Source organism: Coregonus lavaretus, assembly GCF_964263955.1.
Source record: "Coregonus lavaretus genome assembly, contig: HAP1_SCAFFOLD_340, whole genome shotgun sequence".
Classification (NCBI taxonomy): Eukaryota; Metazoa; Chordata; class Actinopteri; order Salmoniformes; family Salmonidae; genus Coregonus; species Coregonus lavaretus.
In genome coordinates, this window is record NW_028166140.1 from 225055 (window position 1) to 295000 (window position 69946).

Here is a 69946-nt window from a genome sequence, read left to right on the forward strand (position 1 = left end):
GTGTTAGCTAGTTACTGGCTAGCTAGGTCTTCATCTGTCTGGTGTTAGCTAGTTACTGGCTAGCTAGGTCTTCAGCCAGCATGGAACAAAAGGGGCGGAAGGGTCGTTGTCATGTCAACACATCTATCAGTGCTGCTGTAAATTGCATCACAGGAGACATGCCAAACAGGATATGTGTGTGTGTGTATATATTTATATACACATACATATACACACACACACAGTGAGGGGAAAAAAGTATTTGATCCCCTGCTGATTTTGTACGTTTGCCCACTGACAAAGAAATGATCAGTCTATAATTTCAATGGTAGGTTTATTTGAACAGTGAGAGACAGAATAACAACAAAGAAATCCAGAAAAACGCATGTCAAAAATGTTATCAATTGATTTGCATTTTAATGAGGGAAATAAGTATTTGACCCCTCTACAAAACATGACTTAGTATTTGGTGGCAAAACCCTTGTTGGCAATCACAGAGGTCAGATGTTTCTTGTAGTTGGCCACCAGGTTTGCACACATCTCAGGAGGGATTTTGTCCCACTCCTCTTTGCAGATCTTCTCCAAGTCCTTAAGGTTGAGGCTGACGTTTGGCAACTCGAACCTTCAGCTCCCTCCACAGATGTTCTATGGGATTAAGGTCTGGAGACTGGCTAGGCCACTCCAGGACCTTAATGTGCTTCTTCTTGAGCCACTCCTTTGTTGCCTTGGCCGTGTGTTTTGGGTCATTGTCATGCTGGAATACCCATCCACGACCAATTTTCAATGCTCTGGCTGAGGGAAGGAGGTTCTCACCCAAGATTTGACGGTACATGGCCCCGTCCATCGTCCCTTTGACGCGGTGAAGTTGTCTTGTCCCTTTAGCAGAAAACCACCCCCAAAGCATAATGTTTCCACCTCCATGTTTGACGGTGGGGATGGTGTTCTTGGGGTCATAGGCAGCATTCCTCCTCCTCCAAACACAGCGAGTTGAGTTAATGCCAAAGAGCTCCATTTTGGTCTCGTCTGACCACAACACACTCACCCAGTTCTCCTCTGAATCATTCAGATGTTTATTGGCAAACTTCAGCCGAGCATGTATATGTGCTTTCTTGAGCAGGGGGACCTTGCAGGCGCTGCAGGATTTCAGTCCTTCACGCGTAGTGTGTTACCAATTGTTTTCTTGCTGACTATGGTCCCAGCTGCCTTGAGATCATTGACAAGATCCTCCCGTGTAGTTCTGGGCTGATTCCTCACCGTTTTCATGATCATTGCAACTTCACGAGGTGAGATCTTGCATGGAGCCCCAGGCCGAGGGAGATTGACAGTACTTTTGTGTTTCTTCCATTTGCGAATAATCGCACCTGTTGTCACCTTCTCACCAAGCTGCTTGGCGATGGTCTTGTAGCCCATTCCAGCCTTGTGTAGGTCTACAATCTTGTCCCTGACATCCTTGGAGAGCTCTTTGGTCTTGGCCATGGTGGAGAGTTTGGAATCTGATTGATTGCTTCTGTGGACAGGTGTATTTTATACAGGTAACAAACTGAGATTAGGAGCACTCCCTTTAAGAGTGTGCTCCTAATCTCAGCTCGTTACCTGTATAAAAGACACCCGGGAGCCAGAAATCTTTCTGATTGAGGGGGTCAAATACTTATTTCCCTCATTAAAATGTAAATCAATTTATAACATTTTTGACATGCGTTTTTCTGGATTTATTTGTTGTTATTCTGTCTCTCATTGTTCAAATAAACCTACCATTAAAATTATAGACTGATCATTTCTTTGTCAGTGGGCAAACGTACAAAATCAGCAGGGGATCAAATACTTTTTTCCCTCACTGTGTGTGTGTGTGTGTGTATATATATAATATTTTTTTTATTATTATATATATTTTTTAAACAGCATTAGCTAGTTTTCCATACAATTTGCGACAGATGTTCATGGTTGATATTCTAAAATCTGCATAAAATAATATGCGCATTTTCCCACCAGAGATGTGTTTCCATCAAACTGACTTACTGCAGATAAAAGTCGATGCGTGATGACGTAGGGAACATAAAAAATAACGTTCGCGGTTAAATTCAAATGTACCAAATAAAAAATACAAAGTTAAATGGGTTTCCACCATATTTTCAACTCTACTGATTGTTTTGTCACCAAGACTTTTGCGTTTTATATAGCAAACGTGCCCACTATGGTCTTGACACTCTATCCAACTGCTCAACAGCGTCTACCTACATAACGAAATCATGGATAAGAGCGATCTTTTTTTTTATTCGTCGGACAGCAGCCACATCGATTATCACGTCACCAGAATAAGACCCTCAATATTTCTTTATGCACTTTCACCACCCTGTAAAGTTCATAACCTATAGTCAACAATACAGTCGTAGTGGGAGGACCACACAACACGTCACTGGACTCCAAGTTTACTTCCATATCACGGGTATTATAATCAGTGCTTCTCCTACTGATGGGGTTTAATTCCCTATTAAATAGCCAGCATCAGCTGCGCAGAAGTGAGTAGTGATGGGTGGTGCTACACCAGACCCCGTCGCCAGACCCCAAGTCATTATTGGGTGGTGCTACACCAGACCCCGTCGCCAGACCCCAAGTCATTATTGGGTGGTGCTACACCAGACCCCGTCGCCAGACCCCAAGTCATTATTGGGTGGTGCTACACCAGACCCCGTCGCCAGACCCCAAGTCATTATTGGGTGGTGCTACACCAGACCCCGTCGCCAGACCCCAAGTCATTATGGGGTGGTGCTACACCAGACCCCGTCGCCAGACCCCAAGTCATTATTGGGTGGTGCTACACCAGACCCCGTCGCCAGACCCCAAGTCATTATGGGGTGGTGCTACACCAGACCCCGTCGCCAGACCTCAAGTCATTATTGGGTGGTGCTACACCAGACCCCGTCGCCAGACCTCAAGTCATTATTGGGTGGTGCTACACCAGACCCCGTCGCCAGACCTCAAGTCATTATGGGGGGGCGGGCCCGGCCCCCTATGGCCCGCCCATAGCGACGGGCGTGTGCTACACTACTGTTCCATTACACACTACTGATTTGAACTGCTCCACTAAGCCACTATCCATATTATATTTAAACAGTCATACTTGACATAACATTAATAATTTCTACTGTATTTCCTATTTTGTAATTTTAAAAAAATTGTATTCATTTAGCAGACGCGCTTATCCAGTGACACACACACACACACACGAGTGTCCAAGAATTGACTGAACAATGTGTCCATGACTACGAACAGAACATAAGTACAATTAGAGCAACTGGTTTATTAGAAACCGCATGTTAGAAAAGGAGGTGGACAGTTCATTCTTTATTACACCCATTTAGAGGAAGAAAACTGCACATTCATTAGACATTCTGGGTATGTCCCAATGGCACACTATTCCCTCTATAGTGCACTATTTTAGACAACTCGGAACTTGGACATCTACAATGTCCGAATTCAGTGCGTTCAAGACAACTGGGAACTCTGGAAAAAACCCCAGCTCAGACTGGGAAAAGAATCTTTCGATCATCCAACTTTGGGCATCATCCCAGAGCTCCGAATTCTCTGACCTGAAGATCTCACCATCAGGATTTTAAACAGTCTGATATGATTTTTGTTGAGTTCCCAGTTGTCTTGAAGGCACCAAATAAGTGAATAGGGTGCCCTTTCAGACACAGCCATTCTCACAGTTATAATTTAGAGTTTAGACTTCTTCATCATGGACATCATCTTCTCCATCTTGATAGCCAGGGTCATGTCTCCTTTAATCCTCAGCTTCCCTGACATGAAGGCCATGGTGGGCTTTAGTTTGCCTGGAGGGAGAGCACCACAACATGTTACTAATATGAGAGAGCACCACAACATGTTACTAATGAGAGAGCACCACAACATGTTACTAATATGAGAGAGCACCACAACATGTTACTAATGAGAGAGAGCACCACAACATGTTCCTAATGAGAGCACCACATGTTACTAATGAGAGCACCACATGTTACTAATGAGAGCACCACATGTTACTAATGAGAGAGCGCCACAACATGCTACTAATGAGAGAGAGCACCACAACATGTTACTAATGAGAGAGAGCACCACAACATGTTACTAATGAGAGAGAGCACCACAACATGTTACTAATGAGAGAGAGCACCACAACATGTTACTAATGAGAGAGAGCACCACAACATGTTACTAATGAGAGAGAACACCACAACATGTTACTAATGAGAGAGAGCACCACAACATGTTACTAATGAGAGCACCACATGTTACTAATGAGAGCACCACATGTTACTAATGAGAGAGAGCACCACAACATGTTACTAATGAGAGAGAGCACCACAACATGTTACTAATGAGAGAGCGCCACAACATGTTACTAATGAGAGAGAGCACCACAACATGTTACTAATGAGAGAGCGCCACAACATGTTACTAATGAGAGAGAGCACCACAACATGTTACTAATGAGAGAGCGCCACAACATGTTACTAATGAGAGAGCACCACAACATGTTACTAATGAGAGAGCACCACAACATGTTACTAATGAGAGAGAGCACCACAACATGTTACTAATGAGAGAGCGCCACAACATGTTACTAATGAGAGAGAGCACCACAACATGTTACTAATGAGAGAGCGCCACAACATGTTACTAATGAGAGAGCACCACAACATGTTACTAATGAGAGAGCGCCACAACATGCTACTAATGAGAGAGAGCACCACAACATGTTACTAATGAGAGAGAGCACCACAACATGTTACTAATGAGAGAGAGCACCACAACATGTTACTAATGAGAGAGAGCACCACAACATGTTACTAATGAGAGAGAGCACCACAACATGTTACTAATGAGAGAGAACACCACAACATGTTACTAATGAGAGAGAGCACCACAACATGTTACTAATGAGAGCACCACATGTTACTAATGAGAGCACCACATGTTACTAATGAGAGAGAGCACCACAACATGTTACTAATGAGAGAGAGCACCACAACATGTTACTAATGAGAGAGCGCCACAACATGTTACTAATGAGAGAGAGCACCACAACATGTTACTAATGAGAGAGCGCCACAACATGTTACTAATGAGAGAGAGCACCACAACATGTTACTAATGAGAGAGCGCCACAACATGTTACTAATGAGAGAGCACCACAACATGTTACTAATGAGAGAGCACCACAACATGTTACTAATGAGAGAGAGCACCACAACATGTTACTAATGAGAGAGCGCCACAACATGTTACTAATGAGAGAGCACCACAACATGTTACTAATGAGAGAGAGCACCACAACATGTTACTAATGAGAGAGCGCCACAACATGTTACTAATGAGAGAGAGCACCACAACATGTTACTAATGAGAGAGCGCCACAACATGTTACTAATGAGAGAGAGCACCACAACATGTTACTAATGAGAGAGCACCACAACATGTTACTAATGAGAGAGCGCCACAACATGTTACTAATGAGAGAGAGCACCACAACATGTTACTAATGAGAGAGCACCACAACATGTTACTAATGAGAGAGAGCACCACAACATGTTACTAATGAGAGAGCACCACAACATGAAGAAAGCAGCACAATGTGTATCACTACTGAGAGAACTATAGTGGCAAAGAAATAATTAATGAGAAAAGCAAACAGGGTCGTGTTCATCAGGCCAACAGAAAACAGAAGAGTCATATACACTAGGAACCAAATGTTGCAAAATGGTTTGCTATGGTGAATACGATCCAGGTACTGGCAGGTATTCCCTCCCCGTTTCAGTTCTGTTTTCATCCGTTTCGTGCCTAATGAACGCGACCCAGCTATCCAGTCAGTCACTAACCTGCAAACATCTTGGTGAAGTCAGCACTGTCCATGGTCATGACCACGTCAGCTTTGACAGGGGGCTCTCCGCTACCTGCACTGCCCCCTCCGTTCTTCATGTCAATGAACCACACTCCTGCATTCTCACCTGGAACACACAGACACACACTACTATAGACTCCCCAACACACCAACAAAATGGAGCCTACTGACAGTCCATCAACACAAAACATTAATGACTTTCAGAGTAGCCTGCATTCTCTCCCAAGTGTAATGAAACAAGGGAGTAGAGTAAGTACCCATTACGCCCACGTTCCCATTACGGCCACGTTCCCATTACGGCCACGTACCCATTACGGCCACGTACCCATTACGGCCACGTTCCCATTACGCCCACGTTCCCATTACGGCCACGTTCCCATTACGGCCACGTTCCCATTACGGCCACGTTCCCATTACGGCCACGTTCCCATTACGCCCGCGTAGCTACCCATTAAGCCCACTTCCATCTTTGAATTCAAACAAGTAAAAAAATCAACATTTTCTGCTGTTTGAATGTTTCAACCAGTTCATGTGGTTATTATATCCATAACAGTTTTTATTCTAAGCCAATCAGATGTTTTATTATTACGTTATTGACAGTTCTGTGTAAGTTCCCACTACTGGCCCATTTCAAAGCTTGTGTGGAGGCGACTATCAGAGAAAAACATGTAATATTTTGAGTACATGCTCAGATAAGTGATCATAAAATTAAGAGATGCATGTGCTGATATGCACCAAATACTAATTAATGCCCATGAAATATGCAATTTCTTGCCAATTGAAAATGTGGGTTTTTCATGCTAGCAGTTGTGCCTGCATGTGACAGTCCCACGGTAGCAACACCTGGTGATCTTACATTTTAAAATGCATTTTGTCTTATTTTATACTGTGAATTGATTTGATTAAAATCCCCATTAGCAACAGATGTGTGCATCTATCAGTTACAGATATATTTCAGTACATACACGCAACAAGTAGGTCACATGGGGGAGACGCGTTGTGCCGTGAGGTGTTGCTTTATTTGTTTTTTGAAACCAGGTTTGCTGTTCACTTGCGCTATATAAGACGGAAGGGAGTTCTTTGCACTCATGGGTCTGTATAATACTGTACGTTTCCTTGAATTTGTTCTGGACCTGGGGACTGTGAAAATATCCCTGGTGGCATGTCTGGTGGGGTAAACGTGTGAGTCAGTGCTGTGTGTAAGTTGACTATGCAAACAATTTTTAATTTTCAACACAATGTTTCTTATAAAAACAATAAGTGATGCAGTCAATCTCTCCTCAACTCTTAGCCAAGAGAGACTGGCATGCATAGTATTAATATCAGCCCTCTGATTACAATGAAGAGCAAGACGTGCCGCTCTGTTCTGGGCCAGCTGCAGCTTAACTAGGTCCTGCTCTGTTCTGGGCCAGCTGCAGCTTAACTAGGTCCTGCTCTGTTCTGGACCAGCTGCAGCTTAACTAGGTCCTGTTCTGTTCTGGGCCAGCTGCAGCTTAACTAGGTCCTGCTCTGTTCTGGACCAGCTGCAGCTTAACTAGGTCCTGCTCTGTTCTGGGCCAGCTGCAGCTTAACTAGGTCCTGCTCTGTTCTGGACCAGCTGCATCTTAACTAGGTCTTTCCTTGCAGCACTGGATCACACGACTGGAGAATAATCAAGATCAGACTAAACTAGAGTCTGCAGGACTTGCTTTGTGGAGTGTGGTGTCAAAAAAGGAGAGCATCTCTTTATTATGGACAGACCTCTCCCCATCTTTACAACCATTTAATCTATATGTTTTGACCATGATGGTGTTACCTTAGATTGTAAACTAAGTAATTTAGTCTCCTCAACTTGTTCAACAGCCACACCATTCATTACCAGATTCAGCTGAGGTCTAGAAATTCCAGAATGATTTGTACCAAATACAATGCTCTTAGTTTTAGAGATGTTCAGGACCAGTTTATTACTGGCCACCTATTCCAAACAGACTATAACTCTGTTAAGTGACTTAATTAGCTGTGGTTGCTGATACGTATATGGTTGAATCATCAGCATACATGGACACACATGCATTGTTTAATGCCAGTGGCAGGTCATTGGTAAAAATAGAAAAGTAGAGGGCCTAGAGAGCTGCCCTGCGGTACACCACACTGTACGTTTGACATTAGAGAAGCTTCCATTAAAGAAAACCCTTTGAGTTCTATTAGATAGAATAGCTCTGAATCCACGATATGGCAGAGGTTGAAAAGCCATAACATACGTTTTCTCAACAACAGGTTATGGTCAATAATATCAAAGGCTGCACTGAAATCTAACAGTACAGCTCCCACAATCTTCTTACTATCAATTTCTTTCAACCAATCATCAGTCATTTGTGTCAGTGCAGTACATGTTGAATGCCCTTCTCTATAAGCATGCTGAAAGTCTGTTGTTAATTTGTTTACAGAGAAATAGCATTGTATTTCGTCAAACACAAAAATGAACCATGTATTGTTATACATAGGTGCCATTTCTGTATATTTTACATTTATCTCAGGTGGGCTTAAAGGGTACAGTAGCATAAATAACACGATAAATCAATATTGTTCAATATGATCAATACTAACCTTACATAATATTGTAGTCCATTGTGTATACAGTGGGGAGAACAAGTATTTGATACACTGACGATTTTGCATGTTTTCCTACTTACAACGCATGTAGAGGTCTGTAATTTTTATCATAGGTACACTTCAACTGTGAGAGACGGAATCTAAAACAAAAATCTAGAAAATCACATTGTATGATTTTTAAGTAAATAATTTGCATTTTATTGCATGACATAAGTATTTGATACATCAGAAAAGCAGAACTTAATATTTGGTACAGAAAGCTTTGTTTGCAATTACAGAGATCATACGTTTCCTGTAGGTCTTGACCAGGTTTGCACACACTGCAGCAGGGATTTTGGCCCACTCCTCCATACAGACCTTCTCCAGATCCTTCAGGTTTCGGGGCTGTCGCTGGGCAATACGGACTTTCAGCTCCCTCCAAAGATTTTCTATTGGGTTCAGGTCTGGAGACTGGCTAGGCCACTCCAGGACATTGAGATGCTTCTTACGGAGCCACTCCTTAGTTGCCCTGGCTGTGTGTTTCGGGTCGTTGTCATACTGGAAGACCCAGCCACGACCCATCTTCAATGCTCTTACTGAGGGCCCCATCCATCCTCCCCTCAATATGGTGCAGTCGTCCTGTCCCCTTTGCAGAAAAGCATCCCCAAAGAATGATGTTTCCACCTCCATGCTTCATGGTTGGGATGGTGTTCTTGGGGTTGTACTCGTCCTTCTTCTTCCTCCAAACACGGCGAGTGGAGTATAAGGTGGGCTTATTTGGAACACCCATGGGTTTAAAGGGTATTTTAGTCTTATTAAGAACAGTTGTAAGTAAAGTCATTTTCATGTTCTCTCTACTTTTCTTTAAAAAACATTGGAAATGTTTAAAAGTAGATTTTGGTTAATAGGTAAACTTACCCTAACACCTAGTTGCCAGTCCTAGGGTCGGAAAGTACTCATACCCCTTCCCTTTTTCTACATTTTGTTACATTACAGCCTTATTCTAAAATGGATTAAATAAATAAAAAATCCTCATCAATCTACACACAATACCCCATAATGACAAAGCGAAAACAGGTTTAGACATTTCTGAAAATGAATTCAACATTTAAAAAAAGAAATACCTTATTTACATAAGTATTTAGACCCTCTGCAATGAGACTCGAAATTGAGCTCAGGTGCATCCTATTTCCATTGATCATCCTTGAGATGTTTGTACAACTTGATTTGAGTCCACCTCTGGTAAAGTCAATTGATTGGACATGATTTGGAAAGGCACACACCTGTCTATAAGGTCCCACAGTTGACAGTGCATGTCAGAGCAAAACCCAAGCCATGAGGTCGAAGGAATTGTCCGTAGAGCTCGGAGACAGGATTGTGTTGAAGCACAGATCTGGGGAAGGGTACCAGAAAATGTCTGCAGCATTGAAGGTCCCCAAGAACAGTGGCCTCCATCATTCTTTAAATGGAAGAAGTTTGCAACCACCAAGACTCTTCCTAGAGCTGGCCGCCCGGCCAAACTGAGCAATCGGGGGAGAAGGGCCTTGGTCAGGGAGGTGACCAAGAACCCGATGGTCATTCCGACAGAGCTCTACAGTTCCTCTGTGGAGATGGGAGAACCTTCCAGAATGACAACCATCTCTGCAGCACTTCACCAATCAGGCCTTTATGGTAGAGTAGCCAGACGGAAGCCACTCCTCAGTAAAAGGTACATGACAGCCCGCTTGGAGTTTGCCAAAAGGCCCCTAAAGGACTCAGACCATGAGAAACAAGATTCTCTAGTCTGAATGGTGCCGGAGGAGATGGCTGCCGTTTTACAGCCCTCTAACCAATTGTGCTAATATGTGTTTTTTCACGTTATTTGTAATTTATTTTGTACATAATGTTTCTGCCACCGTCTCGTCTGGATATCAGGACAGCGATTACTCACCTCGTATTGGACGAAGATTTCTTTCTTCAACGAGTCGGATGCGAAGTATATTCTACAGACACCCGACAAGGCCCAAATCCCCGTCATTCGCAGGAGATAGAGATATCGTGGACGTAGGTCGTGGTGCCTTGTAAGGATCCGACGGCGAGCGAGCAAGCTGCCTCTTCCATCAATCCTATTAGCCAACGTTCAATCATTTGAAAACAAATTGGACGACTTAAGATTACGGATATCCTACCAACGGGACATTAAAAACTGTAATATTTTATGTTTCACCGAGTCGTGGCTGAACGACGACATGGATAACATACAGCTAGCGGGCTATACGCTACATCGGCAGGATAGAACGGCTGACTCCGGTAAGACAAGGGGTGGCGGTCTGTGTGTATTTGTAAACAACAGCTGGTGCATAACATTTTTCATAGCTGTCTATTTACCACCACTAAGATTGCTTATGGCCTTATACAGCTCATTGAGTGCAAACAGGAAAACGCTGATGTCGTCCCCACAGTGACCGTACGTACATACCCCAACCAGAAGCCATGGATTACAGGCAACATCCGCACTGAGCTAAAGGGTAGAGCTGCCGCTTTCAAGGAGCGGGACTCTAACCCGGACGCTTATAAGAAATCCCGCTATGCCCTCCGACGAACCATCAAACAGGCAAAGAGTCAATACAGGACTAAGATTGAATCATACTACACCGGCTTCGACGCTCGTTGGATGTGGCAGGGCTTGCAAACTATTACAGACTACAAAAGGGAAGCACAGACGCGAGCTGCCCAGTGACACGAGCCTACCAGATGAGCTAAACCACTTCTATGCTCACTTCGAGGCAAGCAACACTGAAGCATGCATGAGAGCACCAGCTGTTCCGGATGACTATGTGATCAAGCTCTCCGTAGCCGATGTGAGTAAGACTTTTAAGCAGGTCAACATTCACAAGGCCGCAGGGCCAGACGGATTACCAGGACGTGTACTCCGAGCATGCGCTGACCAATTGGTGTCTTCACTGACATTTTCAACATGTCCCTGACTATGTCTGTAATACCAACATGTTTCAAGCAGACCACAATAGTCCCTGTGCCCAAGGACACATAGATAACCTGCCTAAATGACTACAGAGGGTAGTGCGTACGGCCCAGTACATCACTGGGGCCAAGCTTCCTGCCATCCAAGACCTCTATACCAGGCGGTGTCAGAGGAAGGCCCTAAAAATTGTAAAAGACTCCAGTCACCCTAGTCATAGACTGCTCTCTCTGCTACCGCACGGCAAGCGGTACCGGAGCGCCAAGTCTAGGTCCAAAAGGCTTCTTAACAGCTTCTACCCCCAAGCCATAAGACTCCTGAACAGCTAATCATGGCTACCCGGACTATTTGCATTGTCCCCCCCACCCCACCCCACCCCCTCTTTTACGCTGCTGCTACTCTGTTTATTATCTATGAATAGTCACTTTAACTCTACCCACATGTACATATTACCTCGACTAACCGGTGCCCCCGAACATTGACTCTGTACCGGTACCCCCCTGTATATAGCCTCCCTACTTTTATTTTATTTTACTGCTGCTCTTTAATTATTTATATTTTTTACTTAACACTTTTTTTCTTAAAACTGCATTGTTGGTTTAGGGCTTGTAAATAAGCATTTCACTGTAAGGTGCATGTGGCAAAATATAATTTGATTTTATTAAACCACGATTGAACTCTTTGGCCTGAATGCCAAGCGTTAGGTCTGGAGAAAACCAGGCACCGCTTATCACCTGGCCAATACCATCCCTACGGTGAAGCATGGTGGTGGCAGCATCATGCTGTGGGGATGTTTTTCAGTGGCAGGGACATGGAGACTAGTCAGGATCGAGAGAAAGATGAACAGAGCAAAGTACAGAGAGATCCTTGATGAAAACCTGCTCCAGAGCGTTCAGGACCTCAGACTGGGGCGAAGGTTCACCTTCCAACAGGACAACAACCCTAAGCACACAGCCAAGACAATGCAAGAGTGGCTTCGGGACAAGTCTCTGAATGTCCTTGAGTGGCCCAGCCAGAGCCGACTTGAAACCGATCGAACATCTCTGGAGAGACCTAAAAATAGCTGTGCAGCGACGCTCCCCATCCAACCTGACATAGCTTGAGACGATCTGCAGAGAAGAATGGGAGAAACTCCCCGAATACAGGTGTGCCAAGCTTGTAGCGTCATACCCAAGAAGACTTGAGGCTGTAATCGCTGCCAAAGGTGCTTCAACAAAGTACTGAGTAAAGGGTCTGAATACTTATGTTAATGTGATATTTCAGTTTTTTATATTTAATAAATTAGCAAAAACTTTGCTTTGTCATTATGGGGTATTGTGTGTAGACTGATGAGGGGAAAAAACAATTTAATCCATTTTAGAATAAGGCTGTAACGTAACAAAATGTGGAAAAAGTCAAGGGGTCTGAATACTTTCCGAATACACTATAAGTTACTTTGAGCTTGGTATGATCTGTGCCAGGTGCTGAATCCAGTATCTCAGAAACTGCCGCCCTCCTGGGCTTTTCACGCACGACAGTTTCTAGGGTTTACCGAGAATGGTGCGAAAACAAAAAACACCCAGACAGCGCCAGTCCTGTGGGCGAAAACAGCTGGTTTATTAGAGAGGTCGAAGGAGAATGACAAGAATCATGTAAGCTAACAGGCGGGCCACAAACAGGCAAATAACGGCACAGTACAACAGTGGTGTACAGAACGGCATCTCAGAACGCACAACTCGTAGATCCTTGTCACGGACGGGCTATTGCAGCAGACGACCACACCGGGTTCCACTCCTATCATTACCTGGAACATGACAGCGAGTTCAGTTTACTCGAGTGGCCTGCACAGTCCCCAGACCTCAACCCAATCGAGTATCTTTGGGATGACATGGAACGGGCTGTTCGCAGCATGAATGTACCGCCGTCCAATCTGCAGCAACTGCCTGATGCCATCGTGTCAGCATGGACCAACATCCCTGTGGAACGTTTCCGACATCTTGTAGAATCCATTCCCCGAAGAATTCAGGCTGTTCTGGAGACAAAGAGGGGTCTGACCCGGTACTGGATGTGTGTACCTAATAAACTGTCCGGTGAGTATATTCACCATTATATTCACTATATGTTCACCATTACAAACAACATTCATACAACGCTGAAAATAAGTTTCTTACCAGACAGGTCGAACTTGTAGACTCCTCCAGTGGATTTCACAATGTCAGGGTTGAGGACTCCCTTGATGATATTGAATGTTTCCGCTATGGGCCCACTGGTGGCCCACGCAGCGCTGGGTTTGTCACCCTTTACCACTGGGATGACAACCTGATCCCCCATGTTCTGCACCAGAGCCTCAGCCTCATCCAGGAAGAAGTCCGGGAGCAGTGCATTACCTGTGGTCACACAGAGACACACCATTACCATAACCACCCGGTACAGCCAGAAGAAGACTGGCCACCCCTCGGAGCCTGGTTGCTCTTTAGGTTTCATCCTAAGTTCCTGCCTTCCAAGCAAGTTTTTCCACTCTGCAGACCAGGCAATTACATTGATAGAAGATACAATATATCTGCAATATTAAGCTGATCCATTCCCCCCAAAAAAGAGAAAAAAAAAATAAAATAAAAAAAATAACGCAAACAGTAAAAAGATAAAAATATCAAAGAAAAAAAAAAAAAAAAAAAAAAAGTTTTTCCACTCTGCTTCTGCATCATTGCTTGGATGGGTATCTGTAAAGCACTTTGTGACAACTGCTGATGTGAAAATGGCTTTATAAAATAAATGTGCTTGATTGATTGATTACCACATCTATGCTCTGTGGACACCATAACCACACCATCTTTAAAATGATCGAGAGTCTAAGATGTTGGGGTGGAGTGGAGGGGAGGGGAGCTGACATATGGAATTGTTTTAAGATGGTCATATCATGGATCATTTAGATATTTGATTTTGAACTTTAGGACCCCTTTATGTATCAAAAGAATATATATATAAAAAATATTTGATAATATTGAATTTGGCCTTAAGTACCAAATCCCAAATGTTTTGGGTAGGCACAAAACGACCTCCATACTTTCAATCATTTTAAAAACCGGTCCTGGTTACCGTCAGACGAGTCCCGTGACACCTGTTGGGGGTCGTAGAACAAGATGGAGACCACCATCGTGTTCGTGAGAGTCGGATCTTTCCATAGAGTGGTCATACTAGTTTATAGGCCAAACTGATTTTCGGGACATCTCATGGTCTGACAAACACCTCTGTAGCTCGCAACGTGGTACCTTCAGGCGTTTGGAAATTGCTCCCAAGGATGAAACAGACTTGTGGAGGTCTACAATTTTTTTCTGAGGTCTTGTCTGATTTATTTTGATTTTTCCCATGATGTCAAGCAAAGAGGCACTGAGTTTAAAGGTAGGCCTTGAAATACATCCACAGGCACACCTCCAATTGACTCAAATGATGTCAATTAGCCTATCAGAAGCTTCTAAAGCCATGGCATCATTTTCTGGAATTTCCAAGCTGTTTAAAAGACACAGTCAACTTAGTGTATGTAAACTTCTGACCCACTGGAATTGTGATACAGTGAATTATAAGTGAAATAATCTGTCTGTAAACAATTGTTGGAAAAATTACTTGTGTCATGCACAAAGCCGACTTGCCAAAACTATAGTTTGTTAACAAGAAATGTGTGGAGTGGTTGAAAAAACGGGTTTTAATGACTCCGACCTAAGTCTATGTGAACTTCCGACTTTAACTGTACGTCTCCACTAGGTCTACTGTACCTGGTGCGACGGCGTATATGTCGAAGTCTTTAATGCCCTCGGTCTTCAGAATTTCCTCGTCGATGACAAAGTTCCCGGTGTAGCTGGGAGGCTTACTGAAGATGGCGTAGGCTGCGTCTGACATGATGTCAACTTTACGACACTGCTTTCCCACGTCCGCGCCCCCCAGCATGTCCATAGCAGCAGTCTGGATGGCTGGAGGAGAGGGCGCAACATTCAGGGAAGAAATAACGTTTTATAATGAGTTTTATTCGATTACTTCAAAATACATACGTATCGCACATAGGAAGTTATTTAGAAAGCACTGATAGGATTCCAGATGACAAAGTGACATTTAACTGACAAACTAGTCTGCTCATGTCTACTCTGGGTCGTTAAAACTGGTTATACGGTGGAATGGCATCGTTCAACACGTACCCGTCTTGGGCCATAAGGCATTGACAGCGATGGACCCTCTGAACTCCTCAGCCATGCCCAGAACACACATGGACATGCCATACTTGGCCATTGTGTATGCTAAAGGGAACCATCAAAAAAAAAGAAGAACAGGTTAAAACACAAGTCGGTGATTTTGAAAACAAGATCTTTCTCGGTGCATAGAAAACATAGAGGGTGAGTCCCAACAATCTCTCCTTTCTCCTGAAGTGTACACTTGTTCACTACATCCCACAAATCTAAAAGCATTGGATTGGTGGAGGCAGGGGCTAGAGGGAGTTCCCACCATTTTTCTTATACCCGCCATTTTCCTTTTAAAATCAGTGAAGGGAAGTGCACACTTTGGGAAGAAGGCCTCAGCCAGACAGCGGATGAAGCCTTCCTTACCTGAGTGGTTTTTGAACCAGATGGGGTTGAGGTTCAGCGGTGGGCTGAGGTTGAGGATGTGAGGGTTTTTACTCTTCAACAGATGTGGGATGCACAGTTTAGACCTGGGAAAACAATTCAGAAATACATTATTCAGAAAGGCTTCTTCAGGAGGGTTCAACCAATATACAGGTAAAAAATATTAAAAGCATGCTCACGTCAATCTAAAGTCAGAATAAAAAAATAAAATAAAAAAAGCACAAATACATTGAGACAAAATTAACTTGGAAAAAGACAGAAGTGTTTATTAGTCAAGTTGACAAAAAAAGTTTCTTGCAAAGACATTTTCAACCATTAGGTCTTCATCAGGTTGAAACATTGTCGTCGGATGGAGTTCTGCCTCTGTAACCTGTCGTAACCTGGGAATTGATTTCATGTACTTCAGTGGTGTCCAGATTGACATGGCACACAATTGCTACTGGTTTCCACACAAAGCAAGAAGCATGTCTTCCAAGCAGAAACTACGAAGTTACATGATTGGGGTCCAAGTGCGGCGGTCTTCTCTGCCGTTGCTCCGGTACAGCTAGCCCCTGGTAATCCTCCGGTACAGCTAGCCCTTGGTAATCCTCCGGTACAGCTAGCCCCTGGTCATCCTCCGGTACAGCTAGCCCCTGGTAATCCTCCGGTACAGCTAGCCCTTGGTAATCCTCCGGTACAGCTAGCCCCTGGTAATCCTCCGGTACAGCTAGCCCCTGGTAATCCTCCGGTACAGCTAGCCCCTGGTAATCCTCCGGTACAGCTAGCCCCTGGTAATCCTCCGGTACAGCTAGCCCCTGGTAATCCTCCGGTACAGCTAGCCCCTGGTAATCCTCCGGTACAGCTAGCCCCTGGTAATCCTGCTGATGATCTCCTTTTACAGGCAATAAGAAGAGCTCAGCTGGAACAGCCAGAGGAGTTAAGGCTGTTGGAATAACTCAGATGTGGTGGACCGAAAAAAAGGAACAATCAAATAACGAAAAATAAAATAAAAAGTAACAAAATAAAATAACAATAACGAGGGTATATACAGGAAGTACCAGGTAATAACGAGGCTATATATGGGAAGTACCAGGTAATAACGAGGCTATATACAGGAAGTACCAGGTAATAACGAGGCTATATACAGGAAGTACCAGGTAATAACGAGGCTATATACAGGAAGTACCAGGTAATAACGAGGCTATATACAGGAAGTACCAGGTAATAACGAGGCTATATACAGGAAGTACCAGGTAATAACGAGGCTATATACAGGTACCCAGACAATGTGTGAGGGTCCAGGTTAGTCCAGGTAATACGTCCACGTGGGTAGGGGTAAAGAGACTATGGATAATAATAAACAGAGAGTCGCAGTAACGTAGGGGGGGGGGGGGGGGGGTCAATGCAAATAGTCTGGGTAGCCATTTGATTAACTGTTTAGGAGTATTATGGCTTCGGGGTAGAAGCTGTTAAGGAGCCTTTTGGACCTAGATTTGGCGCTCCGGTACCGCTTGCCGTGCAACAGCAGAGAGAATAGTCTATGACTAGGGTGGCTGGAATGTGTGACAATTTTTAGGACCTTCCTCTGACAGGAAGCTCGGGCCCCAGTGATGTACTGGGCCGTACCCACTACCCTCTGTAGCGCCTTGAGGTCGGATGCCGAGCAGTTGCCAGTGATGCAACCAGTCAGGATGCTCTCTATGGTGCAGCTGTCAAACTTTTTGAGGATCTGAGGACCCATGCCAAATATTTTCTGTCTCCTGAGGGGGAATAGGCGTTGTCGTGCCCTCTTCACGACTGTCTTGGTGTGTTCAGACCATGATAGTTTGTTAGTGATGTGGACGCCAAGGAACTAGAAGCTCTCAACCTGTTCCACTACAGCCCCGTCGATGAGAATGGGGGCGCGCTCGGCCCCCCTTTTCCTGTAGTCCACGATCAGCTCCTTTGTCTTGCTCACATTGAGGGAGAGGTTGTTGTCCTGGCACCACACGGCCAGGTCTCTGACCTCCTCCCTATAGGCTGTCTCATCGTTGTCAATGATCAGGCCTACCACCGTCGTGTCGTCTGCAAACTTAATGATGGTGTTGGAGTCATGCGTGGCCAAGCAGTCGTGGGTGAACAGGGAGTACAGGAGGGGACTAAGCACGCACCCCTGAGAGGCCCCTGTGTTGAGGATCAGTGTGGCAGATGTTGTTTCTTACCCATACCACCTGGGGGCATCCCATCAGGAAGTCCAGGATCCAGTTGCAGAGGGAGGTGTTTAGTCCCAGGGTCCTTAGCTGTGATGAGCTTTGAGGGCACTATGGTGTTGAACGCTGTAATCAAAGAATAGCATTCTCACGTAGGTGTTCCTTTGGTCCAGGTGGGAAAGGTTAATGTGGAGTGCAAAGGAGATTGCGTAATCTGTGGATCTGTTGGGGCAGTATGCGAATTGGAGTGGGTCTAGGGTTTCTGGGATGATGGTGTTGATGTGAGCCATGTCCAGCCTTTCAAAGCACTTCATGGCAACAGACGTGAGTGCCACATGGCGGTAGTCATTTAGGCAGGTTACCTTGGCCTTCTTGGGCACAGAGACTATGGTGGTCTGCTTAAAACATGTAGGTATTACAGACTCGGTCAGGGAGAGGTTGAAATTGTTAGTGAAGACACTTTCCAGTTGGTCAGCGCATGCTCCGAGTACGCATCCTGGCAATCCGTCTGGCCTTGCAGCCTTGTGAATGTTAACCTGTTTAAAGGTCTTATTCACATTGGCTACGGTGAGCGTGATCACACAGTCATCCGGAACAGCTGGTGCTCTCATGCATGGTTCAGTGTTGCTTGCCTCGAAGTGAGCATTGAAGGCATTTAGTTTGTCTGGTAGGCTCGCGTAACTGGGCAGCTCGCGGCAGGGTTTCCGATTGTAATCTTTAATAGTTTGCAAGCCCTGCCACATCCGACAAGCGTCAGAGCCGGTGTAATACGATTCGATCTTTGTCCTGTATTGATGCTTTGCCTGTTTGATGGTTCGTCAGAGGGCATAGCGGGATTTCTTATAAGCATCCGGATTAGTGTCCCGCTCCTTGAAAGCGGCAGCTCTAGCCTTTAGCTCAGTGCGGATGTTGCCTGTAATCCATGGCTTCTGGTTGGGATATGTATGTACGGTCACTGTGGGGACGACGTCATCGATCCTCTTATTGATGAAGCTGGTGACTGATGTGGTGTAGTCATCAATGCCATCGGATGAATCCCGGAACATATTCCAGTCTGTGCTAGAGAAACAGTCCTGTAGCAAAGCATCCGCGTCATCGGACCACTTCCGTATCGAGCGAGTCACTGGTACTTTCCTTCTTGAGTTTGTGCTTGTAAGCAGGAATCAGGAGGATAGAATTATGGTCACATTTGCCAAATGGAGGGCGAGCTTTGTACACGTCTCTGTGTGTGGAGTAAAGATGGTCTAGAGTATTTTTGTTGTTGTTCTGGTTGCACGTGACATGCTGGTAGAAATGAGCTAAAATGTATTGACGTTTTTTAAAGTAAAACGGGTTTAAGTTTCCCTGCATTAAAGTACTAGGAGCGCCGCTTCTGTGCTCATTCATTCAACATTCTCGTTTGCTTATGGCCTTAAAGCTCGTTGAGTGCGGTCTTAGTGCCTGCATCAGTTTGTGGTGGTAAATAGACAGCTACGAAAAAATTGATGAACTGTTGGTAAATAGTGTGGTCTACAGCTTATCATGAGGTATTCTACCTCAGGTGAGAAAAAACCTTGAGACTTCCTTAATATTAGAGATCACGCACCAGCTGTTGTTGACAAAGAGACACAAACCACCACCCCTCGTCTCACCGGAGGTTGCGGTTCTGTCTTGCTGATGCACGGAAAACCCAGCAAACTGTATATTATCCATGTCCTTGTTCAGCCAAAACATAAAATATTACAGTTTAAAATGTCCCATTGATAGGATATTCTGGAACGGAGCTCATCCAGTTTATTCTCCAGTGATTGCAGGTTCGCCAGTAGGACGGATGGTAAAAGGAGGATTATCCACTCGCCGACTAATTCTCACCAAGCACCCGGATCTGCACCCCTGTATCAGTTTCTCCTCTTCATGCGAATGACGGGATTTGGGCCTGGTCCGGGAGGAGCCGTATATATTTTGCCTTCTGATTCGTTAAAATAAAAAATATTCGTCCAGTCCAGGGTGAGTAATCGCTGTTCTGATGTTCAGAAGCTATTTTTCAGTCATAGGAGACGGTGGCAGAAACAAAGTAGCAAACGCCGCGAAAAAACACAGAAAGAGGCACAATTGGAGCCCATAAAACGGCTTCCATCACCTCCGGCTCCATTGCTACTTCCAGGTCAGTGATCGGGTGTTGCTACGCTCCCATCCGTACTTAAAAGCTGAAAGATTATTCTCGGCCAAGCTTGCTCCTAAATGGCAACGACCAGATGGTCCCTCTGAACTACTGAGCGGTGAAGGAGGACACAGGTGAAGATACAGTTGAAGTCAGACGTTTACATACACCTTAACCAAATATATTTAAAGAGAATGATTTATTTCCGCTTTTATTTCTTTCATCACTTATTTCTTTCATCACATTCCCAGTGGGTCAGAAGTTTACATACACTCAATTAGTATTTGGTAGCATTGCTTTTAAATTGTTTAACTTGGGTCAAATGTTCCGGGTAGCCTTCCACAAGCTTCCCACAATAAGTTGGGTGAATTTTGGCCCATTCCTCCTGACAGAGCTGGTGTAACTGAGTCAGGTTTGTAGGCCTCCTTGCTCGCACACACTTTTTCAGTTCTGCCCACAAATGTTCTATAAGATTTTGGCTGATTTCTTTTGATTTTCCCATGATGTCAAGCAAAGAGGCACTGAGTTTGAAGGTAGGCCTTGAAATATATCCACAGGTACACCTCCAATTGACTATCAGAAGCTTCTAACGCCATGACATCATTTTCTGGAATTTTCCAAGCTGTTTAAAGGCACAGTCAATTTAGTGTATGTAATCTTCTGACCCACTGGAATTGTGATACAGTGAATTATAAGTGAAATAATCTGTCTGTAAACAATTGTTGGAAAAATTACTTGTGTCATGCACAAAGTAGTTTGTTAACAAGAAATGTGTGGAGTGGTTGAAAAACTAGTTTTAATGACTCCAACCTAAGTCTATGTGAACTTCCGACTTCAACTGTATGTGCGTTGTCCATGTCTCACGCCTTAAGGCTCATTACCCCTTGGCTGAGGAATTGGAGGAGATTGAGCAGCGTAAGGTCCTGAATATCTTCGAAGAGGAAAGTGATGGAGACTTTTCTCGTATTCCCAGACCCAGAAGTCTCACACTTGAAGGCCCGTTACCCCTCAGCTGAGGAGAGTGAACACCGCAAAGTCATGAATATCTTCGAGGAGGAAAGTGAGGAAACTTTTCTCGGTTTCCCAGACCAATATGTGCCTTCCATGGCATTGGTCGGTTTTTCCAGGGGGTGTGTGATGGGCCCCAAATTTGTCTGAACTGTCTGTGCTTCTCCTCCCAATGGGGCGCGTCCCCTTTAATTCCCTATTAAATAGCCAGCATCAGCTGCGCAAACGTTGGGGTGCAAAAGAGGAAGTGGTGCAAATGAGGAAGTTTCAACCCTCAGTTCCGAAGCTCCTTTACTCCGTTTGTTTCGTTACATTTAAAAAGTGGGCTTTATAGCCGCGTCGCGAGAGGATCGGATCTACTCATTTATATTGTTGGACTACTTACCGCCGTGGCCTTTCTCCGCTGGAGATCTGTTTTGGCGGATTGGATTGACTGACTGTCCCACTGACTACAACCGGTATTTCATTTGTTTTAACGTGATTTACACCGTGTTGGTTTATGTGTTGTAGGTGAAGATTACTGAGATTTCTGATAACCTTTATTGTGTGTGGAACAGGAGTTTATTGCAATCTGATTGTATGAATGAGACCGGTGTTATGCATTACTTTATGAATGGACAATTGCGTGACTGAGGTCAGTTGGGTTCACTCAACCATTTACCGGTACGGGACATTTACCGGTACGGGACATTTACCGGTACGGGACATTTACAAGGTGAACCTAAGATATTATTTTGAGATTATTGTGATGTTATTGTGTATGATCATTTATTTTGGTAATACAACCAATGCAAAAACAGTTGTTTTTAAGTTATTTCTAATGTTTTGAAGGGTTTATGGAAAGTTTATTTTCCTTGGTGTAGACATCACAGACATATGTGACCAACTCACAAAATAAAAGGAGAAATCAAACTTTTCTCTGGTAGGCATGACCTACCTGGCACCCCTACTAACCTCAAGTCACAGTTAAAAGCTGATATCCCTGTATTACAAAGGTAGTCAGCTGATATCCCTGTATTAAATATATTGAGGGAAAAAAGTATTTGATCCCCTGCTGATTTTGTAAATTTGCCCACTGACAAAGAAATGATCAGTCTATAATTTTAATGGTAGGTTTATTTGAACAGTGAGAGACAGAATAACAACAAAAAAATCCAGAAAAACGCATGTCAAAAATGTTATAAATTGATTTGCATTTTAATGAGGGAAATAAGTATTTGACCCCCTCTCAATCAGAAAGATTTCTGGCTCCCGGGTGTCTTTTATACAGGTAACGAGCTGAGATTAGGAGCACACTCTTAAAGGGAGTGCTCCTAATCTCAGCTTGTTACCTGTATAAAAGACACCTGTCCACAGAAGCAATCAATCAATCAGATTCCAAAATCTCCACCATGGCCAAGACCAAAGAGCTCTCCAAGGATGTCAGGGACAAGATTGTTGACCTACACAAGGCTGGAATGGGCTACAAGACCATCGCCAAGCAGCTTGGTGAGAAGGTGACAACAGTTGGTGCGATTATTTGCAAATGGAAAAAACACAAAAGAACTGTCAATCTCCCTCGGCCTGGGGCTCCATGCAAGATCTCACCTCGTGGAGTTGCAATGATCATGAGAACGGTGAGGAATCAGCCCAGAACTACACGGGAGGATCTTGTCAATGATCTCAAGGCAGCTGGGACCATAGTCACCAAGAAAACAATTGGTAACACACTATGCGTGAAGGACTGAAATCCTGCAGCGCCCGCAAGGTCCCCCTGCTCAAGAAAGCACATATACATGCCCGTCTGAAGTTTGCCAACATCGGAATGAGTCAGAGGAGAACTGGGTGAAAGTGTTGTGGTCAGATGAGACCAAAATGGAGCTCTTTGGCATCAACTCAACTCGCCGTGTTTGGAGGAGGAGGAATGCTGCCTATGACCCCAAGAACACCATCCCCACCGTCAAACATGGAGGTGGAAACATTATGCGTTGGGGGTGTTTTTCTGCTAAGGGGACAGGACAACTTCACCACATCAAAGGGACGATGGACGGGGCCATGTACCGTCAAATCTTGGGTGAGAACCTCCTTCCCTCAGCCAGGGCATTGAAAATGGGTCGTGGATGGGTATTCCAGCATGGCAATGACCCAAAACACCCGGCCAAGGCAACAAAGAAGTGGCTCAAGAAGAAGCACATTAAGGTCCTGGAGTGGCCTAGCCAGTCTCCAGACCTTAATCCCATAGAAAATCTGTGGAGGGAGCTGAAGGTTCGAGTTGCCAAACGCCAGCCTCGAAACCTTAATGACTTGGAGAAGATCTGCAAAGAGGAGTGGAACAAAATCCCTCCTGAGATGTGTGCAAACCTGGTGGCCAACTACAAGAAACGTCTGACCTCTGTGATTGCCAACAAGGGTTTTGCCACCAAGTACTAAGTCATGTTTTGCAGAGGGGTCAAATACTTATTTCCCTCATTAAAATGCAAATCAATTCATAACATTTTTGACATACGTTTTCCTGGATTTTTTTGTTGCTATTCTGTCTCTCACTGTTCAAATAAACCTAACATTAAAATTACAGACTGATCATTTCTTTGTCAGTGGGCAAACGTACAAAATCAGCAGGGGATCAAATACTGTTTTTCCCTCACTGTAGGTAGTCAACTGATATTCCTGTATTACAAAGGTACTAAGATGATATCCACCAGACCCGGTATTCAAACTGGCAACCCCTCCGGTTGCTGGCTCTCTTCTAACCGCTAGGCTACCAATACCAATACTTAAAGAGTTTTCTAGAAGAAATCAAGACTGCAAATAGCACACAATCAAAAGGTTACATAGATGTAGGCCTAGTTGACCCGGCCATCCTGTTTAGTATGTTTTGGCCAATGAACTCACGTCAGATAGGTTCCTCTGAGGTTGACCCCCAGCATAAGGTCCACTTTCTTCATGGGCGTCTCCAGGGTTCCCGTCAGGTTAATGGCACTGGCATTGTTCACCAGGATATCAATACCTGGACACAGACGTATCATGTTAAAGGGACATTTTATTCATAAATGAAAGTCTGTCAGATGTTTTTCAGACCTCCAAAAGTAGACTAATTTCAAGGTCGAGATCACGTCCCACGACATATAGATCCAGCTATACACCTAAACCACAATAAATATAAAATAAAATATAAGTACAGTTTAATCTCATGGACAGATCTACGTAAACATAACTGGTACAGTAGAATTGGTCAGGAAAGAACAGAACGCGTTGGCTAGCGAGCAGCTGTAGTTCCGATGTTCCGAGTTTTTCGTCACTTATTTAAATTTGGACAAATCACGATTTCGCAGGTATTAGCATATTTTGAATTTGGGAAGGGGATCATTCGGCCAGTAACTTGCAGAGAGGGTGGAGCTCCTGGTTCTAGCATCTCTTAATCCCTTCTAAAAACGTATGGACCCAGAACTTAATGGAGCAGACAACCAATTACGCAATACTTTAGTTCTGTGTTAACCGATATTAAACACCGTCTAATTGACTGATTATCTTGGTTATTCTGTGCTTATCGTTTCCATTCATTTGGGGCTTGTTGTTGTTGTTGTTGTTGTTGCTCACCTCCAAACATCTGCACGGCCTGTTCCACTGCATCTCCAATCTGCTTCTCATCTCTGACGTCTACGATACAAGGCAACGCTTTGCCTCCCAATGCCTCGACTAGCAACACACACAGGAATAAGCAACACATACCAATGTACTTATTATCACATACTTTAGCAGTCGTGAAGCTCAAGAATGTAAACTGGGATGGGCTAAAGGATGAGAAACAGAACGTTGCGTGTCAAAGGACGGTCAAAACTGTGAACATTTCGTGTTTTACATTTACATTTTAAGTCATTTAGCAGACGCTCTTATCCAGAGCGACTTACAGTTAGTGAGTGCATACATTTTTCATACTGGCCCCTCCCGTGGGAATCGAACCCGCAACCCTGGCGTTGCAAGCGCCACGCTCTACCAACTGAGCTACAGGAGGCCTTTCAAGCTTAAAGCCATAATAAACAAAACAAAAAGCTAAAGTCAAGCTGTACTCACTTTCTTCTGCAGCTGTGTAGATGGTTCCAGGTAGTTTGGGGTGGGCCTGTGCGGTTTTAGCGGCTATGACGACATTGGCACCGTCCCTGGCAGCTTTAAGTGCGATGGCTTTCCCAATCCCACGACTTGCCCCTGTAATGAACAGGGTTTGTCCCGCTAGCTTTCTGTAATTCACACACAGCAAAGGAATAGGTTGTTCTGCAGGCTAGGAGGCTAGGCTAGGCTAGGTTCAGGACTGTTGGTTCTGCAGGCTAGGAGGCTAGGTTCAGGACTGTCGCTGCCACTAGTTGTTCTGCAGGCTAGGAGGCTAGGAGGCTAGGTTCAGGACTGTTGGTTCTGCAGGCTAGGAGGCTAGGTTCAGGACTGTTGGTTCTGCAGGCTAGGAGGCTAGGTTCAGGACTGTCGCTGCCACTAGTTGTTCTGCAGGCTAGGAGGCTAGGTTCAGGACTGTTGCTGCTTCTGCAGGCTAGGAGGCTAGGTTCAGGACTGTTGGTTCTGCAGGCTAGGAGGCTAGGTTCAGGACTGTCACTGCCACTAGATTAGGTTGTTCTGCAGGCTAGGAGGCTAGGTTCAGGACTGTTGCTGCCACTAGTTGTTCTGCAGGCTAGGAGGCTAGGTTCAGGACTGTTGCTGCCACTAGTTGTTCTGCAGGCTAGGAGGCTAGGTTCAGGACTGTCGCTGCCACTAGTTGTTCTGCAGGCTAGGAGGCTAGGTTCAGGACTGTTGCTGCCACTAGTTGTTCTGCAGGCTAGGAGGCTAGGTTCAGGACTGTCGCTGCCACTAGATTAGGTTGTTCTGCAGGCTAGGAGGCTAGGTTCAGGACTGTTGCTGCTTCTGCAGGCTAGGAGGCTAGGTTCAGGACTGTCGCTGCTTCTGCAGGCTAGGAGGCTAGGTTCAGGACTGTCGCTGCCACTAGTTGTTCTGCAGGCTAGGAGGCTAGGTTCAGGACTGTTGCTGCCACTAGATTAGGTTGTTCTGCAGGCTAGGAGGCTAGGTTCAGGACTGTTGCTGCCACTAGATTAGGTTGTTCTGCAGGCTAGGAGGCTAGGTTCAGGACTGTCGCTGCCACTAGTTGTTCTGCAGGCTAGGAGGCTAGGTTCAGGACTGTCGCTGCCACTAGTTGTTCTGCAGGCTAGGAGGCTAGGTTCAGGACTGTTGCTGCCACTAGTTGTTCTGCAGGCTAGGAGGCTAGGTTCAGGACTGTCGCTGCCACTAGATTGTACTACATAGGTCAGGATGTAGGAAATGAGAAGATCAAGCATAAATCCACACGGAACACCTTCCGGGAGGTAATTCCATCCTTGTCTCCTCAATTAGTGAAAGCAACATGTGGAATTCTACCAAGAGTCTACCTGGGTTGGGTTGGGTTCCATATAACTGATTTTAACACAATTCATTCATTCATTCAATTCAAGTTGCCTGCGTGCCAGTCTGTCAGACAGCAAAGGAGCTGGCATGATAGCACAAAGAGATGGTCACTCTGGCTAGAACTCAAGGACCAGGAACAATTTAGCAGAATACGACGAGGTCATTCATTCAACGACGAGGAGGTGTTATCAAAGACAGTACAGTATGAAGATGTGCCAAAACTGCTTCTTCAATACAAATCCCCGATCACACTTGTAGGCGATGTCATGGGCGACTTTGGCTACCACTGCTCATGCGCAGAAACACGGTTAAGGTCGTCTCTCGCCGAAGTGCGCATGTGCAGGCCCGTCAAATCAAAGACGATATAAAAGTTGTTTTTTGACTAAAATTAAAACGTGTCAGTTTGTCACTTTCACCAGGTTGGAGTAATAACATGTTCAACTGCTTAAGACATTGGGTCGAATCTAGGTTGTGCCTTTAGATTTCGAGAAAATGTACTACTAAGGAATATATATTTTTTAATTCTCTCATTGACTTCTCAAACCCCAAACCCCGGCCTGGTCTGTTTCACTCCAGTGACCTTTACCCTGAATCTCACTCCCTCCCCATCAGATCTTTGTGTGACATGATACAATACCTGCTAAGTTTACAACCAGTCAAATCAATCTCAGTCTAGCTGTTTGAAATACATAGCTAACGTTACATAACTAGTAGGTACACATTGTAACGGTGATATGTACAGGATAAGATCATGCGTGTGAAAGACAAACAGAAAAGTTCACTGTCTGGCTGGTTGGACTGCGTAGCCAGCTGACCTGCTTATAAGCTAACCCTGGTTAACCACATTTCAACACAGCTTGTGCAAAGTTCTGGACAAAAGTATTTCGTAATGCTCGTCATATGTTTTGCTCACAGCTTAGCTAATTAGTTACATGCAAAGTAATCAGCCACCGACTTCATCTACGAAAAGCTTGAAGGAGAAAACTAGACAACTATGTTATGTAGCCAAGAGGCTAACGTTAGCGGGCTAGCTAGCTGACGTTACTTACCCTGTGTTTTGCAACATTCTGAATCGTCAGATTTCTCTGCAGATGTGTTTTTAATGCAGAGTATGTGAACGGACTATTCAATTCAGTTCAGTTCAGGAGCAAGACCGGTTCCAACTTTGCTAAAACTAGCCGGAAACAATGTGTCAAACAGCTGCTGGCCACGGCATGAAAGAGGCAAAGTGGCCTTTACCCCAGTTAGAGATGTTTTCTTCTTCTGCTTCTTCTGCTTCTTCTTCTTCTTGGGTATCATGGAGTTCGCACATGTTTGTTTGTGCATGCCGCCACCTACTGTGCGATAGTGTATGTTCAATCACGGTACATTTGTGATAGAAAAATAAAAAGGAAGGGGAAAATAAATACTTTCCTATCCCTCTGTGCTGACACAAATCTACAACTCACTGGGATCCTCTCAGGATCCCTCACCCTTGACCCATCCTCCTCTACTCTCTTCACTGCCTCAGCATACGACACCTTCTGCACTACTCTGACTCTGGCCACCTCAACCTGCCTCTCTCTCACTGGCCACCTCAACCTGCCTCTCTCTCACTGGCCACCTCAACCTGCCTCTCTCTCACTGGCCACCTCAACCTGCCTCTCTCGCACCGGACACTTCCAATCCCCAGCAACATGGGCACCCCTACAGTTGACACACACACAACTTTATCCACCAAAAGTACACAATCCTACAAAATCCTACAAAATACAAAACATACGTTTTTTTTTTTAACTCCCACTTCTTTAGTCACAGTTCAAATCTCATCCCTACACAGGCTCAGGTGCCTGTGAGAACGAAGCATTTATCGACAGGATTCCTTGTAATTCCTCTGCTGTAAAATCCCTGACTCCCAAAAAACACTCCTTCCTATCTTCTCAGATTTCCTGTCTGTTTGCGCTGCGCAGTTCGATAACCAATGCAATAAACGCTACAAAGTCCACCTTCTTAACAGGCAACATGTCAGGATCCCTCCGTTGACAAGGAACATCATCTGGTGCCTCTACTCCTGCTACCATTGGTTCTTCAACTGCACTCCTTTCTTCCACTCTTCTCACCGCCTCCGGATAGGAGACATTCTGGACACCGCCTCCGTCTCCGTCACCCTAACAGGACACTTCAGAAAAATCGGGTGCATGTTCACCACCACAATTGCAGCATTTAGGCTCAGCGGGCATACGATACTCCTCCCGTCTACATACACTTGACACATGACCAAATTATCTGCATTTATCACACTGCATGGGTTTGGGCACGGAGGCTCTCACAGGGAATCTCATAAAACCCAAATACACGTGAGAAGGGAGAGACTCTTTATCACAAAACATTAGAATGGATGGAGAGGGCTTCCTCACTCCATCCACCATGCGGATCAGTCGCTGTGCACCAACCACTTGATCCAATTCTTCACGTATATCCTTTTCATTTACTTCTAGCGCCACCCAAGAGATAACACCCTTGATAGGCGCCCTGCTTCAAAGATCCACACACGACACATTCCAATCTGATATCTTCTTGAGGCGCAGAGCACGCTCCTTCTGTTCCATAGATACACAAAAAAATGTTAAATAAGCCCACTTTATCTAACGCATCCACAATTTTCATCAAGACTTCAAACGGTTCTCACAAGTAACAACATCGATCCAAAACCTCTGACCAAATAAGAATCAGAACTAGGTTTGGATTTACTAGATTCCACTTCTACTTTACTTCTCATTTTCCTTTTGTATTCTCCTCTCCTCTCCTCTCCTCTCCTCTCCTCTCCTCTCCTCTCCTCTCCTCTCCTCTCCTCTCCTCTCCTCTCCTCTCCTCTCCTCTCCTCTCCTCTCCTCTCCTCTCCTCTCCTCTCCTCTCCTCTCCTCTCCTCTCCTCTCCTCTCCTCCTCCCCTCTCCTCTCCTCTCCTCTCCTCTCCTCTCCTCTCCTCTCCTCTCCTCTCCTCTCACTCTCACTCTCACTCTCCTCTCTAAAAAAGTAAGTAAGAATTTCAGAATTAATAAAACAGACGAAAATCCAGTGTTTCTATGTCAAACAGTTTTGTTATATTTCAGTCTTCTGTGATGTACATAAAGTGTAATATTGGGATGCAAAGTCAAAATGTAATACATTTCAACTCAATATTGACATGGTACAGGTGTCTTATTTCTTTAAGTCCATAACCATGTGTGTGAGGTGTATACTTTCAAAGTAGATTTGTTTGAGACAACCAAGAATCACTCTGTGTGACCCTGATTTAGCCAACTGCAGTAAAAGGTTTTAAGGAGCCTTTTGGTCCCAGGTTTTAAGGAGCCTTTTGGTCCCAGGTTTTAAGGAGCCTTTTGGTCCCAGGTTTTAAGGAGCCTTTTGGTCCCAGGTTTTAAGGAGCCTTTTGGTCCCAGGTTTTAAGGAGCCTTTTGGTCTCAGGTTTTAAGGAGCCTTTTGGTCCCAGGTTTTAAGGAGCCTTTTGGTCGCTCCGGGCCTTCCTCTGACACTGCCTGGTATAGAGTTCCTGGATGAAGCTCTCGACCGTCTCCACTACAGCCCCGTCGATGTGGCTGGGGGCGCGCTCTGCCTTCCTTTTCCTGTAGTCCACGATCAGCTCCTTTGTCTTGATCACGTTGAGGGAGAGGTTGTTGTCCTGGCACCACACGGCCAGGTCTCTGACCTCCCTATAGGCTGTCTCGTTGTTGTCGGTGATCGGGCCTACCACTGTTGTGTCGTCGGCAAACTTAATGATGGTGTTGGAGTCGTGCCTGGCCATGCAGTCATGAGTGAACAGGGAGTACAGGAGGGGACTGAGCACGCACCCCTGAGGGGCCCCTGTGTTGAGGATCAGCGTGGCAGATGTGTTGTTACCTACCCTTACCACCTGGGGGCGGCCCGTCAGGAAGTCCAGGATCCAGTTGCAGAGGGAGGTGTTTAGTCCCAGGGTCCTTAGCTTAGTGATGAGCTTCGAGGGCACTATGGTGTTGAACGCTGAGCTGTAGTCAATGAATAGCATTCTCACATAGGTGTTCCTTTTGTCCAGGTGTGAAAGGGCAGTGTGGAGTGCGATAGAGATTGCGTTATCTTTGGATCTGTTGGGGTGATATGCAAATTGGAGTGGGTCTAGGGTTTCTGGGATAATGGTGTTGATGTGAGCCATGACCAGCCTTTCAAAGCACTTCATGGCTACAGACGTCAGTGCTACGGGTCGGTAGTCATTTAGGCAGGCTACCTTAGTGTTCTTGGGCACAGAGACTATGGTGGTCTGCTTGAAACATGTTGGTATTACAGACTCAGACAGGGACATGTTGAAAATGTCAGTGAAGACACTTGCCAGTTGGTCAGCGCATGCTCGGAGTACACGTCCTGGTAATCCGTCTGGCCCTGCGGCCTTGTGAATGTTGACCTGTTTAAAGGTCTTACTCACATCGGCTACGGAGAGCGTGATCACACAGTCATCCGGAACAGCTGGTGCTCTCGTGCATGTTTCAGTGTTACTTGCCTCGAAGTGAGCAGAGAAGTAATTTAGCTCGTCTGGTAGGCTCGTGTCACTGGGCAGCTTGCGGCTGTGCTTCCCTTTGTAGTCTGTAATAGTTTGCAAGCCCTGCCACATCCGACGAGCGTCAGAGCCGGTGTAGTACGATTCAATCTTAGTCCTGTATTGACTCTTTGCCTGTTTGATGGTTCGTCGGAGGGCATAGCGGGATTTCTTATAAGCGTCCGGGTTAGAGTCCAGGGAAGATAAGACAATTGAGTTCAACTAGCTAGCTATTTGCCTGCTTTAGGTAGGTAGCTAGCTAACGTTAGCTACCTACCTGTAGATGTTAACTATACTGAACAAAAATATAAACGCAACATGCAACAATTTCAAAGATTTTGCTGAGATACAGATCATATAAGGAAATCAGTCAATTGAAATAAATAAATTAGGCCCTAATCTATGGATTTCACATGACTGGGCAGAGGCGCCCCACTGGGGAGCCAGGCCCAGCCAATCAGAATGAGTTTTGTTTTGTTTTATTTTGAATTGAGAAGCGATGAGAGAAAACAATTGAATTAACGTTTGTGTTTTGTGTCGTTTGTTCTGATGTTTTATTACCATGACTACAAGTATCACTGAAATAATGCTCCCGTAACAGTGCATTTGGAAAGTATTCAGACCCCTTCCCTTTTTCCATATTTTGTTACGTTATAGCCTTATTCTAAAATTGATTAAATAAACAATTTTCAGCATCAATCTAAACACAATACCCCATAATGACAAAGCAAAAACAGGTTTGTAGAAATGTTTGCAAATGTATTACAAATAAAAAAACTGAAATAAAACTGTATTTTTAGAAAGGTTTGAAATTTAAAATAAAAAACAGAAATACCTTATTTACATAAATATTCAGACCCTTTGCTATGAGACTCTAAATTGAGCTCAGGTGCATCCTGTTTCCATTGATCATCCTTGAGATGTTTCTACAACTTGATTGGAGCCCACCTGTGGTAAATTCAATTGATTGGACAGGATTTGGAACGGCACACACCTGTCTATATAAGGTCCCACAGTTGACAGGGCATGTCAGAGCAAAAACCAAGCCATGAGGTTGAAGGAATTGTCCGTAGAGCTCCGAGACAGGATTGTGTCGAAGCACAGATCTGGGGAAGGGTACCAAAAGATGTCTGCAGCATTGAAGGTCCCCAAGAACACATTGGCCTCCATCATTCTTAAATGGAATAAGGTTGGAGCCACCAAGACACTTCCTAGAGCTGGCCGCCCGGCCAAACTGAGCAATCGGGGGAGAAGGGCCTTGGTCAGGGAGGTGACCAAGAACCCGATGGTCACTCTGGCAGAGCTCTCCTGAGTCTCCTGAGTGGGGCAGTGGTCTAAGGCACTGCATCGCAGTGCTAACTGTGCCACTAGAGATCCTGGTTCGAATCCAGGCTCTGTCGCAGCCGACCGGGAGACTCATGGGCGGCGCACAATTGGCCCAGCGTCGTCCAGGGTAGGGGAGGGAATGGCCGGCAGGGATGTAGCTCAGTTGATAGAGCATGGCGTTTGCAACGCCAGGGTTGTGGTTTCGATTCCCACGGGGGGCCAGTATAATTTTTTTTTAAATATATGTATTCACTAACTGTAAGTCGCTCTGGATAAGAGCGTCTGCTAAATGACGTAAATGTAAATGTAAATGTCTCTAGAGTTCCTCTGTGGAGATGGGAGAACCTTCCAGAAGTACAACCATCTCTGCAGCACTCCACCAATCAGGCCTTTATGTTAGAGTGGCCAGACGGAAGCCACTCCTCAGTAAAAGGCACATGACAGCCCGCTTGGAGTTTGCCAAAAGTCACCTAAAGACTCTCAGACCATGAGAAACAAGTTCTCTGTTCTGATGAAACCAAGATTGAACTATTTGGCCTGAATGCCAAGCGTCACGTCTGCAGGAAACCTGGCACCATCCCTACGGTGAAGCACGGTGGTGGCAGCATCATGCTGTGGGGATGTTTTTCAGCGGCAGGGACTGGGAGACTAGTCAGGACCGAGGCAAAGATGAACGGAGAGATCCTTGACGAAAACCTGCTCCAGAGCGCTCACGACCTCAGACTAGGGCGAAGGTTTGTGAGAGAAAAATTACGTATTTACCTGATTTGTTTGATATTAATACTATAAATAAATAAATAAAAAATAAATACATTTCTTTTCTACTAATGCTGTGTTTTTATGGTCTCCACTCTAACTCCCTGCAGCTAATCTGGACGTATGGTCACTAGAGGTAGCTTGCGCTGACAATTGATCTACAGCATTCCATAGACAAGATGTGGTGGGTGTAACCGAGATAAAGATAGTATCTGTTCATCCTTGTATTTGGGAAACTAAGGTTAGGGGTTAAAACAACACCAGTTGCAGATAGCCACACGATAAACCCAAAGTTGCTTATGATGCCCCCGATCTGCATGGGAGGGGTGGAACCAATCATGACTAAAGCATTTTTAGTGTCAGCTATATAAGAACCAGCATTTTCTGTAAAGGTTAAACTCTCGGCAACACACACTTCGGAGTGGTTGAGGTCGACCAGCTTCATTATTGCAATAATTAAATTGATATTGAATAAAGATGATTGTTTGAAGAAATGACAAAGTCTCTCTCACTTGATTAGAATATTCCACGACAGGTTCACCTTCCAACAGGACAACGACCCTAAGCACACAGCCAAGACAACGCAGGAGTGGCATCGGGAGAAGTCTCTGAATGTCCTTGAGTGGCCCAGCCAGAGCCCGGACTTGAACCCGATCGAACATCTCTAAAGAGACCTGAAAATAGCTGTGCAGCAACACTCCTCATCCAATCTGACAGAGCTTGAAATGATCTGCAGAGAGGAATGGGAGAAACTCCCCAAATACAGGTGTGCCAAGCTTGTAGCATCATACCCAAGAAGACTCAAGGCTGTAATCGCTGCCAAAGGTGCTTCAACAAAGCACTGAGTAAAGGGTCTGAATACCTATGTAAATGTGATATTTCCGTTTTTTATATTTTATAAATTAGCATTTCTAACATTTCTAAAAACCTGTTTTTGCTTTGTCATTATGGGATATTGTGTTTAGACTGATGAGGGGAAAAAACAATTTAATCAATTTTAGAATAAGGCTGTAACGTAACAAAATGTGGAAAAAGTCAAGGGGTCTGAATACTTTCCGAAGGCACTGTATAAGGCCATATATGGTCATGTATTACTTTTCCATATGGGACAGTTAGCTAGCTAGTTTTCTTTTTGGTATTCTGCTGGACGATTTAGCATAGGTAACGTTAGTTGGCTGGCTAGCTAGCTAAATTGCCCAGCACAATTTTTGTATCCAAAAAGCAAAACAAATTGCATGGAAAATCTACACCACATGACCAAAAGTATGTGGACACCTGCTCGTCGAAAATCTCATTCCAAAATCATGGCCATTAATATGGAGTTGGTCCCCCCCTTTGCTGCTATAACAGCCTCCACTCTTCTGGGAAGGCTTTCCACTAGATGTTGGAACATTGTTGCAGGGACATGCTTCCATTCAGACACAAGAGCATTAGTGAGGTCGGGCACTGATGTTGGGCGATTACGCCTGGATCGCAGTCGGCGTTCCAATCCATCCCAAAGGTGTTCGATGGGGTTGAGGTCAGAGCTCTGTGCAGGCCAGTCAAGTTCTTCCACACCGATCTCGACAAACCATTTCTGTAGGGACCTCGCTTTGTGCACGGGGGCATTGTCATGCTGAAACAGGAAAAGGCCTTCCCCAAACTGTTGCCACAAAGTTGGAAGCACAGAATCGTCTAGAATGTCATTGTATGCTGTAGCGTTAAGATTTCCTTTCACTAGAACTAAGGGGCCTACCCTGAACCATGAAAAACAGCCCCAGACCATTATTCCTCCTCCACCAAACTTTACAGTTGGCACTATGCATTGGGGAAGGTAGCGTTCTTCTGGCATCCGCCAAACCCAGATTCATCCGTCGGACTGCCAGATGTTGAAGCGTGATTCATCCCTCCAGAGAACGCGTTTCCACTGCTCCAGAGTCCAATGGCGGCAAGCTTTACACCACTCCAGCCGACGCTTGGCATTGCGCATGGTGGTCTGAGGCTTGTGTGCGGCTGCTCGGCCATGGAAACCCATGACGTTGCTTTCAGAGGCAGTTTGGAACTCGGTAGTGAGTGTTGCAACCGAGGACAGATTATTTTTACGCGCTACACGCTTCAGCACGCGGGCCCTTTCTGTGAGCTTGTGTGGCCCACCACTTTGCAGCTGTTGTTGTTGCTCCTAAACGTTTCCACTTCACAATAAAAGCACTTGCAGTTGACCGGGGCAGCTCTAGCAGGGCATAAAGTTCACGAACTGACTTGTTGGAAAGTTGGCATTCTATGACGGTGTCGTGTTGAAAGTCACTGAGCGCTTCAGCAAGGCCATTCTACTGCCAATGTTTGTCTATGGCGATTGCATGGCTGTGTGCTCGATTTTATACACCTGTCAGCAACGGTTGTGGCTGAAATAGCCGAATACACTAATTTGAAGGGGTGTCCACACACTTTTGTATTTATAGTGTATTTCATTATGCATTCACTAAGTCTTGCTCCGCTATTGAATGGACAAGTGTAGTGTTTGTAACGCAAGATGGAGAAGAGCCTGTCTCTCGTCAGAGAACGCATTTATTTTGGGAGATTGCAAAATATGATATTTTCATACAAGGTGACAATAAAACATGTTTTGTTTAGTTACTTTTTCCTAAACTTGTTTCTCTAACTTTATAGCAAGTCAAGCTAGCTTGCACTGCAGAGCAGCTAACTAGCTAGCTAAAAGCTAGGCTAAAGATACCATTGTAGCAAGCGACCTCCACCTAATAATATAATAATAATAATCCACATACTTTTCTATATATAGTGTACATAATTATTATATCTCTGATATTTTCGTCTCCTCTACAACACTTGGTTTCTTTCTCTGCAATCTCGTTCGGATTTTGCACACAACCTTCTTCTCGATCCCGGTTCTATGTCGCTATGAGTCAGTTGTTCGACATTGCAGCTGACAGTGCAGGCGACTGCAGACTGATCTGCCTTGCGTCATGAATGAGGGCCTGTTGTCTGGACCTATGGCAGTCTCTATGGGGGTGCCACAGGGTTCAATTCTCGGGCCGACTCTATTCTCTGTGTATATCAATGATGTCGCTCTTGCTGCTGGTTAATCTCAGATCCACCTCTACGCAGACGACACCATTTTGTATACATCTGGCCCTTCATTGGACACTGTGTTAACAAACCTCCAAACTAGCTTCAATGCCATACAACACTCCTTCCGTGGCCTCCAACTGCTCTTAAACACTAGTAAAACTAAATGCATGCTCTTCAATCGAACGCTGCTTGCACCCGTCCGCCCGACTAGAATCACTACTCTCGGCGGGTCTGACTTAGAGTATGTGGACAACTACAAATATCTAGGTGTCTGGTTAGACTGTAAACTCTCCTTCCAGACTCACATTAAGAATCTCCAATCCAAAGTTAAATCTAGAATCGGCTTCCTATTTCGCAACAAAGCCTCCTTCACTCATGCTGCTAAACGCCCTCGTATAACTGGCTATCCTATCGATCCTTGACTTCGGCGATGTCATTTACAAAATAGCTTCCAACACTCTACTCAGCAAATTGGATGTAGTCTATCACAGTGCCATCCGTTTTGTCACCAAAGCCCCATATACTACCCACCATTCTGACCTGTACGCTCTCGTTGGCTGGCCCTCACTACATATTCATCGCCAAACCCACTGGCTCCAGGCCATCTATAAATCTCTTCTAGGCAAATCCCCGCCTTATCTTAGATCATTGGTCACCATAGCAACACCCACCCGTAGTATGCGCTCCAGCAGGTATATCTCACTGGTCATCCCCAAAGCCAACACCTCCTTTGGCCGCCATTCCTTCCAGTTCTCTGCTGCAAATGACTGGAACGAACTGCAAAAATCTCTGAAGCTGGAGACACTTATCTCCCTCACTAACTTTAAGCATCAGTTGTCAGAGCAGCTCACCGATCACTGCACCTGTACACAGCCATTCTGAAATTAGCCCACCCAACTACCTCATCCCCATATTGTTATTTATTTTGCTCATTTGCACCCCAGTATCTCTATTTGCACATCATCTTCTGCACATCTATCATTCCAGTGGTAATACTACATTGTAATTATTTTGCACTATGACCTATTTATTGCCTTACCTCCATAATTTACTACATTTGCACACACTGTATATAGATTTTCTATTGTGTTATTGACTGTACGTTTTGTTTATTCCATATGTAACTCTGTGGTGTTGTTGTTTTTATCGCACTGCTTTGCTTTATCTTGGCCAGGTCGCAGTTGTAAATGAGAACTTGTTCTCAACTGGCTTACCTGGTTAAATAAAGGTTAAATACATTTTTTTAAATAAAATAAATAACTACTCATAATTATTTGTAGAGCAGTCAGTCACAATTTAACTTTAATTTAACTATAATACATTACGGTTTTGATCCTTTCGAACACGGCCATTGTCAACACAAATAATTGGCACGTTCGAGATTGTCGTTATTCCGAGCACGTTGTGCAGATGGGCAGATCTTGACGTGATGCCTTAATTCGAGTCATGGGTAACTTCATCCTTGGAGTGTCTGGAAGTGGGCGTGTCAATAGCAGTGGGAGGATCAACCGTAGTGGGCGTGTCAATAGCAGTGGGAGGATCAACTGTAGTGGGCGTGTCAATAGCAGTGGGCGGAACAACCGTAGTGGGCGTGTCAATAGCAGTGGGAGGATCAACCGTAGTGGGCGTGTCAATAGCAGTGGGCGGAACAACCGTAGTGGGCGTGTCAATAGCAGTGGGAGGATCAACCGTAGTGGGCGTGTCAATAGCAGTGGGAGGATCAACCGTAGTGGGCGTGTCAATAGCAGTGGGAGGATCAACCGTAGTGGGCGTGTCAATAGCAGTGGGAGGAACAACCGTAGTGGGCGTGTCAATAGCAGTGGGAGGAGCAACCGTAGTGGGCGTGTCAATAGCAGTGGGAGGAGCAACCGTAGTGGGCGTGTCAGCTAATTCGGCAAATGTGTTGCCACTCAAGACTGTTTGCATGGCTGCTGTGTTTGTGTGGTCTTGGCAAAGATGATGGTAAGGAATCTCAGGCTAACATTTAGCATCTTTGGTGTTCTTCATAGACGTATACTAGCTTTTTATTTCTGTCTAACATTTAACGTGGCTATAATCTACCAAGCTAACGTTAGTTAACATATCCTGTTAAAGTAGCTATATCATCACTGAGAGTCCTGTTTGCTGTGAGCGACTGTTAACTAACGTTATCAACTCATCTAACTAACTAGCTAACTATCTTACTAAACTATTTGTCAGTTATGGTTGTGTTTGACAGCATATCACCCCCCCCCCCCCCACACACACATTCTGAAATTGCATTTTTGTCCCCCCCCCAGTTTTATCATTGCAATGTGATACAAAAAGTGGCGACGGACGCTTCCGAGCGGTCGGGTAGGCTGTGTGAAGGCCAAGCTTCTGAAAGGCTGGCTGGATCAGCACGGGAGACTTGAGCATAGTTCAATGTGTAGGTGTTGCGCTCTTTCGTCGAGTTGTAAAAGCAAGCAGAGCAGAAACTGGTTACTCTTTAGTTGACTGATGTAGCTGGCAAGGTAACTGCTGTATAACTTAACAGAAAAATCTAAACTAGTGTTTATTCGCAGTGCTGAGCTAGTATTGTAGCTGATATGTAACGTTAGCTAACGTTTCATCCCCTCTCGACTGAGGTGAATGAATAAGCTACGCTAGCTAGTAGCTACCACAGCTCTAGCCTCTAGTTATCTGTCAGATAGCGATATGAGGTGGCTATTATTACTATCTGACAGCTGTTGTTTGTATGGAAATGTTTTGTAACCTTTGTTTTGTCCCGTTTCAGAAGTAAATTAACTTGGCTAGCTTGCGCCAGTTGATGTACCGTTCGAGAGAGTGCTGGCCAAAAGTTTGCTAATGTTAGCTATTATTTTTGCCTCCATCACACTAGACCTGAATCAACGATTGAAGATTGATATTCTTACGTTTTTTCAGTGCAATGTTAGTTTTATTAGTCAGTTTGGCAATGTATTGTTTTTTTTTTACTATTGAATTACCTTTGATCTAGTTCAGTCTTATTAATCACTTAAACATATTCAATAACGATCTCTTACCTAGCTTGATGACTGTGGGCCTTTTTGCTTACTTTTTGTTCTAAAAAGGCATATTGGATTGTGTAAAAATGCAGGAAATTAGCTTTAGATGCCCAAAAAGTAAGGACCCCCCCAGACCCCCTACCAGGTTATGTCCCCCCCACTTCTAAAACCAAAGTGGCACCCCTGTAATAAACCATCGCATTTGCGTAGTGGCATAGAGCAGTAGAGTTGAGGCACTTACAGAAGTTGCACACACGTGGGGGAACATTTTTAGTAACCTAGGTTCGGGGGAAATGTTTCCCTTTTATAAACCCATTTCATGCAAATCTACGTCATTTTACATGACTGGAGACTTTGGCAGAATCTTTTTTTAATACCGCACAAATGATCGAAACTGCAGGCTACTTTGACACTGAAGAACGGAGAATCTGAGATCAATAAAAACGACCTTGTCCTGAATCCATCAATAGCCCAGATCTAGGTGTGTGGAGACACATATTGTACAATATGAGAAAATGATTGTCCTAAAAATGCTTTCCAGTTTCACTGACTCACCCAATGATGCGCATCTCACTCACTGGTGATGGCAATGCACTCGTGCCAAATGCCTCTCTCTTTCTCTTTTGTAAAACAATATTTGGAAGTTGATCAAATATTTTGGTAGCCTACAGCGTAGAGTCTTCTCTTTTCAGCTGGAGCCATCTGCTTTCCAACCGGTGTTTTCCCTCGATTGTATTTGAAATATTGCGAAAGGCCTGTTTTGTCTGCATTGTCTGTTTTTTTCTCTGACAGATTTGCGGCGCGTTCCCAACTGTAGACTATGCCTTGTTATTGGGATACAATCCACAGCTAGGATATATATTTTAAGGAAGCTATTGATCCTCTGTGGCTAAATTCTAGGCCTTCTCATGGCGTAGTAGGCTATTCTGAATGATTTCATTTATTTCTGAACAGACAGCAGTCATTCTATAACTTTGGCAAATGTACCTGCTCCTCCTCACATGTAGTGACAATGTAAGAGCCGTTGTAGCCGGAATACCAGTCTCTTTAGCTAGAGGATTTCCCGTTTATTTCATTTTTTATCACCAGCCAATGTGATCACATCACACCAGAGAAGCTGTCGACATTCAAACTTACCCAGCAGTTCATTGTGAATGCTGTAGCCTATTTCATATCCAGCAAGCAAGAGCAAGGTGCTTCTTTCCTCGAATATATATATATATATATATATATATATGCTATGATTCTATAAGGAAATAAATGATGAAGTGCAACGCTGGAGAGATGCGAGTTGCAGGCTCATGTATATCAGAGCACAGAGAGAGATAGATTATAGAAATTGCATCGCATTCTAGTTATGTGAGAGAAACCCACAGCCATGCGTTTGTCTCAAACATAGGTTACAATGTTGCGCAAACCATAACCCGCCAGACCAATCCAAATCAACTCTTAGAATATTAGGCACAGCCTACTTTTTCACATAACGTTTTTTTTTTGTGGGGGCAGGAGAATTAAGGAAGAGGCAACTAGAATGAACTTTGATCTATTTTATTCGAATTTTTACATTGTAAAAAGTGACAATTATTTGTCATGCATGGAGAGGTACCGGATCCGGCCAAATAGGTTCTGGAACAAAACAGTCCAAAACGGAGAGGTGCCGGATCCTGTTCCGGCAGGATCCGGCTCAAATTAAGTACTGGATGACATTAATAATAATATGCCATTTAGCAGACGCTTTTATCCAAAGCGACTTACAGTCATGCGTGCATACATTTTTTTTTTTTTTTTTTTTGTATGGGTGGTTCCGGGGATCGAACCCACTACCCTGGCGTTACAAGCGCCGTGCTCTACCAGCTGAGCTACAGAGGACCACATTCACCACATTCAGAGGACCACATTCACTGCTATAAACCTGTCTCCAATATAATCCCACAATTTACACAGACCCACTGCAGACCTTAATGTGAAAAGGCGTTCCATGGTCTGTTTTGTCAACGACCTCAATGTATTCCAAAGACTTGTGGTAACCAGATGATCCCAATCATTTAGGTGGCCTAGTGGATGGATCATGTTGTTGAGACCACACTAGGCCCAGCGGAGAATCAGGGAAGAGGGGCAGAATCAGGAACACTGTAATAAGCAACTCATTCTCAAACCCTGAGCAATATGACATTTCATTCATTACAAATTACATAACCCTCCCCTGGACCAAAAATAAATAAATAAAAAATACTAAACACCTCCCCCTGACTGAATTTTAAAAAGCATGACCCTCCCCCACTTTCCTCCGGTAAATATTGTGTACATTTCGACCTCTCCCTTAATAGGCTCACAATTTGGCAAGCACTGAATGACTATCTCACAATTTTAGCCATAACTGTTTATTAATGTGTTACACTTTACATTTATATTTTAGTCATTTAGCAGACACGCTTATCCAGAGTGACTTACGGGAGCAATTAGCATTAAGTGCCTTGCTCAAGGGCACATCGACAGATTTTTCACCTAGTCGGCTTTGGGATTCGAACAATAGATCATGTTTTAAATATGAATGAATCAAAAAAGCCTATAAGCTATCAGCCGGTAGAAACACAAAGCAGTATGAAAATGTATGCACTCACTAACTGTAAGTCACTCTGGATCAGAGCGTCTGCTAAATGACTAAAATGTAAAATGTAAAACACTCAGCACTGGCTCCCTCTGCTGGAGGTTGTGTGCCATGTTTATAGAGCAACTCATGGACGAGATATCCTGTGGGGCAGGCTATAACCTGAATAAATATATTTTTCAGCGCTATACAAGTAATGCAATCCTCTGATTAATGTCAATGAATGTCACATGGTCTTGCAGTGACCATGTGATGTGGGGCACACACACAGACACACACACACACACACACAGACACACACACACACACACAGGATGAGAGAGAAAGAGAAAGAGAGTGGGGGGAGGGGAGGGGGGGACGACGACGACTAGCTTTCCCTTGCATTGAAGTGGTGTTCTAATTGCGTGTGTATACAAGACTCCTGTATTTCTAGTCAGACTGGTGCAACAAGTTTCTACATGCTGCAGTGCCCACTGTGCTGCATGTCAACCTCTACAGCCTCTATGATCTAGGCCTAAACGTAGTAGTACATGGCTGACACATACTCAAATGAATTGAATGTTTATCATTGACTGTCTGTGTGTGTGTGTGTGTGTCTGTGTGTGTGTCTGTGTGTGTGTGTGTGTGTGTGTGTGTGTGTGTGTGTGTGTGTATGTGTGTGTGTGTCTGTGTGTGTGTCTCTGTGTGTGTGTCTGTGTGTGTGTGTGTGTGTGTGTATGTGTGTGTGTGTCTGTGTGTGTGTCTCTGTGTGTGTGTCTGTGTGTGTGTCTGTGTGTGTGTGTGACCCACACAGCAAGACAAAAGCAAGATCATAGCAACATCCCTGTTAGTACCAACCTGTGATCAGGATATGTGTATTGTTCCTTTATTATCTAATATACATGTTTATTATAGGCTTTAACCATAATTGATAAACCATTTCTTCAAGCCTCAAATAAGAATAAGTGGTATGATTGTATGGTGTCTCTCATGGGTAAATTAGTGTGGAAGATTGAATAAAGTGGAGAGTCTTGGATCAGTGTGATCCATTAACTTGATTAATTAATACCTGTCGTTGAACAAGATTATCCCTGTTCAACTAACTCCTAGTGTGCAGCAGACAAGTGGTTAGACTCCAATCTTTCCCTACATGATAACCTCTCCCTCTATCTCTCTTACATGGCGGGCACAGATATATTCTAGACTTATTTCTATCCAAGCTGCGTGCGCGGTGATGGCGCGCTAGGGCGCAGATTGGTGTAGGCCTACATGGATGCGCGTTCGTTGTTGAAAGTGACAAAGGTGCGTCTCTTTTGGAGCTGCCTGAGAGGGGAGGCCATTTTGTACAGCGAGGCAGGCAGGCGTCTGTACATGTCTGTGTATTTCAGTGCTCACGTCAGGAACAGGAAGCGTGCCATTGTGCGTATGAGAGAGAACATTTTCTGTGTTGTGGGGGCGAGAGCTATACCAGGCACTAGTAACAACACCCAAACCTATTTCCTCACTTTCCCGAGCGTCCACTGTCCTTTCTACACTGTTTCCTCTGTGCAATGGATGGGTATGTTGTTTTTTTCTTTACAATATTTGCCGATTACACACACGCATGTAACGTTTTTTGCGTAACACCTCGCACTGTTTTCATGAAGCCTATAGTGTGGAATTATTACGGATAGAATAACATTTAGAGAATTGAACGCGGTAAGGGAGGGGAGGGTAGGGGGCGCAAACAAACCCCTCTCAGACAATTAAACCGTACATTTTGGTTCTTTTTAAAGTGTTTAGACCGATTTAATGTTTTTATTCTATTAAAGTAAAGACTTCACGTCGCTGGAAAAACTATAGAATGTAGAGGAAATCCCATTTCCCGTGTGTTTACCGCGCATGGGTGTTTGCCTGTTCCATTATCTGAGTTTGATTTGAGAAAGTGATAGAAAACACATTTTCCTTCAGTGATTGAGTTGCTTTTCATATACGTGTTAGTCGTGCATAATGATTATCAATACTGTAGCTCACAAAGGCACAGTCAAATGAACATTAGATTAAAGATTTGCTGCCATTTTAAGATATGTAAGGGGCGTTTCTGTCTTGTTCGCGAAAACAACAGAACGCTCTGATACGTAAAGCATCATTTAGAGAATAATTAGAACCTGTTTGAAGAGAACTCTTAAAGTAAAATTATTATGTGATCTAAGCATAGATATACATTGTATTAAAAATATGTTTTAACAACTGAATAGGAGCTATTTTAAATCATTGTTTACAACTCGTGTGCGAGGAAAAGGGGGGGGGGGGCTGGGTGATAGCTTTATACAATCTTCCTACCAACCATTTCCTTACAACATTTTAATAAATACTTTTAGATAGGCTTCACACGCCCAATTATCCAACAGTTGGATTGGGTTTAGGCTACGCTATAATTCATTTACAAATATCTGCATGTAATAAATTAGCAGTGACATAGTCATAGCCTGTAACGCTGTTTCGTATCATACAAGCCGACTTGCTATAGCCAAGTTGTTGACCGTGACTGTACAGTTTGGGAAGACAATTCGTAACAGTTCTATGCCAACTCCCAACTTCGAATAGTCTGCCACGCTGCCTTGACTTCTCTTCCCGAAACAAAAGACGGCGTTCTGTGTCTCGCCTCTGTCCCCTCTCTTTGTGAGCTAATGGAACAAATACAATGCAACAATGTAACGAAGTGGAAGTGGACCATTAGAGTTAAACCACTTACAGGAACTCGTGTAGGATATGGATATAAAAGTTGCATTAAATGTAGCCGATGATTCCAATGTGCAGTGAGCCGAGGTGTGTTGTGTGAGCTTCGTCAATGGGGATTTCCGTGATTGTACATCACAAATCACTGTATGACAACTATCAGTGATAAGGCAGGCTATTCTATAGGCCTATACTGAAAAGTGTGAGAACATTTACATTTTAGTAGACGCTCTTATCCAGAGCGATTTACAGGAGCAATTAGGGTTACGTGCCTTAGTCGGCTCGGGGATTAGAACCAGAGACCTTTCGGTTACTGGCACAACGCTCTTAACCACTAAGATACCTGCCGCCCCGTAGTGGGAAGGCTAGTGGTTTTGCCACCTCATCCCCCTCTTGATGTGAACCAAAACACAACAGTCCATTTATTGTAGAATGTGTGTCGTCATAGCACAGTGATACATGTGTATGTTAATGTTAAGTCTTGAGTTCAGAAATAAATTAATCTTTATAAAATAAGTCATATTGTGTCTGATGAACACACTGGTGCCAGGTGTTAAACCCAACAAATTTGCACCAAATCTTTTGAATATTAAATATTGAACAAATATTGAACCGTGGTTGAATAATGACTGCTCAAACTAGTTTTTGTTCAGTTCCCTTTGGCCCTGTCTTGCCTATTAAACCTGATAACTTTGGCCCGTATTGTTTATTAAACCTGATAACTTTGGCCCCTTATTGTTTATTAAACCGGATAACTTTGGCCCTGTCTTGTTTATTAAACCTGATAACTCTTACAGGGATTGTTCTGTGTTATAGTCACTCTCAGATATAAATGTTTTACACAACCTACAGTACATCAACTCAAATCACATTCACATGCACCAAATACAACAGGTTTAGACTTCACGGGGAAACGCTTACTTACGAGCCCTTTCCCTAAAAAGTAAGAACATTTGCAAATAAAAATAGAAAATAGTAACACAATAAATACCAATAACAAGGCTATATACAAGGAGTACCGGTACAGAGTCAATGTGCAGGGGTACGAGGTAGTTGAGGTAGTTGAGGTAATATGTACATGTAGGTAGGGGTAAAAGTGACTAGTCAATCAGGATAGATAATAAACAGAGTAGCAGCAGTGTTGGTAGTTGAGGTAATATGTACATGTAGGTAGGGGTAAAAGTGACTAGTCAATCAGGATAGATAATAAACAGAGTAGCAGCAGTGTTGGTAGTTGAGGTAATATGTACATGTAGGTAGGGGTAAAAGTGACTAGTCAATCAGGATAGATAATAAACAGAGTAGCAGCAGTGTTGGTAGTTGAGGTAATATGTACATGTAGGTAGGGGTAAAAGTGACTAGTCAATCAGGATAGATAATAAACAGAGTAGCAGCAGTGTTGGTAGTTGAGGTAATATGTACATGTAGGTAGGGGTAAAAGTGACTAGTCAATCAGGATAGATAATAAACAGAGTAGCAGCAGTGTTGGTAGTTGAGGTAATATGTACATGTAGGTAGGGGTAAAAGTGACTAGTCAATCAGGATAGATAATAAACAGAGTAGCAGCAGTGTTGGTAGTTGAGGTAATATGTACAATGAAGGAAAAAAGTATTTGATCCCCTGCTGATTTTGTACATTTGCCCACTGACAAAGAAATGATCAGTCTATAATTTTAATGGTATGTTTATTTGAACAGTGAGAGACAGAATAACAACAAAAAAATCCAGAAAAACGCATTTCAAAAATGTTATAAATAGATTTGCATTTTAATGAGGGGAATAAGTATTTGACCCCCTCTCAATCAGAAAGATTTCTGGCTCCCAGGTGTCTTTTATACAGGTAACGAGCTGAGATTAGGAGCACACTCTTAGAGGGAGTGCTCCTAATCTCAGTTTGTTACCTGTATAAAAGACACCTGTCCACAGAAGCAATCAATCAATCAGATTCCAAACTCTCCACCATGGCCAAGACCAAAGAGCTCTCCAAGGATGTTAGGGACAAGATTGTAGACCTACACAAGGCTAGAATGGGCTACAAGACCATCGCCAAGCAGCTTGGTGAGAAGGTGACAACAGTTGGTGCGATTATTCGCAAATGGAAAAAACACAAAATAACTGTCAATCTCCCTCGGCCTGGGGCTCCATGCAAGATCTCACCTCGTGGAGTTGCAATGATCATGAGAACGGTGAGGAATCAGCCCAGAACTACACGGGAGGATCTTGTCAATGATCTCAAGGCAGCTGGGACCATAGTCACCAAGAAAACAATTGGTAACACACTACGCTGTGAAGGACTGAAATCCTGCAGCGCCCGCAAGGTCCCCCTGCTCAAGAAAGCACATATACAAGGCCGTCTGAAGTTTGCCAATGAACATCTGAATGATTCAGATGAGAACTGGGTGAAAGTGTTTTGGTCAGATGAGACCAAAATGGAGCTCTTTGGCATCAACTCAACTTGCCGTGTTTGGAGGAGGAGGAATGCTGCCTATGACCCCAAGAACACCATCCCCACCGTCAAACATGGAGGTGGAAACATTATACTTTGGGGGTGAATTGAAAATGGGTCGTGGATGGGTATTCCAGCATGACAATGACCCAAAACACACAGCCAAGGCAACAAAGGAGAGGCTCAAGAAGAAGCACATTAAGGTCCTGGAGTGGCCTAGCCAGTCTCCAGACCTTAATCCCATAGAAAATCTGTGGAGGGAGCTGAAGGTTCGAGTTGCCAAACGTCAGGCTCGAAACCTTAATGACTTGGAGAAGATCTGCCAAGAGGAGTGGGACAAAATCCCTCCTGAGATGTGTGCAAACCTGGTGGCCAACTACAAGAAACGTCTGACCTCTGTGATTGCCAACAAGGGTTTTGCCACCAAGTACTAAGTCATGTTTTGCAGAGGGATCAAATACTTACTTCCCTCATTAAAATGCAAATCAATTTAGAACATTTTTGACATGCGTTTTTCTGGATTTTTGTTGTTGTTATTCTGTCTCTCACTGTTCAAATAAACCTACCATTAAAATTATAGACTGATCATGTCTTTGTCAGTGGGCAAATGTACAAAATCAGCAGGGGATCAAATACTTTTTTCCCTCACTGTACATGTAGGTAGGGGTAACAGTGACTAGACAATCAGGATAGATAATAAACAGAGTAGCAGCAGCATGTGTGGAAGACTGTCTATGTGTGATTGGCCTCACTATTCATGTGTGTGTGTGTGTGTGAGCGTATGTAGTGTGTATGTGTGTGTGTGTGAGCATATGTAGTGTGTTTGTATGTGTGTGTGAGCGTATGTAGTGTGTGTGTGTGTGTGTGTGTGTGAGCGTATGTAGTGTGTTTGTATGTGTGTGTGAGCGTATGTAGTGTGTGTGTATGTGTGTGTGAGCGTATGTAGTGTGTGTGTGTGAGCGTATGTAGTGTGTGTGTGTGAGCGTATGTAGTGTGTGTGTGTGTGTGTGTGAGCGTATGTAGTGTGTGTATGTGTGTGTGTGAGCGTATGTAGTGTGTGTGTGTGTGTGTGAGCGTATGTAGTGTATGTGTGTGTGTGTGAGCGTATGTAGTGTGTGTGTGTGTGAGCGTATGTAGTGTGTGTGTGTGTGTGTGTGTATGTGTGTGTGTGTGAGCGTATGTAGTGTATGTGTGTGTGTGTGAGCGTATGTAGTGTGTGTGTGTGTGTGAGCGTATGTAGTGTGTGTGTGTGTGTGTATGTGTGTGTGTGTGAGCGTATGTAGTGTGTGTGTGTGTGTATGTGTGTGTGTGTGAGCGTATGTAGTGTGTGTGTGTGTGTCAGAATGTCAGTGTAGTGTGTGTTAGTGTGTTGGGGGAGTCCAGTGTGCATATATGAAGAATGACTAATGAATATGAAGTAAATATCACTATTCAATGTCCAACAAACCTGTTTAGCAATAGAAGATATGCTGCAATCAGCTATGGCTTTTGACGAACTCATTCAGTTATTCACCCTACACCTACACACTAGTTATCTCTAGTTATCTCACACTGTATTCACCCTACACACTAGTCCTATGTTATCTTACACCGTATTCACCCTACACACTAGTCCTATGTTATCTCACACCGTACTCACACCGTATTCACCCTACAGACTAGTCCTATGTTATCTCACACCGTACTCACACCGTATTCACCCTATAGACTAGTCCTATGTTATCTCACACCGTACTCACACCGTATTCACCCTACAGACTAGTCCTATGTTATCTCACACCGTACTCACACCGTATTCACCCTACAGACTAGTCCTATGTTATCTCACACCGTACTCACACCGTATTCACCCTACACACTAGTCCTATGTTATCTCACACCGTACTCACACCGTATTCACCCTACAGACTAGTCCTATGTTATCTCACACCGTATTCACCCTACAGACTATTCCTATGTTATCTCACACCGTATTGTCCCTCATACACAATAATTAAACTGCTATGTCCCTCATACACAATAATTAAACTGCTATGTCCCTCATACACAATAATTAAACTGCTATGTCCCTCATACACAATAATTAAACTGCTATATCCTGTCCCTCATACACAATAATTAAACTGCTATGTCCCTCATACACAATAATTAAACTGCTATGTCCCTCATACATAATAATTAAACTGCTATGTCCCTCATACACAATAATTAAACTGCTATGTCCTGTCCATCATACACAATAATTAAACTGCTATGTCCCTCATACACAATAATTAAACTGCTATGTCCCTCATACATAATAATTAAACTGCTATGTCCCTCATACACAATAATTAAACTGCTATGTCCTGTCCATCATACACAATAATTAAACTGCTATGTCCCTCATACACAATAATTAAACTGCTATGTCCCTCATACACAATAATTAAACTGCTATGTCCCTCATACACAATAATTAAACTGCTATGTCCCTCATACACAATAATTAAACTGCTATATCCTGTCCCTCATACACAATAATTAAACTGCTATGTCCCTCATACACAATAATTAAACTGCTATGTCCCTCATACACAATAATTAAACTGCTATGTCCATCATACACAATAATTAAACTGCTATGTCCCTCATACACAATAATTAAACTGCTATATCCTGTCCCTCATACACAATAATTAAACTGCTATGTCCATCATACACAATAATTAAACTGCTATGTCCCTCATACACAATAATTAAACTGCTATGTCCCTCATACATAATAATTAAACTGCTATGTCCCTCATACACAATAATTAAACTGCTATGTCCCTCATACACAATAATTAAACTGCTATATCCTGTCCCTCATACACAATAATTAAACTGCTATGTCCCTCATACACAATAATTAAACTGCTATGTCCCTCATACACAATAATTAAACTGCTATGTCCCTCATACACAATAATTAAACTGCTATGTCCCTCATACACAATAATTAAATTGCTATGTCCCTCATACACAATAATTAAACTGCTATGTCCCTCATACACAATAATTAAACTGCTATGTCCCTCATACACAATAATTAAACTGCTATGTCCCTCATACACAATAATTAAACTGCTATGTCCCTCATACACAATAATTAAACTGCTATGTCCCTCATACACAATAATTAAACTGCTATGTCCCTCATACACAAGAATTAAACTGCTATGTCCCTCATACACAATAATTAAACTGCTATATCCTGTCCCTCATACACAATAATTAAACTGCTATGTCCCTCATACACAATAATTAAACTGCTATGTCCCTCATACACAATAATTAAACTGCTATGTCCCTCATACACAATAATTAAACTGCTATGTCCCTCATACACAATAATTAAACTGCTATGTCCCTCATACACAATAATTAAACTGCTATGTCCCTCATACACAATAATTAAACTGCTATGTCCCTCATACACAATAATTAAACTGCTATATCCTGTCCCTCATACACAATAATTAAACTGCTATGTCCCTCATACACAATAATTAAACTGCTATGTCCCTCATACACAATAATTAAACTGCTATGTCCCTCATACACAATAATTAAACTGCTATATCCTGTCCCTCATACACAATAATTAAACTGCTATGTCCCTCATACACAATAATTAAACTGCTATGTCCCTCATACACAATAATTAAACTGCTATATCCTGTCCCTCATACACAATAATTAAACTGCTATGTCCCTCATACACAATAATTAAACTGCTATGTCCCTCATACACAATAATTAAACTGCTATGTCCTGTCCATCATACACAATAATTAAACTGCTATATCCCTCATACACAATAATTAAACTGCTATATCCCTCATACACAATAATTAAACTGCTATGTCCCTCATACACAATAATTAAACTGCTATGTCCCTCATACACAATAATTAAACTGCTATATCCTGTCCCTCATACACAATAATTAAACTGCTATGTCCCTCATACACAATAATTAAACTGCTATGTCCCTCATACACAATAATTAAACTGCTATGTCCCTCATACACAATAATTAAACTGCTATGTCCCTCATACACAATAATTAAACTGCTATGTCCCTCATACACAATAATTAAACTGCTATGTCCCTCATACACAATAATTAAACTGCTATGTCCCTCATACACAATAATTATACTGCTATATCCTGTCCCTCATACACAATAATTAAACTGCTATGTCCCTCATACACAATAATTAAACTGCTATATCCTGTCCCTCATACACAATAATTAAACTGCTATGTCCCTCATACACAATAATTAAACTGCTATGTCCCTCATACACAATAATTAAACTGCTATGTCCCTCATACACAATAATTAAACTGCTATGTCCCTCATACACAATAATTAAACTGCTATGTCCCTCATACACAAGAATTAAACTGCTATGTCCCTCATACACAATAATTAAACTGCTATGTCCCTCATACACAATAATTAAACTGCTATGTCCTGTCCATCATACACAATAATTAAACTGCTATGTCCCTCATACACAATAATTAAACTGCTATGTCCATCATACACAATAATTAAACTGCTATGTCCCTCATACACAATAATTAAACTGCTATGTCCCTCATACACAATAATTAAACTGCTATGTCCCTCATACACAATAATTAAACTGCTATGTCCCTCATACACAATAATTAAACTGCTATGTCCCTCATACACAATAATTAAACTGCTATGTCCTGTCCATCATACACAATAATTAAACTGCTATGTCCCTCATACACAATAATTAAACTGCTATGTCCATCATACACAATAATTAAACTGCTATGTCCCTCATACACAATAATTAAACTGCTATGTCCCTCATACACAATAATTAAACTGCTATGTCCCTCATACACAATAATTAAACTGCTATGTCCCTCAAACACAATAATTAAACTGCTATGTCCCTCATACACAATCATTAAACTGCTATGTCCCTCATACACAATCATTAAACTGCTATGTCCTGTCCATCATACACAATAATTAAACTGCTATATCCTGTCCCTCATACACAATAATTAAACTGCTATGTCCCTCATACACAATAATTAAACTGCTATGTCCCTCATACACAATAATTAAACTGCTATGTCCCTCATACACAATAATTAAACTGCTATGTCCCTCATACACAATAATTAAACTGTTATGTCCCTCATACACAATAATTAAACTGCTATGTCCATCATACACAATAATTAAACTGATATGTCCCTCATACACAATAATTAAACTGCTATGTCCCTCATACACAATAATTAAACTGCTATGTCCCTCATACACAATAATTAAACTGCTATGTCCCTCATACACAATAATTAAACTGCTATGTCCCTCATACATAATAATTAAACTGCTATGTCCCTCATACACAATAATTAAACTGCTATATCCTGTCCCTCATACACAATAATTAAACTGCTATGTCCCTCATACACAATAATTAAACTGCTATGTCCCTCATACACAATAATTAAACTGCCATGTCCATCATACACAATAATTAAACTGCTATGTCCCTCATACACAATAATTAAACTGCTATGTCCCTCATACACAATAATTAAACTGCTATGTCCCTCATACACAATAATTAAACTGCTATGTCCCTCATACACAATAATTAAACTGCTATGTCCCTCATACACAATAATTAAACTGCTATGTCCCTCATACACAATAATTAAACTGCTATATCCTGTCCCTCATACACAATAATTAAACTGCTATGTCCCTCATACACAATAATTAAACTGCTATGTCCCTCATACACAATAATTAAACTGCTATGTCCCTCATACATAATAATTAAACTGCTATGTCCCTCATACACAATAATTAAACTGCTATATCCTGTCCCTCATACACAATAATTAAACTGCTATGTCCCTCATACACAATAATTAAACTGCTATGTCCCTCATACACAATAATTAAACTGCTATGTCCCTCATACATAATAATTAAACTGCTATGTCCCTCATACACAATAATTAAATTGCTATATCCTGTCCCTCATACACAATAATTAAACTGCTATGTCCCTCATACACAATAATTAAACTGCTATGTCCCTCATACACAATAATTAAACTGCTATGTCCCTCATACACAATAATTAAACTGCTATGTCCCTCATACACAATAATTAAACTGCTATGTCCCTCATACACAATAATTAAACTGCTATGTCCCTCATACACAATAATTAAACTGCTATGTCCTGTCCCTAATTAAGCTGCTATGCTAGCTAGACCCTCTGTTTGGATACTAAGTCTCTCCACTTGAAACTTGTAGCTAGCTATCTTGTGTGTGGCCTTGTAGCCCTGCTCAGCACAGTAGCAGTGTGAGGGCCTGTGGATATAGAAGAACAAGTTAATGGGATCTTAGCCCCTTCATCCCTAGGTTAGGCTGTGTCCCAAATGGCACCCTATTCCCTATATAGTGCACTACTTTTGACCAGAGCCCTATGTATGGGAATAGGGTGCAATCTGGGACTCATCCCAGGTTAGTAAGATGCAGAAGTAAAGTTAGTGAAGTGCAGAAAGAACAGAGGTCTGGTGCTGCAGATAATACATTCATAACCTATAGTGGGACAATAAATGACAAGAAGTAGATGGTTCTCTTTTAACATGTATCTACTGTTACGTTTAACAGTAAGGGTGTGGTCCGTGGGAGGGGTGTGGTCTGTGGGAGGGGTGTGGTCCGTGGGAGGGGTGTGGTCCGTGGGAGGGGTGTGGTCTTGGGAGGGGTGTGGTCTTGGGGAGGGGTGTGGTCCGTGGGAGGGGTGTGGTCCGGGGGAGGGGTGTGGTCTTGGGGAGGGGTGTGGTCTTGGGAGGGGTGTGGTCCGTGGGAGGGGTGTGGTGCGTGGGAGGGGTGTGGTCCGTGGGAGGGGTGTGGTCCGTGGGAGGGGTGTGGTCCGTGGGAGGGGTGTGGTCCGTGGGAGGGGTGTGATTGTGTAGCCTTCTAGACAGATGGAGATGTTGATAAATGGCCCCTGGGTGATGATGGCACCGTCATGTCTCTGATGGGACTGCAATTCCTGACTCTCTCTGCTGTTAACGATTTCATAGATCCCTCATATATTGGGAGCCCTATATGACCCTAACCCTAACCCTAACCCTAACCCTAACCCTAACCCTACATGGGTAGTGTCCTATACACTGAGTGTACAAAACATTAGGAACACCTGCTCTTTCCATGACATAGAATGATCAGGTGAATCCAGGTGAAAGCTATGATCCCTTATTGATGTCACTTGTTAAATCCACTTCAATCAGTGTAGATGAAGGGGAGGAGACAGGTTAAAGAAGGATTTTTAAGCCTTGAGACAATTGAGACATGGATTGTGTATGTGTGCCATTCAGAGGGTGAATGGGCAAGACAAAATATTGAAGTGCCTTTGAACGGGGTATGGTAGTAGGTGCCAGGCGCAGCGGTTTGAGTGTGTCAAGAACTGCAACGCTGCTGGGTTTTTCACACTCAACAGTTTCCTTTGCGTATCAAGAATGGTCCACCACCCAAAGGACATCCAGCGAACTTGACACAACTGTGGGAAGCATTGGAGACAACATGGGCCAGCATCCCCGCGGAACGCTTTCGACACCTTGTAGAGTCCAATGCCCCAACAAATTGAGGCTGTTCTGAGGGCAAAAGGGGGGTGCAACTCAATGTTAGGAATGTGTCTGTACACTGTGTATGTTTCCATTATAAACAGAACAGTATGACCCAGCCCCCCCACAGGCTGCTGTGTATGTTTGCAGCTGTAGATACAGGAAGCTGCTGTGACTGTTTCCTGGTTTTGTTTCCTGGTTTGTCTCTGTGTCTCTTCCTGGTTGGATTAGGCAGGAAAGAGAGCTGGAGCTGGGATGCCACTGGGCCATTAAAATGTGGATAATTGAATCATATTTGGTAGAGATGTTGATCAATGAGATTACGACCTAGTGTGCCTGATGAAAGTCTACACACCCCTTGCACCGTTTTCACATTAAATCAAACTTCAAATGCACTTGAAATAAAGTTTGGTTTGATTTAGTCATATTCTTTCACTTAGATTTTTGGTTGAGATGGAGATGTGAATCCAGCATATCAATTATTAATTTGTAGACAAAACTTGAATTAACGCCAGACTAAATCAGTGGCTCAGATGGAACTATCCAAGCAGAAGATACATCTCCTTCAAATGTTGATATTTGGTTGCGATGACAACTAAACACAATTCAACGTCACTAAATATCATTACATTTTAAATCAACCAGAGCTTGAAACCCTAGATCAACAGTATATGGGGAATAGGGTGCACTCTGAGTGAGTAATCTGAGCTGCTGCTTTACTTCCTGGTCTATGGCTTTGATACTGTTGGGGAATACCACTGGGCTTTGCAGTCCCTCCTGCAGCAAAGCACCTCCACAGCATGATGCTGCCACCCCCAGTGCATCACGGTTAGGATGGTGTTCTTTGGCTTGCAAGCAACCCCCTTTTTCCTCCAAACATAACGATGGTCATTATGGCCAAACTGTTTTATTTTTGATTCATCAGACCAGAGGACATTTGTCCAAAAAGTATGATCTTTGTCCCCATGTGCAGTTGCAAACCGTAGTCTGGCTTTTTTATGGCGGTTTTGGAGCAGTGGCTTCTTCCTTGCTGAGCGGCCTTTCAGGTTATGTCGATATAGGACTTGTTTATATAGATACTTTTGTACCTGTTTCCTCCAGCATCTTCACAAGGTCCTTTGCTGTTGTTCTGGGATTGATTTGCACTTTTCGCACCAAAATACGTTAATCTCTAAGAGACAGAACGCGTCTCTTTCCTGAGCGGTATGACAGCTGCGTGGTCCCATGGTGTTTATACTTGCGTACGATTGTTTGTACAGATGAACGTGGTACCTTCAGCCATTTGGAAATTGCTCAGAAGGATGAACCACACTTGTGGAGGTCTACCATTTTTTTTTCCTGAGGTCTTGGCTGATTTCTTTAGATTTTCCCATGATGTCAAGCAAAGAGGCACTGAGTTTGAAGGTAGGCCTTGAAATACATCCACAGGTACACCTCCAATTGACTCAAATTATGTCAATGAGCCTATCAGAAGCTTCTAAAGCCATGACATCATTTTCTGGAATTTTCCAAGTTGTTTAAAGGCACAGTCAACTTAGTGTATGTAAACTTCTGACCCACTGGAATTGTGATACAGTGAATTATAAGTGAAATAAGCTGTCTGTAAACAATTGTTGGAAAAATTACTTGTGTCATGCACAACGTAGATGTCCTAACCGACTTGCCAAAACTATAGTTTGTTAACAAGACATTTGTGGAGTGGTTGAAAAACGAGTTTTAATGACTCCAACCTAAGTGTATGTAAACTTCCGACTTCAACTGTACGTCTCTAAAGTGGGGGTCTTTATTCATAAATTGTGCCGTCTCTCTTCATAACCAAAAAGAGGAAGGGAGACTTTTGTCCAACTGTTAGTAGTCATAATTTCCCTATTTTGTTGTCAGCTTTTGTCCACAGACAGCTCAAAGTCTTTAGGCATAGCTTTTATCACGTTCAATCAAAAACTGTATGTGGATGTGTCCGGCCGGCCTGAGACAGAACATCACTGGGCTACTTATACTCTGAGAAACTGTGTTAGGATTGATCTTCTCTGTAAAACAATGGTTACTTGTGTGACACAGAATAATTTAGCTTTGGCATTTAGCTACTGTGTTCCTCCTAACATGTTGCTATGTGTGCAAGATATTAATCACAGAGTATTTGTTTTAATTAGGGATCCCCAGTAGCTGCTGCCTTCACAGCAGATACTCTTTCAGGGGTCCAAACACATTAAGGTTTTGTACACAAGTGTTGCGGCCCAAATAGCACCCTATTCCCTATGTAGTGCAGTACTTTGGTCGGGTCCCATCATCACAAATGGCACCCTATTCCCTATACAGGGCCCTGTTCAAAAGTAGTGCACTACATAGGGAATAGGGTGCCTTTTGGGACACTTCCTGAGAGCAGGGAACTGACTGACAGGGGGATGTTTTTAACCAAAACATGAAACAGCTGTTACAGTTATTAGTCTCTCCTCATGTCATTTTCAAATTACTTTTCTTTATTTTCACAAACTTTCTTTCTACATTTCCTTTTGCGTTTGTTTAAGTTAGTGAAGAATGGCACAATCATAAGACTATGAAATCCTGTTGTTTCTCTCTCTCTCTCTCTCTTCTTGTCACAGCAGCCAAGTTCTCAAGCTTTCTTTCCAAGCTTTGAATCGATCCGACCATGAACACACTGACTTTCATTATTTATAAGGCCTTATTATTTGTATCAAACACATCATTATCTACACACCTCCATGCAATACTGCTGTGTTCAGGGACTCCATGTTGTGTTTCTACATTGTGGCAGGGTTGTGTTCTCACCCACCTTTATTTTGACTGCTGAGCATTGTTAGTTCTCTGTTGGTATTCTGTTCTGTCAGTGTTTAGGCTAGCAGGCTAAGAGAGGAGAGGAGAGTGTTTAGGCTAGCAGGCTAAGAGAGGGTAGAGTGTTTAGGCTAGCAGGCTAAGAGAGGAGAGGAGAGTGTTTAGGCTAGCAGGCTAAGAGAGGAGAGGAGAGGGAGGCTGCTAGCAGGCTAAGAGAGGAAGGGTAGAGTGTTTAGGCTAGCAGGCTAAGAGAGGAGGGTAGAGTGTTTAGGCTAGCAGGCTAAGAGAGGGTAGAGTGTTTAGGCTAGCAGGCTAAGAGAGGAGAGGAGAGTGTTTAGGCTAGCAGGCTAAGAGAGGAGGGTAGAGTGTTTAGGCTAGCAGGCTAAGAGAGGAGAGGAGAGGGAGGCTGCTAGCAGGCTAAGAGAGGAAGGGTAGAGGGAGGCTGCTAGCAGGCTAAGAGAGGAGGGTAGAGTGTTTAGGCTAGCAGGCTAAGAGAGGAGAGGAGAGGGAGGCTGCTAGCAGGCTAAGAGAGGAAGGGTAGAGTGTTTAGGCTAGCAGGCTAAGAGAGGAGGGTAGAGTGTTTAGGCTAGCAGGCTAAGAGAGAAGGGTAGAGTGTTTAGGCTAGCAGGCTAAGAGAGAAGGGTAGAGTGTTTAGGCTAGCAGGCTAAGAGAGGAGAGGAGAGTGTTTAGGCTAGCAGGCTAAGAGAGGAGGGTAGAGTGTTTAGGCTAGCAGGCTAAGAGAGAAGGGTAGAGTGTTTAGGCTAGCAGGCTAAGAGAGAAGGGTAGAGTGTTTAGGCTAGCAGGCTAAGAGAGAAGGGTAGAGTGTTTAGGCTAGCAGGCTAAGAGAGAAGGGTAGAGTGTTTAGGCTAGCAGGCTAAGAGAGAAGGGTAGAGTGTTTAGGCTAGCAGGCTAAGAGAGAAGGGTAGAGTGTTTAGGCTAGCAGGCTAAGAGAGAAGGGTAGAGTGTTTAGGCTAGCAGGCTAAGAGAGAAGGGTAGAGTGTTTAGGCTAGCAGGCTAAGAGAGAAGGGTAGAGTGTTTAGGCTAGCAGGCTAAGAGAGGAGAGGAGAGTGTTTAGGCTAGCAGGCTAAGAGAGAAGGGTAGAGTGTTTAGGCTAGCAGGCTAAGAGAGGAGAGGAGAGTGTTTAGGCTAGCAGGCTAAGAGAGGAGAGGAGAGTGTTTAGGCTAGCAGGCTAAGAGAGGAGGGTAGAGTGTTTAGGCTAGCAGGCTAAGAGAGGAGAGGAGAGTGTTTAGGCTAGCAGGCTAAGAGAGGAGGGTAGAGTGTTTAGGCTAGCAGGCTAAGAGAGAAGGGTAGAGTGTTTAGGCTAGCAGGCTAAGAGAGGAGAGGAGAGTGTTTAGGCTAGCAGGCTAAGAGAGGAGAGGGAGGCTGCTAGCAGGCTAAGAGAGGAGGGTAGAGGGAGGCTGCTAGCAGGCTAAGAGAGGAGAGGAGAGTGTTTAGGCTAGCAGGCTAAGAGAGGAGGGTAGAGGGAGGCTGCTAGCAGGCTAAGAGAGGAGAGGAGAGTGTTTAGGCTAGCAGGCTAAGAGAGGAGGGTAGAGTGTTTAGGCTAGCAGGCTAAGAGAGAAGGGTAGAGTGTTTAGGCTAGCAGGCTAAGAGAGGAGAGGAGAGTGTTTAGGCTAGCAGGCTAAGAGAGAAGGGTAGAGTGTTTAGGCTAGCAGGCTAAGAGAGGAGGGTAGAGTGTTTAGGCTAGCAGGCTAAGAGAGGAGGGTAGAGTGTTTAGGCTAGCAGGCTAAGAGAGGAGGGTAGAGTGTTTAGGCTAGCAGGCTAAGAGAGGAGGGTAGAGGGAGGCTGCTAGCAGGCTAAGAGAGGAGGGTAGAGTGTTTAGGCTAGCAGGCTAAGAGAGGAGAGGAGAGTGTTTAGGCTAGCAGGCTAAGAGAGGAGAGGAGAGTGTTTAGGCTAGCAGGCTAAGAGAGGAGGGTAGAGTGTTTAGGCTAGCAGGCTAAGAGAGGAGGGTAGAGTGTTTAGGCTAGCAGGCTAAGAGAGAAGGGTAGAGTGTTTAGGCTAGCAGGCTAAGAGAGAAGGGTAGAGTGTTTAGGCTAGCAGGCTAAGAGAGGAGGGTAGAGTGTTTAGGCTAGCAGGCTAAGAGAGGAAGGGTAGAGGGAGGCTGCTAGGGCCACTGTTCCGTACTGTACCACTTCCGTGTTCCATGGAGCTCTGTTTGCGTCGCTCTCTGCGTAGTTCTATGTAATTTGAGTGGCTACATTTTTGGAACGGATTGTATATACGTAGGAACACCTATGTGAGAATGCTATTCATTGACTACAGCTCAGCGTTCAACACCATAGTGCCCTCGAAGCTCATCACTAAGCTAAGAACCCTGGGACTAAACACCTCCCTCTGCAACTGGATCCTGGACTTCCTGACGGGCCGCCCCCAGGTGGTAAGGGTAGGTAACAACACATCCGCCACGCTGATCCTCAACACGGGGGCCCCTCAGGGGTGCGTGCTCAGTCCCCTCCTGTACTCCCTGTTCACCCATGGCTGCATGGCCAGGCACGACTCCAACACCATCATTAAGTTTGCCGACGACATAACAGTGGTAGGCCTGATCACCGACAACGATGAGACAGCCTATAGGGAGGAGGTCAGAGACCTGGCCGTGTGGTGCCAGGATAACAACCTCTCCCTCAACGTGACCAAGACAAAGGAGATGATTGTGGACTACAGGGGAAAAAAAGAGGACTGAGCACGCCCCCATTCTCACCGACAGGGCTGTAGTGGAGCAGGTTGACAGAGTCAAGTTCCTTGGTGTCCACATCACCAACAAACTATCATGGTCCAAACACACCAAGACAGTCGTGAAGAGGGCACGACAAAGCCTATTCCCCCTCAGGAGACTGAAAGGATTTGGCATGGGTCCTCAGATCCTCAAAAAGTTCTACAGCTGCACCATCCAGAGCATCCTGACTGGTTGCGTCACCGCCTGGTATGGCAACTGCTCGGCCTCCGACCGCAAGGCACTACAGAGTCCCCTGTAGCTCAGTTGGTAGAGCATGGCGCTTGCAACGCCAGGGTTGTGGGTTCGTTTCCCACGGGGGGCCAGTATGAAAATGTATGCACTCACTAACTGTAAGTCGCTCTGGATACGAGCGTCTGCTAAATGACTAAAATGTAAAATGTAGTGTGTATGGCCCAGAACATCACTGCGTCCAAGATTCCTGCCATCCAGGATCTCTATACCAGGCGGTGTCAGAGGAAGGCCATAAAAATGGTCAAAGGCTCCAGCCACCCAAGTCATAGACTGTTCTCTCTGCTACCGCACGGCAAGCGGTACCGGAGCGCGCCAAGTCTAGGTCCAAAAGGCTTCTCAACAGCTTCTACCCCCAAGCCATAAGACTCCTGAACATCTAATCAAATGGCTACCCAGACTATTTGCATTGCCCCCCCCCCCCCCCCCCTTTTACGCTGCTGCTACTCTCTGTTTATTATCTATGCATAGTCACTTTAACTATACCTACATGTACATATTACCGCAATTACCTCAACTAACTACATTGACTCTGTACCGGTACTCCCTGTATATAGCCTCCCTACTGTTATTTCACATTGACTCTGTACCGGTACCCCCTGTATATAGCCTCCCTACTGTTATTTCCCATTGACTCTGTACCGGTACCCCCTGTATATAGCCTCCCTACTGTTATTTCCCATTGACTCTGTACCGGTACCCCCTGTATATAGCCTCCCTACTGTTATTTCCCATTGACTCTGTACCGGTACTCCCTGTATATAGCCTCGCTACTGTTATTTCACATTGACTCTGTACCGGTACCCCCTGTATATAGCCTCGCTATTGATATTTTTACTGTTATTTTACTGCTTTAATTTGTTACTTATCTATTGTTTACTTAACACTTGTTTCTCTTAAAACTGTATTGTTGGTTAGGTCTTGTAATAAGCATTTCACTGTAAGGTCTACAGCTGTTGTATTCCTTACAGTGCGTAGAGTGTAGTGCCCTTAAGCTACTCAAGATACTTCTCTCTCTCCCCTCTCTCCCCTTCTCCTTTCTCCCCTCTCTCCTCTCTCCCCCTCTCTCCCCCTCTCTCCCCTTCTCCCCTCTCTCCTCTCTCCCCTCTCTCCCCCTCTCTCCCCCTCTCTCCTCTCTTCCCCTCTCTCCCCTTCTCCTTTCTCCCCTCTCTCCTCTCTTCCCCTCTCTCCTCCTCTCTCCCCTTCTTCTTTCTCCCCTCTCCCCTCTCTCCTCTCTCCCCCTCTCTCCTCTCTCCCCCTCTCTCCCCTCTCTCCTTTCTCCCCCTCTCTCCTCTCTTCCCCTCTCTCCTCTCTCCCCCTCTCTCCCCTTCTCCTCTCTCCCCCTCTCTCCCCCTCTCTCCCCTTCTCCTTTCTCCCCTCTCTCCTCTCTCCCCTCTCTCCTCTCTCCCCCTCTCTCCCCCTCTCTCCTCTCTTCCCCTCTCTCCCCCTCTCTCCCCTTCTTTCTCCCCTCTCCCCTCTCCCCTCTCCCCTCTCTCCTCTCTCCCCCTCTCTCCTCTCTCCCCCTCTCTCCCCTCTCTCCTCTCTCCCCCTCTCTCCTCTCTTCCCCTCTCCCCTCTCCCCCCCTCTCTCCCCTTCTCCTCTCTCCCCCTCTCTCCCCTTCTCCTTTCTCCCCTCTCCCCTCTCCCCCTCTCTCCCCTCTCTCCCCTCTCTCCTCTCTCCCCCTCTCTCCCCTCTCTCCTCTCTCCCCCTCTCTCCTCTCTCCCCCTCTCTCCTCTCTCTCCTCTCTCCCCCTCTCTCCCCTTCTCCTTTCTCCCCTCTCCCCTCTCTCCTCTCTCCTCTCTCCCCCTCTCTCCCCTTCTTCTTTCTCCCCTCTCCCCTCTCTCCTCTCTCCCCCTCTCCCCCCTCTCTCCTCTCTCCCCCTCTCTCCTCTCTCCACAGCCCAGGGCTCAGATCAGTGGAATGTCAGCTATGTGCCAGGCCTCACTGCAGTACTGAGAGAGAGAGAGAGGGGGGTGTTGTGGTGTCCTCTCTCTCTGTCTCTCTCTTGTCCCAGGTGTGTTGTCTGCACCTGTCCTCCCTCCTCTGGCAAGGTGAAGGAAGACAGGAGAAAGGGCCTCACTGTCATGGCAGTTCACTATGCCCCTCCTGACCCCCAATTGGCTCTGGTCAAAAATAGTGAACTATATAGGGAATAGGGTGCCATTCTCTGGTCAAAAGTAGTGAACTATATAGGGAATAGGGTGCCATTTGGGACACATCCTTGTTGTTTGGATTTGCAACTGGAGTTTCTTTCACCCGGCATGTTAATTCACCCGGCATGTTAACCTCACCCGGCATGTTAATCTTCATCCTAAAAGGGGCCAAGGTTTTTTTGGTGAATCAGCAATTCTTCAAATCATGTAGTTCCTTTCTGCTCTGAGCTCAGTGAAGGTGGATTTGGGGGCGTCTTCCTCCACCTTGGAATGTAGGATCTGGTCTGGGGTCAGATAATACAGCAGTAGGACCAAGCAGGTCAACCCGCCTACCTCTATCTGGATCAGATGACCTGCCTACCTCTATCTGGATCAGATGACCCGCCTACCTCTATCTGGATCAGATGACCTGCCTACCTCTATCTGGATCAGATGACCTGACCTGACTACCTCTATCTGGATCAGATGACCTGACCTGACTACCTCTATCTGGATCAGATGACCTGACCTGACTACCTCTATCTGGATCAGATGACCTGAGCTGACTACCTCTCTATCAGGCCTGATTCTGGATCAGATGACCTGAGCTGACTACCTCTATCAGGCCTGACCTGACCTGACTACCTCTATCAGGCCTGACCTGACCTGACTACCTCTATCAGGCCTGACCTGACCTGACTACCTCTATCAGGCCTGATTCTGGATCAGATGACCTGACCTGCTGCTCCTGGAGCTTTATTACCCCCTAGTCTGTGTTAGGCAGTAGGCCTCGGTACATGGTGTTGTTAGGCAGTAGGCCTCAGTACATGGTGTTGTTAGGCAGTAGGCCTCGGTACATGGTGTTGTTAGGCAGTAGGCCTCGGTACATGGTGTTGTTAGGCAGTAGGCCTCGGTACATGGTGTTGTTAGGCAGTAGGCCTCGGTACATGGTGTTGTTAGGCAGTAGGCCTCGGTATATGGTGTTGTTAGGCAGTAGGCCTCGGTACATGGTGTTGTTAGGCAGTAGGCCTCGGTACATGGTGTTGTTAGGCAGTAGGCCTCGGTACATGGTGTTGTTATGGTGTTGTTAGGCAGTAGGCCTCGGTACATGGTGTTGTTAGGCAGTAGGCCTCGGTACATGGTGTTGTTAGGCAGTAGGCCTCGGTACATGGTGTAGGCCTCGGTACATGGTGTCTCCCGAGTGGCGCAGTGGTCTAAGGCACTGCATCGCAGTGCTAGCTGTGCCACTAGAGATCCTGGTTCGAATCCAGGCTCTGCTGTAGCCGGCCGCAACCGGGAGACCAATGGGGCGGCGCACAATTGGCCCAGCGTCGTCCAGGGTAGGGGAGGGAATGGCCGGCAGGGAGGTTGCTCAGTTGGTAGAGCATGGCGTTTGCAACGCCAGGGTTGTGGGTTCGATTCCCATGGGGTATGAAAATTAAAAAGAATAATGTATGCACTAACTGTAAGTCGCTCTGGATAAGAGCGTCTGCTAAATGACGTAAATGTAAATGTTGTTAGGCAGTAGGCCTCGGTAGTCGGTACATGGTGTTGTTAGGCAGTAGACCTCGGTAGTCGGTACATGGTGTTGTTAGGCAGTAGACCTCGGTAGTCGGTAAATGGTGTTGTTAGGCAGTAGGCCTCGGGTGGTGTGATAGTGTCTAATTGTTGATAACTCCCCTGAAGGACTGTTGAGGTCCAGGGCCCATTGTGTTCTGTCAACAGAGACTAGAGATGTCTCTGTCTCCCACCCTCTCACACACCTAGTACTCCGTCTCAAAGGGCACCCCACAGGCCATGGTCAAAAGTAGTGCACTGCACAGGGAATAGGGTGCCCTTTGGGATGCACCATTGTACTACTCCCCTGAGCCTTCAGCTTGACCTTGGTTACGATACGACAGACAGCAGACGCTTGTTGGATCTGTTTGTGCTTTATGGGTTAGGGTTAATACAAATTTGCAAAAATCTCTGAAGCTGGAGACTCTTATCTCCCTCACTAACTTTAAGCATCAGTTGTCAGAGCACCTTACCGATCACTGCACCTGAACACAGCCCATTTGTAATTAGCCCACCCAACTACCTCATCCCTATATTTTTATTTATTTTGCTCATTTGTACCCCAGTATCTCTATTTGCACATCATCTCTTGCACATCTATCATTCCAGTGTTAATACTAATTGTAATTATTCTGCACTATAGCCTATTTATTGCCTTACTTGCTACATTTGCACACACTGTATATATATATATATATATAAAAAAAAAAATTGTTGTATTTTTGACTTTGTTTTGTTTTACCCCATATGTAACTCTGTGTTGTTGTTTTTATCGCACTGCTTTGCTTTATCTTGGCCAGGTCGCAGTTGTAAATGAGAACTTGTTCTCAACTGGCTTACCTGGTTAAATAAAGGTGAAATAAAATAAAATAAAAAATAGGGTTAGGGTTATGGTTAACATACATAGACTTGTCATTGGGATTCCAAAGCTCCTTCAAGCTAGCTGATGTGGCTCCATGTTAAAGCTAGCTGATGTGGCTCCATGTTAAAGCTAGCTGATGTGGCTCCATGTTAAAGCTAGCTGATGTGGCTCCATGTTAAAGCTAGCTGATGTGGCTCCATGTTAAAGCTAGCTGATGTGGCTCCATGTTAAAGCTAGCTGATGTGGCTCCATGTTAAAGCTAGCTGATGTGGCTCCATGTTAAAGCTAGCTGATGTGGCTCCATGTTAAAGCTAGCTGATGTGGCTCCATGTTAAAGCTAGCTGATGTGGCTCCATGTTAAAGCTAGCTGATGTGGCTCCATGTTAAAGCTAGCTGATGTGGCTCCATGTTAAAGCTAGCTGATGTGGCTCCATGTTAAAGCTAGCTGATGTGGCTCCATGTTAAAGCTATCTGATGTGGCTCCATGTTAAAGCTATCTGATGTGGCTCCATGTTAAAGCTAGCTGATGTGGCTCCATGTTAAAGCTAGCTGATGTGGCTCCATGTTAAAGCTAGCTGATGTGGCTCCATGTTAAAGCTAGCTGATGTGGCTCCATGTTAAAGCTAGCTGATGTGGCTCCATGTTAAAGCTAGCTGATGTGGCTCCATGTTAAAGCTAGCTGATGTGGCTCCATGTTAAAGCGAGCTGATGTGGCTCCATGTTAAAGCTAGCTGATGTGGCTCCATGTTAAAGCTAGCTGATGTGGCTCCATGTTAAAGCTAGCTGATGTGGCTCCATGTTAAAGCTAGCTGATGTGGCTCCATGTTAAAGCTAGCTGATGTGGCTCATCTTCCTCTTATCTGTCTAATATCTCTGTATAGGACTCATCTTCCTCTTCTCTGTCCTCATACTACGGGATTGGGGATGAACACTTACCTTATTTTCATGGAATAATTCTCCCATCCTACCCCCCCCACCCCCCCCACCCCCCCCATACCCCCACCCTCCATAACCCCACGCATACACACACATAGGAAATAAATACACGCTGTGAAAACCCAACCACTTGTCTTGCATGGTGGGTAAACTGTACTGAGCAGGCCTGACTGGGCTGAGGCTCGTCTTTCCAGTTTGACGTGTATGTCTGCCTTTGTTTGGCCAGTGGTGTCAGGTTACTGACTAAGGGGCCAGTCCAGCTAGCAGCATCAATAATAGATATCACAGACACTGGAGCTAGCTGACCTCCCTGCCTTTCCCTGCCCGGTCTCCTAGCTTACCAGCCTCTCCCTGCCTCTGGTCAAAAGTAGTGCACTTTGTAGGGAATAGGGTGCCATTTGGACCTTAGAGCCTCCCTCCCTGTCCCTCTGTTCCCCCACCATGCCCCTGTTTTCCTCTCCCTCCCTCCCTCCCTCCCTCCCTCCCTCCCTCCCTCCCTCCCTCCCTACTGTCAGCAAGGCAACATGGTTTTGTGTTTCCACTGAATGCAGCTTGTTTGTCGTAAATTTATTTGTGTACAGTGCCTAGTGCATATCTACACACGCCTTGCACAGTTTTCACATTTTGCTGCCTAAAAATTTAATCTTAAAAGAGATAAAATTATATATTTTTCCTACCGATCTACACAACCTACTTCACATTTTCAAAGTGAAATAAAATTATAGAACATTTTCCAAATTAATAGAATATTCAAACCATGTCTCTGAATTTCAAGCTAATTTCAGACAGGACTGTGATTGGACCAGTCAGGATCGCTCAACACGTCACAGAGTGAAACCGTCTGTATTTTAAAGTATTGTGGTGGCAGCATCATGTTATGGGTATGCTTGTCACTGCAGGGACTGGGAAGTTTGTCAGGATCAAAATAAATATGAAAGTAAAACATTTGAAAAAAATCTAACCCTGGGATAGAGTTTTATTTTTCAGCAGGACAATTACACAAATTGTATTGCCAGACACACCAGAATGACTTTCCAGGAGGTGTTGAGTGTTCCGGAATGGTCCAGTCTCAGTCCTGAAACTTACATCTGCTTGAAAATCAGAGACACGGTTTCCATCAATGATTTTTGGCCACCCGTGAGTGGAAGTGTTCTACCAGTTTAAGTGGTCTATGGTAAAGTTACTGTACATTTTTGCCACTGTCAAGATTTTTTTTTGCTTTGTAATAATAGTATGCCATTTAGCAGACGCTTTTATCCAAAGCGACTTACAGTCATGCGTGCATACATTTTTGTGTATGGGTGGTCCCGGGGATCGAACCCACTACCTTGGCGTTACAAGCGCCGTGCTCTACCAGCTGAGCTACAGAGGACAACTGTGGTAGTTCCCTGTAAAGGCAAAATGTACCTTTTCTAAAAGCTTTTGTACCTGTGAACTGTAGGAAAGGTGCTATCTGAGGTATGAACTGGGGTACAATTATGTACCTGTATCTAAAGGTACAAAGGACGTACCTTACAGGGCACTCCCCCCAGTGTATGATCTCTGTTCTCTCTCCTCCGTCAATCTGTCTTCAACACACACAACATCCCTCTCTCCCTACCCTCCCTCTCTTTTATCTCTCCTCCCATTCCGCTCTCTCTCTCTCTCTCTCTCTCACTCTCTCTCTCTCTCTCTCTCTCTCTCACTCCTCTCTTTGTCTCTCTCTCTCTCTCTCTCTCTCTCTCTCTCTGTCTCTCTCACTCACCTCTTTGTCTCTCTCACGTCTCTTGTCTCCCCCCCTCTCTCTCTCAATTTCAATTCAATTTCAATTTAAGGGCTTTATTGGCATGGGAAACGTGTGTTAACATTGCCAAAGCAAGTGAAGTAGATAGTAAACAAAAGTGAAATAAACAATAAATATTAACAGTAAACATTACACTCAGAAGTTTCAAAAGAATAAAGACATTTCAAATGTCATATTATGTATATATACAGTGTTGTAACAATGTGCAAATAGTTAAAGTACAAATGGGAAAATAAATAAAAATAAATATGGGTTGTATTTACAATGGTGTTTGTTCTTCACTGGTTGCCCTTTTCTTGTGGCAACAGGTCACAAATCTTGCAGCTGTGATGGCACACTGTGATTTTTCACCCAGTAGATAAGGGAGTTTATCAAAATTGGGTTTGTTTTCGAATTCTTTGTGGATCGCTGTAATCTGAGGGAAATATGTGTCTCTAATATGGTCATACATTTGGCAGGAGGTTAGGAAGTGCAGCTCAGTTTCCACCTCATTTTGTGGGCAGTGTGCACATAGCCTGTCTTCTCTTGAGAGCCAGGTCTGCCTACGGTGGCCTTTCTCAATAGCAAGGCTATGCTCACTGAGTCTGTACATAGTCAAAGCTTTCCTTAAGTTTGGGTCAGTCACAGTGGTCAAGTATTCTGCCACTGTGTACTCTCTGTTTAGGGCCAAATAGCATTCTAGTTTGCTCTGTTTTTTTGTTTGTTCTTTCCAATGTGTCAAGTAATTCTCTTTTTGTTTTCTCATGATTTGGTTGGGTCTAGTCTCTCTCTCTCTCGCTCAATTCAATTTAAGGGGCATTATTGGCATGGGAAACATTGCCAAATCAATTGACATAGACAAGAAACAAAAGTGAAATAAACAGTAACAAATGAACAGTAAATGTTACACTCACAAAAGTTCCAAAATAATAAAGACATTTTAAATGTCATATTATGTCTATATACAGTGTTATAATGATGTGCAAATAGTTAAAGTACAAAAGGGAAAATAAATCAACATAAATATGGGTTGTATTTACAATGGTGTTTGTTCTTCACTGGTTGCCCTTTTCTTGTGGCAACAGGTCACAAATATTGCTGCTGTGATGGCACACTGTGGTATTTCACCCAATATATATGGGAGTTTATCCAAAATGGATTTGTTTTTGAATTCTTTGTGGGTAGGTGTAATCTGAGGGAAATATGTGTCTCTAATATGGTCATACATTTGGCAGGAAGTTAGGAGTATTAAGTTAGTTTGCTCTGTTTTTTTGTAATTTTTTTTCCAATGTGTCAAGTAATTATCTTTTTGTTTTCTCATGATTTGGTTGGGTCTAATTGTGTTGCTGTCCTGGGGCTCTGTGGGGTCTGTGTTTGTGAACAGAGCCCCAGGACCAGCTGGCTTAGGGGACTCTTCTCCAGGTTCATCTCTCTGTAGGTGATGGCTTTGTTATGGAAGGTTTGGGAATCGCTTCCTTTTAGGTGGTTGTAGAATTTAACGTCTCTTTTCTGGATTTTGATAATTAGCGGGTATCGGCCTATTCTGCTCTGCATGCATTATTTGGTGTTTTACGTTGTACACAGAGGATATTTTTGCAGAATTCTGCATGCAGAGTCTCAATTTGGTGTTTGTCCCATTTTGTGAATTCTTGGTTGGTGAGCGGACCCCAGACCTCACAACCATAAAGGGCAATGGGTTCTATAACTGATTCAAGTATTTTTAGCCAGATCCTAATTGGTATGTCGAATTTTATGTTCCTTTTGATTGCATAGAAGGCCCTTCTTGCCTTGTCTCTCAGATCGTTCACAGCTTTGTGGAAGTTACCTGTGGCGCTGATGTTTAGGCCGAGGTATCTATAGTTTTTTGTGTGGTCTAGGGCAACAATATCTAGATGGAATTTGTATTTGTGGTCCTGGCAACTGGACCTTTTTTGGAACACCATTATTTTTGTCTTACTGAGATTTACTGTCAGGGCCCAGGTCTGACAGAATCTGTGCAGAATATCTAAGTGCTGCTGTAGGCCCTCCTTGGTTGGGGACAGAAGCACCAGATCATCAGCAAACAGTAGACATT

The 69946-nt window shown here is 44.2% G+C and overlaps 1 protein-coding gene across 1 annotated transcript; it reads right to left on the minus strand.

Annotated features, from left to right (window-relative positions):
* Positions 1-3257: 3257 nt before the first annotated feature.
* LOC311115028 (hydroxysteroid dehydrogenase-like protein 2) lies at positions 3258-28010 on the minus strand. Its single transcript, XM_084190245.1, has 10 exons — positions 27778-28010; positions 25361-25524; positions 24887-24985; positions 24182-24296; positions 15977-16080; positions 15572-15670; positions 15155-15349; positions 13556-13771; positions 5853-5981; positions 3258-3809 (listed from the first exon to the last, which is right to left on the minus strand). The coding sequence occupies exons 1-10, from the start codon at positions 27792-27794 to the stop codon at positions 3694-3696; spliced, it is 1254 nt and encodes a 417-aa protein (XP_084046371.1). The 5' UTR covers positions 27795-28010; the 3' UTR covers positions 3258-3693.
* Positions 28011-69946: the final 41936 nt, after the last annotated feature.

Excerpts from the sequence above, each read along its gene's own strand:
- LOC311115028 (XM_084190245.1), bottom strand. Across the intron at positions 15,350-15,571 it reads TGCCTTATGGCCCAAGACGG|CCATCCAGACTGCTGCTATG; the intron begins GTACGTGTTGAA and ends CCTCTCCTCCAG. Across the intron at positions 5,982-13,555 it reads CTACAAGTTCGACCTGTCTG|GTGAGAATGCAGGAGTGTGG; the intron begins GTAAGAAACTTA and ends TGTGTGTTCCAG.